Source organism: Nicotiana sylvestris, chromosome 12 (genome assembly GCF_000393655.2).
Source record: "Nicotiana sylvestris chromosome 12, ASM39365v2, whole genome shotgun sequence".
NCBI lineage: Eukaryota > Viridiplantae > Streptophyta > Magnoliopsida > Solanales > Solanaceae > Nicotiana > Nicotiana sylvestris.
Window position 1 is genome coordinate 91,577,923 of NC_091068.1, and position 72,089 is coordinate 91,650,011.

The window sequence follows — 72,089 nt, forward strand, 5'->3', positions numbered from 1 at the left end:
AGCCTCCAAGAACTACAATCAAAGAAGTGCATGGCTCTCATAACTGAATATACTGATAAGTTTTCCCTGGCTTTCTGTATTGGGAAAAATTGTATTTAAATATAAAGGTAATGTGTCGAGACACGTAGACTGGTCAAAAGAATTACAACTAGCCAAGAGGCACGAGTTGCAACAGATACGAACAAATGGCAGAGGAAGAGGCACGGGCAGTTATTCAAATAACTCAGCGCCCGTACTTATCTAAGTCATTTATGTCCGAGAATCAAAAGGAATGAATCTGACAATAGAAAAGAGTGCAGATACATCATTTAATAGGCATTAAATGTGGAATACGTTAGAGAATTTGTATTGAATGTAATGATTATGTAACGTAGCATTCAATGTCTTTAATTACTCATAATAACCTCATTATGATTTGGGCAAAACGTATATCTCCAAGATATCTATAAAAGGGATATATCTGATCAATTGCAAGGACACGAAATACTATTGGAATAAACTTTGGTTTACTTGTTTTTCTCTTGATTACTCTCTTGCTACCTAAATTACTTCCTTTTATACATTCTTTTGATTATCAGCAATCCGTGTTCTTCTAAATTCTAGCTTTGACTAAAATTTTATTTGTTGGTTAAACAAATTGGTTCCGTTACCGGAAAACTGATAATCTATTTTCTTTTCACTTAACTTTCCTTGTTGCATCAATTATGTCGAACAACAATGACAACACTCAAGGAAACCAAGAGAACCAACAAAATTAGGGAGATCCATAGAATATTAACACTCAAGTTCCTACTCCACAAGACTCTCCACGGCAATCTCGTGAGGGTACTCCTGGTGGGTCTCAAATAAACGAGCATGCTTAATTTGAAAATGCTGAAGCTGTTGATGAAGCTTTGCAGAAATTAATTGCTGCTCAGGTCAACAAAGCTATTGAGGCACTTGTTAACCAGTTACCTATTGCAACACCCACACCTACTCCAAATAATAACACTTTGGAAAACCCTCGTTCCGGGCTTGTTAACTCAGGCAGCGGTGGAACTCCCAGTGAATAACAGGAGAGAGAACCAGGTAATGTAATTAATTCTGATTTACAAAATTTAGTACTAACCTTGCAGAAACAGCTCAAGGAGCAAAGTGAGCGCATAAAGCAGATACCCGGGGTGCCGCCCATAATCAAAGGGGTAGATATGGATAGATATTCGCAACAACCCTGGAAGCCAAGTGCTGCTCCACTCCCAATTCCAAAAAAGTTCAAAATGCCTGATATTCCAAAATATGATGGAACAACAAACCCATGAGATCATTTGACTACATTCACAACGGGCGTAAAAGGCAACGATTTGACTAAGCAGGTGATTGAATCAGTATTAGTCAAAAAATTTGGTGAAACGCTCACCAAAGGAGCGCTAACATGGTATTCTTTTTTACCCGAAAATTTTATAAATTCTTTTGCTGAGCTTGTAGATTCTTTCATCAAAGCACACTCGGGAGCTCAAAAAATAGAGAAAAGAATGGAGGATATTTTCAAAATCAAGCAAGTGGACTCAGAACTGCTTAGAGAATTCGTGGACAAATTTCAACGTGAAAGAATGATATTGTCACGTGTACCTAACAACTAGGCAGCTATAGCTTTCACAAGTAATTTGAATGAAAAAGCTCGGAAGCTACGAGGAGACTCAAAGAAATCCTTCGAGAATTCCCATCTACAACGTAGAATGATGTTTATAACAGGTATAACACGAAGCTGAGGATTAAGGAATATACTGTTCCACAATTTCAAAAAGAAGAAAAGGTAAGTTCGAGACGTACGAAGACCGAAAAAAGATCCAGTAAAAATAGGTACGAGCCTTACATGGGACGTACGGGAAAGGACTCACGGTCAAAGAAGGATAATCAAAGGTACGATCATAGATCAAGAAACAGAGAATCAGGTTCTTCATCAAGATTCAGGAACGAGCGAAACAACTATGAGTCACGAGATGATGATAGAAATTTAAAGGCGAGATTCGGTGGTTACAACTTCAACGCCATCACCTACGAGCTCGTAGCTATTTTGAGAAGCATGGGAGATAAGGTTCGATGGCCAAAGGAAATGAGATCGAATCCAAATAGGCGCAACCCTGACCATTGGTGCGAGTTTCATAATGACCACGGACATAAAACAACAGATTGCATATTTTTACAAAGTGAAGTTGATCATTATTAAAACAAGGATATCTTACTGAGTTGTTCCGTGAGAAAGGCAAGCAAGCTTACATGAAGAACATGCAGGAGCCTCCAAAACCACCTTCTCCCAAAAGAATTGTCAACGTTATAAGTGGGGGTGAAGACGTTAATGGTTTATCATATACTGCAGCTAACAAAATTTCCAAAGTAACAATTACCCAAGGGAAACGGGTGTGGCATGTTTTATAGGAAGACAACATTACATTCAATGACGCAGATGCAGATGGAGTATTAACCCCTCATAACGACGCACTGGTGATATCTTTAATTGTACATGATACTAATGTGAAATGAGTTTTGATTGATCCAGGTAGTTCCGTGAATATTATTTTGCTAAGAGTATTATGTGAGATGCAAGCTGAAGATAAAGTGATACCAAAGGCGCATACTCTATCTGGATTTGATAATTCTAGTGTCCTCACGCAAGGAGAGGTAACACTCACCATGTTCGCTGAAGGAGTTGTTAAAGATACAATGTTCCAGGTGGTAGATATGGAGATGGCTTACAACATGATTCTTGGGAGACCATAGATCCACGAAATGGATGTTGTTCCTTCAACCTTGCATCAAGTTATTAAATTTCCATCGCCATGGGAAATCTGTCAAATTCGTGAAGATCAACATACAGCCAGGGCTATCAACTCTATTGTAGATACAAGCACGAGAAATGAAGATAAATAGCAATCACAAAAGGCAGTTGAGGACACCACAACACAAACCTCAACTGAACAAGGGCAAACAGATGTAGATTCAAGGCCTGATACGATTCAAGAACCAGAAGAGAATGAAAATATCAAAACAACAATAGAGGAATTAGAGTCTGTCGTGTTATTTGCTCAATGGCATGATAAAAAAGTCTATGTTGGAGCCAATCATAGCCAAAGTATGAGAGGTAAGTTAATTGAATTTTTGAAAACTAACGTGGACTGCTTTGCTTGGTCCCACTCTGACATGACAGGAATACCACCGGAGGTGATGACTCATAAACTAAATGAAGATCCATCATACCCTCCTGTCAAGCAAAAGAAAAGAAAGCAAGGAACTTTCAAGAATCAGGTGATTCAAGAAGAAGTCCAAAAATTGCTAAAAATTGGTTCCATTCGTGAGGTAAAGTATCCTAACTGGTTAGCTAACACTGTTGTAGTTCCAAAGAAGAACGGTAAGTGGCGGGTTTGTGTAGATTACACAGATCTTAATAAAGCCTTCCCTAAAGATTCTTTTCCACTACCACACATAGATCAATTGATTGATGCAACTACAGGTCACTAACTATTAAGTTTTTTAGATATTCAGGTTATAATTAGATTAAAATGGATTCGAGAGATGAAGAAAAAACTTCATTCATAACAGACAGAGGGACATACTATTATAAAATAATGCCCTTTGGTCTAAAGAATGCAGGTGCAACGTATTAGCGGTTAGTTACCAAAATGTTTCAAGAGCATTTAGGAAAGACTATGGAGGTATATATAGATGATATGCTTGTTAAAACTCAGTATTCAAAAGATCACACTAAAATGTTTGGTGGTCCCTTAGGAAGATGTCTCGGACCTTCGCAAATGGAGTATGTAATGAAAGAAATACACGAGGGACATTGCGGGAATCACGCAGGAGGAAGGTCATTGGTAAGAATCTTAATTATGGCAGGTTATTACTGGCCTAAAATGGAAGAAGAAGCAGAAAGTTTCGTGGCCAAATGTGATAAATGTCAAAGGTATAGTAACAATATGCATAGACCTGCGAAGTTATTACATCCGGTCATTGCGCCATGGCCATTTATGAAATGGGGAATGGATATCGTGGGTCCATTACCACAAGCAAAAGGATAGGTAAAGTCTCTGCTCGTACTCATTGATTATTTTACTAAATGGGTGGAGGCAGGAGCATTAAAACAGGTGCGAGAAAAGGAAGTCAAAGATTTTATTTGGCGGAATATCATATGCTAATTCGGTGCACCAAAGGAGATCGTGTGTGATAATGGCCCTCAATTTATTGGAGCTCAAATCACGGAATTCTTTCAAAGTTGGCAAATTAAAAGGATTACGTCTACACCTTATCATCCGGTGGGTAATGGGCAAGAAGAATTAACGAACAAGGTTATTATCAATAATTTAAAGAAACGATTAGAGGAATCAAAAGGTAACTGTCCTGAAGTGTTACCCGGAGTTTTATGGGCATATCGCACAACTGGAAAAACAAGTACAGGAGAAACACCGTTTTCATTGGTTTATGGAGCTAAGGCTTTAATTCCAGTTGAGATAGGGGAACTAAGTACACGGTTCACACAGGCGACACAAGAATCTAATGATGAGGAGATGCGGGTCAATCTGGATTTACTCGAGGGGAGGAGAGAAGCTACATTAATAAGAATGGCAGCACAAAAGCAAGTCATAAAACGATATTACAACCAAAAAGCACGCCTCAGATTCTTCAAAGTGGGGGACTTCGTGCTTAAAAAGGTTTTTCAATCTATAAAGGCAGCTAACGCGGGTAAATTAAGTCCAACATGGGAAGGACCCTATAGAGTTCGTGATATTGCAGGAAAGGGAGCATATGAACTGGAGACAATGGATGGCAAGATACTACCTTCACATTGGAATGTTGTTCATTTGAAGAGATACTATTTCTATGGAATACCCATGGTCAGGTATCACCATTTTAAATTTAATTTTTGAATTGTTAAAATTTTACTAATGATTTTAGATGATAGGCAAAAAGCTAACCCGTACTAAATGATGAGTCGCGACCTGTAAGGCACACAGAATAACCTAAAATTCCTGGCCTAGGGTTACAATTATTCTGATAGAAATTCAAACGGGTTAAGCAGTCTTCATCTATAATCGCACCTCCGAGTCCCGTATGTTTTTCCTTTTGAGGAAAAGGACCAAATGAGAGAAACTATCAAGTGCTCGAGGCTTCATACTTCAACACTCAAATACTTGGGGGACTGCATAATATACACAGACATGTGTATAAAGAAGGCAAAGAAGATTGAGGAAAAATCAAGCCTAAAAGAGTCAAGTGCAGAGTAAAAATCACAAAGTCACGAGATGGAGCCACGAGCTAAGGCCAAAGAAAAACCTCACTATAGTTAGGGTAAAGGCTATGTACTAAAACGGGTTATAAGGAAAAACCCCGTGTCTATTATTCTTCTTTTGTAAATATTTGTTACAAGAAAAACAGTTGCGAGAAAGTTATAGATGTAATTCAAATATATGTAAAGTATTATTCAAAACTTGTCAAAGTTATTTCAAAGAAAAATGTGTGTTCCTATTTATTTTACCGTATGATAACACCATTATGAAGTTGAGACGTCTTCTTCATTAAGTGTCAAAATATAAAAGGGCCCTCTTCTATAAAACTCATGTTTAAATTAGTTAGTCATGAGATTAACAGAAGCATTTTCGAAGAACAAAAATGCAAATTATTCTATAAGTCCTTAAAAATAAAGGCAAGAATAAAGCAGATAGAAGTTTAAGATAATAACATGAAAAACTTCTTAATACTTAAAAACTGAAGACTAAGTACGAACTTAGTCATAAAACTATGAAATTGTTTATACAAATTGCCCCATAAAAGACTTAGGGACTTGCGTTTCCGAAACCAACCCTCAAATGAAGCTAAGGGTTTGATTACAATTGTTCAAAACAAAAACAAAATCATTCAAATGATTAAAACTGGTCACTGAGAAGTTTTTGGAACTGAAGCAGGAGCATCAATAGCAGCGGGCTCAATTTGGGCAGGTGCATCAACAGATGCGGTTCTAACTTGGCTTGTAGCAATAGGCTCGATTGGGCTTGAAAGAGTTGGGATGCCCGTATCAGCTTCAACATTCACGGGAGCTTCAACCATGGTAGAAGGGAAGTCCTGAGTTTGCTGAGCTTTTCCAATGGTTTGATTGACCTTAGCTAACTCCGACTCCAGGTTGAAGTTTTCTTGGCCAGCTTCAATTAGGGTATCACGACGTGAATTCAAAAATGCCCAACTTACCTCAACAACAGATTTTTCTTCAAGGATCTCATAATCATTTTCCCAATCAGCATTCTCATTCTTTAGCTCTTCATTTTCAGCCAAGGCGGAGTTATAAGAAGCTTGAAGAGAGGCATGGGAGCTCTCTAAAGTACGCACCTTATCACCAGAGACTCGAAGGTCTTCTTGTGCTTGAGTTAAGCTTTGCATGAGCTCCCCAGCGTAAACTTATTTTTGACTCAAAAGAGCCTTCAACTCTTTGTTCTCTTCACTGGCCTTAGATAGTTGCTCTGAGAAGGAGGATTCGAGACGTTCTTTTTCTTTTTCTGCTTGGCTTGAGGAAGCTTTTACAACCACTAACTCTGAAGTTAAAGCCTGCACCTGCTGCTCTAAGTTACTCTTTCTCTCTTGTAAATCTTCCATATCAATTTGTGCACTCTCAAATTGTTCCTACCAATTGATCGCCTCCAACTGAGAATCACGTGCTATCTTCTCTGAATCACGTGCTACCTTCTCCAAGAGGGGGATTCTGTTCATCATTTCTGTGCCGATAAGATTGGCCTAAAAAGGAAGGGAAATAAGAATCCCAAAGATAAAAAAAATTTACAAAGTAAAGAAGGGAGAGAAGGAAGATACCTTCAAAGTGGCATGCACGATATCATTCATTAGAGCCAAGGAACTATGGCTCTCCAGCTTTACTTTTTCAATTGGGCCAATTAAAGGCTCCAGACATACATCTGCCTGACCTGACTTACTCAAAAGGCTGCTACCAGCAGGAACTTCAATAGTTACCCTCCTCATAGCGGCACTTCTACTTGAAGAGCCCACTTCCGTATGATGAACGATAGGAGAGGGAATTCTCCAAGGAGGAGCGGTAGAAGAAGTGAAAATAATAGAAGAAGGAACAGAAACAGCTGGGGGTGGTAAGGAAGGAATCACAGGCACGGGAGTTGAAAAAGAAGATAAGGGTATTTCATCTAAAACAGACCCTAAACTTCCACTACCAAAACCACTAATGAAAAGTTGATCAATAGACTCACGGGTATCATGAGGAGTGACGTCATCGTCAGGAATTATTACTGGGGTTTCAACAAGTTCGGTAAGAGAAACAGAAAGATGAGGGGAAACTTCAGCTTCGACATCAGAGACGATGTGTCTCCTAGCTCGTGGCCTCATCACCAGGGAGCCCCCATCTTCCTCTTCTTCAGAGTTTTTCTCTTCAACAGCTTTCCTTTTCGCAGAAGAAGAACCCAAGACTATTTCTTGGGCTCTTTCTAAAGATATACGGGTCCCCGAAGGAGTACGGTTTCCCGAAGAGACACGAGAGGCCGCAACTGCTTCAGCAGTAACTCCTCGAATAGTAAATCCTGATAAAAAGAAGGATGGGAGTTAGAGAAATAAAGAATATATATATATATATATGCGTGAAAGATGAAATAAAAACTTTTACCATGAGTCTTTACTTTCCAACCATAACGGTTAGAAAGTGTTCTCCAAGATCTACCATCTATTGGTGCGGTCTTCAGCAATTTATCTACCCAACCACGGAAATTGGGAATATCCTCCACAACTCCCATGGTTGCTAAAAAAAGGGGCAAAATTAGAGAAGTTGATAAACTTGAAGAAAAAAAGGCACTAGAAGGATAAAAGACTTACGTGCAAAATTCCACTTCTTAGGGAAGGGAACGTTATCCTCACCCACTAAGCCAAGAGTGGGGGCAGCAACAAACCAGGCATACCAGCCACGATCCTTGTCATCTTCAGGGCTCACCAAAACCCTCTTACTCCTGGCCACTAGGGTAAAAATGCCATTACGGAAAAGCCTAGGGGAGTAAAGATGAATCAGGTGAGGGAAAGTAAAGGAAACATCAGCCATACTAGTTAAATGTCTCAAACAGGCAACAACCCTCCATATGATTGGGCCAATTTGACCCAAATAAACATTAAAGAAATGGCAAAATTCAAGAATGACTGGGTCAATAGCTGGTTTGAACCCTAAAGTGAAAGGGTATGTATAAACAAAAGAGAACCCAGTCAAGTAAGAAGTAATTCTCTGACTTGGATTAGGTATAATAATGGGAAAATCATTACTCCAATGGCAGTCTTTGCGAACTACAGGAGTTAAAATTTCTGTAATTTGAGTAGGGTAAGCATCAACACGATCTAAAGCGGGTTTCTAAGAGATTCCCTATCATGGTAAAAAGATAGTTCTGTAGGGACTATCTCCTCTACGCTCACGTAATGGTTCAGAAGGTTCTTTATCCCTAGAAGAAGATTTGTGAGAAAAGGAACCTCTGGTTTTAGAAGAAGGACCAGAACTAGGAGAAGGTATAGACGAACCACCACCACGAATAGACCCTAAGCTACAAAGCCTACCTCCCCTTTTATGCCTGATGGGGGCATTGGGGAAGGTATCAACAATGGAAACTCTCCTAGGGTTAGGGTTTGGTGAAGACATGGCAAAGAAGAATAATGTGAGGAAGAAGTTAACTGAGATTTGAGGAATTAAGTGTTCAATAAGCTTTATGTGGTAAAAGACAAGGAAAGAAGTTATATTTATATTAATAAGCAACCACCAAAGGTAAAAGTGCAGTGATGGAAGGACCATAATAATGATAACTGGCACTTTGTGAATAGTGGAGTCGTAAAAAAGCCTTGAAAAGGGCTGCAAAACTGCAGAACCAATGGAAAAATGACATGTGTACGGAGCATTAAATGGAAGCGACAACTGAAGCGTCAATTTTGTCATAGCATTAATGGTTACAAAAATTCTCTTTTAATGAAATCCACTTCTCAAATATTCAACTGATGAATAAATGGAAAGTGGGTGGACTATCTGTATTGGAAAAAATTGTATTTAAAAATAAAGGTGACGTGTCGAGACATGCAGACTGGTCAAATGGTCAAAGAATTACAACTAGCCAAGAGGCACGAGTTGCAATAGATACGAGCAAATGGCAGAAGAAGAGGCATAGACAATTATTCAAATAACTCAGCGCCTGTACCTATCTAAGTCATTTATGTCAGAGAATCAAAAGGAATGAATCTGACAATAGAAAAGAGTGCAGATACGGCATTTAATAGGCATTAAATGTGGAATACGTTAGAGAATTTGTATTGAATGTAATGATTATATAACGTAGCATTCAATGTCTTTAATTACTCATAATAGCCTCATTATGATTTGGGCCAAACTTATATCTCCAAGATATCTATAAAAGGGAGATATCTGATCAATTGTAAGGACACAAAACACTATTGGAATAAACTTTGGTTTACTTGTTTTTCTCTTGATTACTCTCTCGCTGCCTAAATTACTTCCTTTTATACATTCTTTTGATTATCAGTAACCTGTGTTCTTCTAAATTCTAGCTTTGACTAAAATTTCATTTTTTGGTTAAACACTTTTAAGCGCAGAGGTTAAACTTTTGGACCATGTTAAGTTATGTTTGCTATTCCTGAAATTAAGCTAATTCCAAAATAATGGATTTTAACTTTTCCTTGGTTTGGGTATGGCCACAATATCTCAAGCAAATTCTACAAATAAGGTACCGGTTTCTAAGGAGCAATTAACTGTTACAAGTGAGTTCTTGTTCAATCATAAGATATGGGCTTATTAAGTAGAAGAGGATGAATAAGATGAGATGGAAAACGACAACTAGCATGGCATGTTAGAGTAAAATAGGATTTTCAATGTACTAACCCGTTATATGATTCAATCTATTGATCACTTAAAGGTGGTGATGAAGGCTGATCAAATACTATCTTTTCAAGTTGTACGTATTTACTCCCTAGCTCATCATATTTACTCTCTAGCCCTTCCAAATGTCCTTTTAGCCATTCATTTTCTTTTATAGTAGCATTCAGATTTTCCAACAATGCAACTTTAGAGGAATTACCACCTTTCAACTCCTTAGCGGTTATCCCACCACCAAATCCAACTACATGACTCTTTTATTGAGGTCCGAAGCACCTTTCTACAACCTCAATGTTTGTAAGAGACGATCAGATTACACCAATTCTTTTATTTTATCCTATAAAGTAAAAACTTATTTAATTAAAATAATACAACGTAATAAATAAATAATATAAATTAAATTTTATCAATAAACATACATATTTCTCACTGGTTTCAAGTTCGACAAGCTTGTTGTTCTTCTTACGAGTCTCAAAAAAAATAGTTGCCACATCTGGTGGTTTACTATCTTTACCTCCCTTCACATTACAATAAACAAGTCGAAGAAATCTTTGTAACAAAGATGACGTTTCTTAATAGAATTATAATATTTACTCACCATTTCATAAATGATCTCCCTAATTGGTTTACTACCCGTACGATGAAGCATACTCAACTTAGACCTATTGAGCGAGTTTCTTGTACTTGTCTCCTAAATTAACAATATACCGGCAAAATTTTGGTTAGCCACTTAATATTAACACAATGTTAATAAATAGCTATGAAATCATACCTTAAATTTTTCAGTAAAAAAATGTTCCTTGACCAGCCATACCCAATCACTCTTGTCTACTCCCTTTGGCACATCTTTTATAGCATAACGGAATGGCTTAGACTTAATATTCTTGTGCATCGTTCCTCTCCAATTGTTCCATAACTTTCTCATATGTTTCAAGACATTATCTCGTTGATCATTTATGTCATCACTGTCAAATTTGTCCTACAATAGTTAACAAATATCATTAAATATGAAATAACAATAACAACAACAACAACATACACAGTGTAGTCCCTTGAAAGACATATGAAAAAAAAAGCCCAACTTCCCACATTGTACAAAAAGAAGAAGAAACCGAGTTAGCATATTGTATTAACAAGTAGAGATGGAGAAGGCAAATCAAGAAAGTAATGTTTTAAATTTTTACCGTAACAACTTCCCACATGTGTTGTAGCTTATATTCTTCGATGTCTGCCCACGAGTGTACACACAATGGGCACATATTACGATCACGGGCCAATATACCTAAGTGTCTCGTAAATGAGGCATGATGCTGCCCAACAACCCTATTATTGTAGAAAGTGACACACAACTTTTCTCCAGCTTTGAGTCTTGCAACTTTTTTACACCTATTCGTTCGTCTCACTTTTTTTACCATTTCAGATTCACATGACCCTACAAATTTCAATTTAACCCAAATATAAAAATAGATCTTCTACAATAACAACAAAAAAATCTTATAGTTTGAGATAATAAAATACTTATTTCACTTCTCTGCGCGCCCTGTATCTCTTCTTCTTCATGAGGAAAAAGAGTATCACCTTCAAATATTTGATCAAAACCAGGAGGTGCAACATTTTCTTCAACTCTGAGTCCTGCACCTTTTTTATACCTATTCATTCCTCTCACCTTCTTTACCTTTTCAGATTCACAAAGCCCTGCAAATTTCAATTTAACCCAAATATAAAAATAGATCTTGTACAATAACAACAAAAAAATCTTATAGCTTGAGATAATAAAATACTTATTTCATTCTCTGCGCGCCCTGCATCTCTTCTTCTTCATGAGGAAAAAGAGTATCACCTTCAAATATTTGATCAAAACCAGGAGGCGCAACATTTTCTCCAACTCTGAGTCCTGCACCTTTTTTATACCTATTAATTCCCCTTACCTTTTTTACCTTTTCAGATTCACAAAGCCCAGCAAATTCCAATTTAACTTAAATATAAAAATAGATCTTGTACAATAACAAGAAAAAAATCTTATAGCTTGAGATAATAAAATACTTTCACTTCTCTAAGTACCCTGCATCTCTTCTTCTTCATGAGGAAAAAGATCAGTATTACTTTCAAATATTTGACCAAAGCTAGGAGGCGCAACATTTTCTCCAACTTTGAGTCCTGCAACATTTTTACACCAATTCCTTCCTCTCAGTTTTTTTACCTTTTCAGATTCACAAAACCCTGCAAATTCCAATTTAACTCAAATATAAAAATAGTCCTTATACAATAACAACAAAAAAATCTTATGGCTTAAGATAATAAAATACTTATTTCACTTCTATGAGTGCCCTGCATCTCTTCTTCTTCATGAGGAAAAAGAACAGTATCACCTTCAAATGTTTGATCAAAACTAGGAGGCGCTACATTTTCTCCAACTTTGAGTCCTGCAATATTTTTACACCAATTCGTTCCTCTCAGTTTTTTTAGCTTTTCACATTCACAAAGCCCTACAAATTTTAATTTAACTCAAATATAAAAATAGTCCTTATACAATAACAAAAAAAAAAATCTTATAGCTTGTGATAATAAAATACTTATTTCACTTCTCTGAGTGCCCAGCATCTCTTCTTCTTCATGAGGAAAAAGAGTATCACCTTCAAATGTTTGATCAAAACTACGAGGCGCTACATTTTCTCCAACTTTGAGTCCTGCAACATTTTTATACCATTCGTTCCTTTCAGTTTTTTTACCTTTTCAAATTCACAAAGCCCTGCAAATTCCAATTTAAGTCAAATATAAAAATAGTTCTTATACAAAACAATGAAAATATCTTATAGTTTGAGATAAAAAAAATATGTATTTCACTTCTCCGAGTGTCCTGCATCTCTTCTTCATCATGAGGAAAAAGAGTATCACCTTCAAGTATTTGATCAAAACCAAAAGGTGCAAGACTATCATTATGAGTTAGGTTATTCATATCAGAAGCTAATACATTAAAAGCTTTACTTTTGCCAATAAAACCACGTTGTTCAGCATTTACTCTTACAGAACCCAATGCTCTGAAGCTCTGTCCTCACCCCCTTTGCTAAGGTACCAGGTGGAACGTACACATGCTTAACAGTCTTCGAACTTGATTCCATTTTAGACTTCTGATATTTTGATGGATTCATGTCAACCTAGCACAAAAAGAAATTGAGTAACAAATGTCTATAATGTCAGTATTATCATATATGAACATATGAAGGTCTTTGAAAGAAGCTAGGAAGTTACATGGCCATAGACAACATTAATAAAGATAATTTAGAAGAAAAAAATGACGGATAGAAACCTGGAGATAACCAAATATTTAGCAAGTCATATTCATTATATAATAACATATAATCAGTTAATATAGTTTTAGAATCTTTTCCTGAACTTTTAAATCAAATGGAATCCAGTACGACACTTCCCTCATCACAAGTGAGTTGCCTAATTAAATAAAGGATTTGATAAATATCCAAACCTTCATGAGTTCTTTTCTTTTTCAGTTGTGAAAAATGATCTAACTCCTCTAAATCATCAATATTTTCGTGCAAAACCTCAAAAGTATCACGAGGTTGAACTTTTCGTACAACATGCCAACCTTTATTGGAAAGATCGTCAACGTAAAAAACTTGTGATGCTTGGTTGGCTAATACAAGAGGCTCTGTTGTTTTCAAAATCGATGGCGGTTAACACTTACAAAGCCATATTCATATATTTTTACTCCCTTTTCTTGGTCATACACATCAAACCACGTACATCGAAATAAAGCTATTCTTCCTCCACCAATAAATTGCAATTCTAGTATATCTGTTAGTTCTCCATAGTAATCAATGTTCTTATTCTCTTCATCTGTCTCTCCAACTACAACCACCCCGCAGTTCTGAGTTCTCAAACCTTTTTCATAATCTTTCACGCGAAATCTATATCCATTAATAAGGTAGCTTCGATGACTTGTCACGTATGGCATGGGACCATGTGACAATGAGAGCAAATCTGTCATTTTTTTACTATCATTGCATTTGTGTAATCCTGCAACCTATCAAGATCAAGCATATAGTTTAGCAAATAATATTTACATACTTGGTTTGAAAAATATTAATATTAACTAGTACTCACCTTTTCTTTTAACCAACCAATGAATTGCCTATCAGAATTTTCTTGAGAGGTATCAACTGGAGTTAGTGAAAAGTCTATACTAAAAATTAAAGCATAATAACATGTTATTTTAATGAAAAAAATAGAAAAGGTACATAAAAGTAAATTATTGAAACAAGTCATTACTTACTCGAAAAATGGTTGAATTTCATCACAATTCTTCAAAATATAAATATGTGCTTGCTCCAGTTCATTTGAATCAAGTTTGTGTGGTTTGTCACCTCTTAAAGCTCTTCCGGGATGATAAAAAATTGTTAAACCTCCATCAGATTCTATAATACCACCATCATAATTTTATTCAAGGCGATTAAACTTTGTTTCCATTGTATGTATATATCTTGAACATAAGGTCATACATTTAGTTGCTAAATATCGCTCTGCAATAGAACCTTCTGTGCAAGCCCTATTACGAATAAATGGTTTCATAAAGTAAATATATCGATCCATTGGATACATCCATCGATATTGAGAAGGTCCAACAATCTTAGCTTTATTAGCTAAATGAATTGGCAAGTGCTCCATGACATCAAAAAATGTAGGCCGGAAGATTTTTTCTAGCTTGCACTCAGTTATTGGGATTTGGGCATCTATCTGCTCTAATTCATCCACACTTAAACGTTTTGATCCAAGTTTGTTGAAAAACAAAGACAACTCAATAAGTGGTTCACACACAGATTTGCATAGCATGCCCCGTAGAGCAAGTGGGAGTAAATATTGTAGAAGAATATGGTAATCATGACTTTTTAAACCTGAAATTTTGCGATCTTTAAGGTTGACACACTGGGAAATATTTGATGAAAATCCATCTGGGACCTTTAAGTTCTTCAAGAAACTGAAAAACCTGTGCTTCTCTTCAGGAGATAATGTGTAACATTCCGTTGGTAAATCATATTTATCCCCAATTTTTATTCGATGCAATTCTTTCCTAATGTTCATTGCTTGCAAATCCAACCGAGTGTTTATGGTATCTTTGGTTTTTCCTTTGATATTTAAGATTGTCCCCAAAATATTATCACATATATTTTTCTCAATGTGCATTACATCTAAGTTATGCCGCAATAAAAGAGTTTTTCAATATGGGAGATCAAAGAAAATACTCTTCTTATTCCAATTATCACCCCTACTCTTATGTGATATTTTAATCTTCTTCTTTGTATCCTTTGTTAGTTGTAACCCATCTAAATCAGCCACTTGATCAATTATATCATCACCAGACAAATATTTTGGTGGTAATCTTTTCTCCTTAGTGCCATCAAATGATGCTTTATCATTCCTCCATTTTGTGATTAAGAGGAAGAAAGCGTCTATGGCCCATATAGCACTGTTTTTTACAATTTTGTAACCTAATTGAGTGAGTTTCTTTATTGCAGCATGGGCACGCTAGTTTTCCCTTTGTACTCCATTCAGACAAATTTGCATAAGCGGGAAAGTCATTAATGGTCCACAATAAAGATGCATGTAACACAAAGTTTTGTTTAGTTGACGCATCAAAGGTGTCCACTCTAGATTCCCACAATTCCTTTAATTCCTCTATCAAAGGCTGGAGATAGACATCAATAGCATCTCCAGGACTCTCAGGATCAGGAATAATCATTGACAAAATAAAATTTTCTTTCTTCATGCATAGCCAAGGTTGTAAATTATAAGGAATAATTACCACAGGTTAAATGCTATATGGAGTTTTAGAATTTCCAAATGCTTGAAAACCATCGCTAGCAAGTCCAAGTCGAATATTACGAGGCTCGGATGCAAAAGATTGATGAAGTTCATCAAACGTTTTCCATGTTATTAAATCAGCTGGGTGCCTCATTATTCCATCATCAAATCTTTTGTCATGGTGCCATCTCATCAGAGTAGATATTTTCGAGGACATAAATAATCTTTGAAGTCTTGGCTTTAGAGAAAAATAATGTAAAATCTTGTATGGTATCTTTTTCCCACTTTTAAATTTGGTTTCCCCGCTACGTTTATCCTCCTTCCATCTAGATGCACCACAAACTTCGCAAGACTCAAGAGACTTATCATCATTCTAGTATAACATACAATCATTCTTACATGCATCAATCTTCTTGTAAGAAAGCCCTAGGTGCCGAATTAACTTCTTTGCTTCGTAATAGGAATATGGCAAGTTTGATCCATCCGGTAATAAATCTTCCTTCAAGGGCTTCAACAACATTGTAAATGATGTGTTACTCCAATTACCAATACTTTTGATATGAAGCAACTTTACCAAAGTAGAAAGTTTAGAAACTTTTGAATCTTGGTACAATGGTTGCTCAAAATCTTTTAAGATCCTATAGAATCTTTTTGCTTCAATATTTGGTTCCTCCTCAAACTTCCCATCACCATCATTGTTTATATTATCTCCTTCAAAAGTGGGATATAAATCTCTTAAAATTTCATGTAATTCATCCCCACCATCACCCTCTTCATTAATCTTATCACCTACAAATTCATAATCAGAAGAAGACTCACCTAATCTCTCCTCATGGTGATACCAAAGGATATAATTTTGGACTATTCCATGTACTATTAAATGTGATCTAACCAGCTCGTGTGTTCCTGAAATTGCATTACAACATTTGACGCATGGACAACGTATTTCGCGTGTTTCTCCCAATATTTTAAAAGCATAATCCAGAAAGTTCTCCACCCCAAGTATGTAAGTGTTATCAAGTCGATCATGAATAAGTTCCATCCATTGCTTATCAGGTATCATAATCTGGTGTATACACGAAATTGATATACATATATAGTCAACCAAAAATTATTAGTAGGGCAATGAACAAGAAATGAACATAAGCCTTTCGAAGATTATTTTTATAATATGTTTGAATAATTTCTCACATCCACCATTTCACTGACCTATATCCCATGTAACAGCCTTAATTTTTACAATAAAGGATGAATAAATATGTTAAATTTTTAGTACTTTTGAAAATTGAGAATATTTTTTGTAAGGATTTTATAAATAATCTACAAATCAGGGAAACTAAAAAAAATCACTCTGCATTGATGCTCTTATAGTGTGATTGTTGATTAAAAAAATAGTGTTATTTCAGGAAACAAAATAACCAATCAAGGAAAAGAATGTGAAAGAATTTTAAGTGAACAACTAAAAATTCAAGTAGAGAAACTGAAAAATTCAGAGTGAGTATCTCAGTTAAGTACATATCGAGTGAAAGCAACAGATAATGAATATGACATTAGTGTAATCTATTTGCACAACTAAGACTGAGTCACTAATACTGAAATGTCAAACCAAATATACCAAATCTTTCGGATAAAGTTCAATATCACTAACTGAATTAGCTGAATTGATATTAGAAACATACAAATCCAAGTTTCTCCAAACCATGTTCCTCCTCCTTAATGTCCAATTTCACACAAAGAGTTCAAAGCTTTATGTTATTTCATTTCAGTCAAGCCAAATGCTCTTTTCTCAAATAAAAAGTTTTAGCAAGCTTAATGTTCTTCAAATCTACATTTGTTCTTTCCCAAACAAGATTTATATATAAATATTTTTTATATCGTCAGTAAAAATAAGCTTAAACTCCACATCTGTTTTTCACATCAGTGGCAGCTACAAAAGTGTGGACTTATTTTCTAACAAACGCAGGAATCAGTATGGAGAGTTTGACACTACACCAGGCAATAGTCAAGTGTTGGACAGCAAAAGTTATACCACGACTGCAGCCTATTCTACAAGCATTACCTGCGATCATCGTGTGGGAGCTATGGAAAAGAAGGAACAGTCAGAAATATGGAGAGGTGGTTAGAATCAGTAGAGTGATACATCAAATTTCGACTACCTTACAATCTCTTGTCAAACTAAGAAAGCCTAGTATGCAAAATGTGCCTCACAAATGGCCTGAATTAATACAAAACTTGAGCAATATACTCCAGCTTTGAAAGTAACAAAAGTTATATGGGAGTTTCCTACTGGAGGATGGATTAAGGTGAATACTGATGGTGCGAGTAGGGGTGATTCTGGAAGGAGTTCCATAGGCTATGTGTTAAGAGATGAAGAGGGAGATGTAATTTTTGCAGCAGGAAGGGAGATAACACAGACTACAAATAATGAGGCAGAGGCTATTGCAATTTTGGATGCTATGAGATACTGTGTTACCCATCGAGTAACACATGTTATGTTGCAGACAGATTCTATGCTCCTAAATAATGTATTACAAGGAAAGTGGTTAGCTCCTTGGAATCTGAATGAGTATATTGAGGAGATCAAAATGCTAATGGAGGAATGCGAGGTTCAAGTGTCTCATATTTTGAGGGAAGGCAATTGCCTAGCAGATCATTTAGCCAACCATTCACGGGATAGTGGGGATTTTGAGGCTCATGGATTTGCACAGCTTGACGCACAAGGTCGAAGAATTGTGAATGCAGATAAATTACAATGTCCTTATTTGAGAGTGAAGGCTGCCAAGAGCTAAAGAAGAACCAGATGGATGCCAAAGGGAAGGAAGGAGATCAATGGGAATACTGGGATCAAATCTGCATAGAGGAGATCAAAGTACACTATTTTTTCACTAACATTGTTTTCTTTTTTGCAGGGATCGGTGCTGTAAACACTTCTCACCAACTGACTGAACTTCTATGGGTGGTATTAGCACTATGTGCTCATTCCCATATGGTAAAGTCAGGGGTGAGCTCAAGCAAGAATATATGGATAGGCTCCAGTGGTTTATGGAATCGAACAACTGATATAACATGGAATTTGCACCACTGGAGATACGCGAGAAAGCTGCCCAGAATTTTGCTACATGGCAAGGTCTTTTTTTGGCATCAGAGAGTGATGAAGGTATTGGGAATAAATCTCAGTACATCCAAAGGATGGTGCCATACAATAAATACAACAACACACAGATGGAGCATAAGGATTTTTGGAAGCACATGGGGTTATCATGCTCAAATCCATATGGAGGAAAGAAATATAGAAGAGAAGACAAATGGAATTTACACAAGTGAACGCCATATTTCTGAGGGTGATTCATCTAGGGAGTACACATGGCTTCACCATGATCAAATCCGTTCGGAGGAGAGCATGGTGATGAATTTATTCACTAACATTGTGTTCTTTTTTGCAGGGAATGTTACTGTGTCTATGCCCTACACTTTGATGAAATTTCAGTTGGTGGTATTAGTGCTATGCACTCATTCCACTGGAAGGAAGTTAAAGTTAGGCACAAGCATAGAAGCGAGAAGGAGTACTTTGCTGCCCGGAAATAATATGCTAAGCAGGTACTTTTGGAAAGCTAAAACAAAAGCAAAGGAGGTGTTTGGAGTAGAAAACCAAATGCAACTTAACACCTCACCTGTACAGGAAGGGAAGCAACTAAATTTAGGCAATGAGAACCTATGGGTCACATACAAATCTGCCTTCAAAATGCACTGGTTCATCAACTGGCGCACAGATAAAGATAGTAAGCAGATGGGAGATGGTGCTTTTTTATGGATCAGCTTAATTTTCAACGGGACTCCAATAACACATACAGGGAGCCAGGCAAGGTCAGTGCAGAACTACTATGTAATGTTGGAAATCACAGCAGCTACTGGAGAAGACAAAAATAAACAACACAAGGACAAGAGGGGTTGCTCCGATGGTAAGCAACCCCACTTCCAACTGAGAGGTTGTGAGTTCGAGTCTCCCCAAGAGCAAGGTGAGAAGTTCTTGGAGGGAAAGATGCCGGGTGTCTATTTTGGAAACAGTCTCTCTACCCTAGGGTAGGGGTAAGGTCTGCGTACACACTACCCTCCCCAGACTCCACTAAATGGGATTACACTGGGTTGTTGTTGTTGTTGTAAGGACTATGAGGAAAACAGAATGTCCTGCCTCCTCAGTTTAGGCAGGCATATTTTGTACATCGATCTAATGGTCTTTTAGGCAGGAAATGACAATGGTGTCATGCCCTATCCTTTGCCTAATTCTCAGTTGGTGGTATTAGTACTTTGTACTCATTCCAACGGGAGTGAAGCTGGGGTAGACACAAGCGTTACAATATATTTCCACTGGAATTGGCTAGGTTTCTGTAGCATTAGGAGGGAGTTTTGGCATGGCATTTTTCAGGTACAATGCTCTATCATGTCAAGAAAGGCAATCAACCTAGCAAACAGATGCACAACACAAGAATCGAAGGGTTGCCAAATTCATAACTGGCACATATTCACCAGCCTTTGGACGAGGAAGTGCTTTTCAGATGGTCATACAGGAAAATGGCAATGCAGAAATTGGAGCAGCTCATCAGTGTCATCAGGTAGAAGACAAAACGAGCACAATCTGGGAATAGCACTACAAGATCAGCAAATGATTATGCTCGAAATATGGACATCAAAATGCAACAAATTCATGACTATTGGGTGCTGGACAGTGATATATACGGCAGAACATTGTTTGGTTTTTAAATTTGCATTTAACAGTGCAAGAAATTCAGACCAAACAACTACACCGAATTACTTCTTTGCAGGATACAAAGGCAAACAAATGGTGAGGGGCAGGAACGTGAAGGAGTTAATGCAAGAAAGGTTTAAGCCGAAATGCACACGCTTTTGTACCATCAGGGCAGCAGCAAATAGCAACAGTTGGCTTGAGGAATAGCTCTAATTCTAAGATGGGCCAAAGAAGATAGGTATGGGAGATGGAACATTAAACAATATAGCTGGAGAGGACCGGACAGTTGTTGCTCAATCACCTGCTAATCAGCAGCAAGCAGTGACGCATCGATCGCCTAAAAATAGGAGATCTCCATGTCTGAAAGACCAGGTCATAACATCAAAGAATATAGAGTTTTCTAACTCGTTTGAAGCATTGCTCAATGAGCATGATCATGTGATGAATGAGGAGGGAAAGAATGTGCAGCAAGTTGTGACGACCCGGCCGGTCGTCTTAAGAATTTACGCCCTGATCCCCTATTAAGTTCTTTCCCCGAGTTTATTTCTGCTATTTTGATTTTCCGGGACGTTCGGTTTTGAGTTTTGGAGAGTTTTGGGACACTTAATCCCTAAATGGGAGCTTAAGTGTTGGAAAGTTGATCGTAGACGGAACAGTGTGAAGACGACCTCTGAATGGAAATCCGATGGTTCCGTTAGCTCCGTTGGGTGATTTAGGGTTTAGGAGCGTATTCGGATTATGTTTTGGAGGTTCGTAGCTAATTTAGGCTTGAAATGCCGAAAGTTGAATTTTTGAAGTTTCCGGTCCGATAGTGAGATTTTGATCCGAGGGTCGGAATGGAATTCCGGAAGTTGGAGTAGCTCCGTAGTGTTTGACGTGTGTGCAAAATTTCAGGTCATTCGGACGAGGTTTGATAGTCTTTTTGATCGAAAGTGTATTCTTAGAGTTTTTGGAATTCTTAGGCTTGAATCCGACGAAAATAGGTGTTTTGATGTTGTTTTGAGTGTTTCGAAGGTTGGAATAAGTTTGAATGATGTTTTAGGATTGGTTGGTATGTTTGGTTGAGGTCCCGGAGGCCTCGGGATGAATTCAAATGGTTGACGGAAAGATTTTGGAGTTCGAGTTGCAGCTTCAGCTGCTGGTTCTGTCATAACCGCACCTGCGGTTGGGGTTCTGCAGGTGCGGCGCCGCAGAAGCGGCTCAGAGGTCACAGAAGCGGATTGAGGCGAGAAGGGAGTCGACCGCAGATGCGGTCAGGTAACCGCAGAAGCGGCACCGCATCTGCGGTAAGGTAGTCGCAGGTGCGGAAGTCCCTCTTTAATGAAATGTTGCAGGTGCGACCTTGGCTCCGCAGAAGCGGGACCGCAGGGCCGCAAATGTGGGGCAGAACATATAAATTCTTGCCTTCGCGAAATTTAGCCATTTTTCATCTTTTCAAAACGGGAAGAAGCTTGGGGAGCACTTTTCAAGAGGGATTTTCAGAGGAGTTCATTGGGGTAAGGTCTTTGGTCCCTAAACTCGTTATTGGAGTGATTTTTATCAATTTAAGCATGAAAAATTAAGGAAAATCAGTGGTAATTGGGGGGGTTAGGGCTTGTCTAATTGGAGACCTTTGAGTGATAATTTAAGGGACAAATCGAGGTCCGATTTTGGTACTTTTGGTATGACTGAACTCGTGAGAGTGCGAGGTTTCTGAAAATATAAATTTTACCCGATTCTGAGATGTGGGACCGAGGGGCGTTTTGGTCATTTTAAATAATTTCGTGTATTAGCTTAGAATTTAATTGTAGAATCGGTTACTTGAAGTGCTATTTACATTATGCAATTGAATTGAATAGATTTGAGTCATTTGGAGTCGAGTACTCGTGGCAAGAACGTGGTTTCGAGTTGATTTTGAGCCGGTTCGAGGTAAGTGGCTTGTCTAACCTTGTGTGGGGGACCTTCCCCTTAGGATTGGTATATTTGGTAATTGAAATGCCTTGTACGTGAGGTGACGAGTGTGTACTTGTGCTAATTGTTGCAAATCCGGTTTTCTTTAAGTAATTAATAGTATGTTTCCTTTCCTATTTTTATCACTTGCATTATTAAGCCTATTGTTAGCTTAGGAGAGCATGTCTAAGTGACTTAATTACCTTATTTGCTCAACCTACCTTACTTGAATTCTGTGCAACATGCTAGGCTAGAATCACTTGTTGCCTTAATATGAAGTCTTGCCATTTCTATATATTTTCCTGTTGCTGCTGTATATTTATTTTGGGACTACGGATGTGGGGTTCCGGTAGCTCCCCCTTGTCTGTTTATTTTGGGACTACGGATGTGGGATTCCGGTAGATCCCCCTGCACAGTTATATGGAACTACGGAAATGCACCCGGTAGATTCCCCCAGTACTGGGTATTTATATTTGGGACTATGGAATGGGATTCCGGTAGATCCCTACGCACTATGAGTTGGACTACGGGACGGGATCCCGGGAGATCCATTAGATATGTACATATGGGACTACAGGACGGTATCCTGGGAGACCCCCAATTGTTATTATTGGTGCTGAGCTGTATTTCCTTTCCGTGTTTACCTTGTTTTTGTATAGTTGCTGTTGTCTGTACATCTTGTGTTATTTTACTGTTGTGCTTATTTATATTGTTCTATTCTAAACTGTTGATCTTTATATTTTATTTAACCTCAGTAGGGCCCTGACCTTCCTCGTCCCTACCCAACCGAGGTTAGGCTTGGCACTTACTTAGTACCGTTATGGTGTACTCATGTCCCTTCTGTACATGTTTTTCATGTACAGATCCAGGTACCGCTACTCAGGCCTACCATCCTTGAGGGAGGCGAATACTCTAGAGACTTCGAGGTACATCTGTCGCGTTCATAGACCGAGAAGTCCCTTTTTATTCTAGCTGCTAAACATTGCCCTTCTGTATTTTCTTGTTTGTTAGATATTCTTGGGTTAGACTGTTAGATATTCTAAAGGCTTGTGGTTCCGTGAGTTTCCGGGTTTTGGGATAGTGTACTTGGTTCCGAGAAATGTTGTGTTGTGTATGCCGAGCGGCACTTTTTAACACTGTTTTTATCACTCTTCATTCTGCTTTAATTTATTTATATTCCGAATTTTGGTTATCTTCCGCAATTTAGGCTTACCTAGTTGTAGAGGACTAGGTGTCGTCATGATGGTTCACGGAGGGCGAACCAGGGTCGTGACAAGTTGGTATTAGAGCTCTAGGTTCATAGGAGTCATGGATCATAAGCCGGTTTATTAGAGTCTTGCTGATCGGTACGGAGACGTCTGTGCTTATCTACGAGAGGCTATGTAACTATTAGAAAAATTCCACTTCATTTGATTTCCTTGTCATGTGATATTTTGACATCACAATTCTAAACTTCTGTCTTCTATTCTCTCACAGATGGTAAGGACACGTGTTACCCGAGATGATCAGGCACCCGCGCCCCCTACTACAGCCGTTAGAGGCCAGGGTTGGGGTAGAGGCCGAGGACGTGCACGTGGTGCAGCCAGAGCACCTGTGCAAGCTGCCGCCGAGGTACCACCAGCAGTTCCAACCAGAGTCCAGGAACCTGACATGCCTACTGCTACTACTACTCCAGCTCTTCAGGAGACTCTGGCACAGTTCATGAGCATGTACACCACTCTGGCTCAGGCAGGGTTGCTTCCCCTTGCTGCAGCTACATCTCAGGTCAAGGGAGGAGCACAGACTCTCGCCGCCCGTACTCCTGAGCAGCGAGTGCATGTTGAGCAGGTCCCTGATATTATTCATGTACCGCCTGCAGTGCCAGTTCATCCCGAGGATAGGTCAGCGGCTTCCGAGGAGGAGCAGTTGAGGCTTCAGAGGTTCAAGAGGTACAAGCCTCCTATATTTAGCGGTCTAGCATCGGAGGATGCTCTGTCATTTCTAGATGAGAGTTATCGCATTCTCCGTACCATGGGTATATCAGGATCGAACGGGGTTTCCTTCACTACTTTCTAGCTTCCAAGAGCCGCCTTTGAGTGGTGGCTCACCTATGAGTTAGATAGTCCGGATGAGGCTGCTTCACTGTCTTGGACTTAGTTTTCAGATTTGTTCCTGAGAGAGTATGTCCCTAGGAGCCTCAGAGACATATGGCGTGCAGAGTTTGACCATTTGCGCTAGGGTACTATGACTATCTCAGAGTATGCTGTCGATTACACCAGTTAGGCTAGGCATGCACCAGCCTTGGTTTCTACTATTCGCGAGAGGGTTCGTCGGTTTATTGAGGGCCTTATTCCTAGCATCAGGTCTAGAATGGCTCGTAAGTTAGAGATGGATATTTCTTATTAGCATGTCGTGAGCATTGCTAGGAGGATTGAGGGTATGCATGCTAGGGAGAGAGAGGAGAGGAAGGCCAAGAGGTCTCGAGAGTCGGGCCATTTCTCTGGTGCCCGTGCCCCAGCAGCAGGTCGTCATGGTAGGGGTTATATGAGTCGCCCTGCTCATTCAGCTCTTCCTGCAGCCAGTGGTGTTCCGGCTCCTCTTAGACCTCAGGAGCCTTATTATACACCACTAGTATCTAGCGCGCCTCCTACGCGGGGTACTTTCAGATGTCAGTCCAACAGACCTGGCCCGAGCCAGTCAAAGCCACCACGTCCTCCTAAAGATTGTTTTGAGTGTGGTGACACACGTCATATGGTGAGGGATTGACCCAAACTTGGGAGGGGTGCACCTCCACACACTTCTCAGCCACAGCGTGCCCCGCAGAGTTCTCAAGCTATTGTTATAGCTCCAGTAGCTACCCCACCTGCACCGCCAGCCAGAGGTGGAGGTCGGGAAGGTAGAGGTCGCCCTAGAGGGGGAGGCCAGGCTAGATACTATGCTCTTCCTGCCCGTACCGAGGTTGTTGCCTCTGATTCTGTCATTACAGGTATTATACTGGTTTGTCACAGAGATGCATCGGTTCTATTCGATCCAGGCTTCACTTATTCTTATGTGTCTTCTTATTTTACTCCGCATTTGGGTGTATCTCGGAATTCTTTGAGTTCCCCTATTTATGTTTTTACTCCTGTGGGAGATTTTCTTGTTGTGGACCGCATTTAACGGTCGTGTTTGGTTGCTCTTAGTGGTTTTGAGACCAGAGCCGATTTATTGTTGCTCAGCATGGTAGATTTTGACATTATCTTGGGCATGGACTGGTTTTCACCCCATTATGTTATACTTGATTATCACGCCAAAATTGTGACGCTGGCTATGCCAGGTGTACCGTGTGTTGAGTGGAAGGGTACTTTAGATCACACTCCCAGTAGAGTTATTTCTTTTCTTAAAGCTCAGTGTATGGTTGAGAAAGGGTGTGACACACATTTAGCTTATGTGAGAGATGTCAGTATTGATACCCCTTCAGTTGATTCAGTCCCAATATCCAGCTGATCTTTCGGGCATGTCGCCTGATAGAGATATTGATTTTGGTATTGATCTATTGCCGGGCACTCAGTCTATTTCTAATTCTCCGTATCGTATGGCTCCTCCTGAGTTGAAGGAGTTGAAGGATCAGTTACAGGAATTGCTTGATAAGGGTTTTATTCGGCCTAGTGTATCACCTTGGGGTGCTCCTGTCTTGTTTGTGAAGAAAAAGAATGGTTCTATGCGTATGTGTATTGATTATCGCCAGTTGAACAAGGTTATAGTGAAGAACCTTCATCCTTTGTATTGTATTGATGATTTGTTTGACCAGCTTCAGGGCGCACAGGTGTTTTCTAAGATTGATTTGCGCTAAGGTTACCATCAGTTGAAGATTCGGGAGCCAGATATCCCAAAGACTGCTTTCAAGACTCGGTATGGTCATTACGAGTTCCTTGTTATGTCATTTGGGCTGACCAATGCCCCAGCAGCCTTTATGCATTTGATGTACAGTGTGTTCCGGCCGTATCTTAACTAGTTCATCATTGTCTTTATTAATGATATTGTGATGTATTCCTGGAGTCGGGAAGATCATGAGCAGCACCTGAGGGCTATGCTTCAGACTTTGAGAGAGAAGAAGTTAAATGCTAAGTTCTCGAAATGTGAGTTTTGGTTGGATTCAGTGGCATTCTTAGGCCATGTTGTATCGAGTGAGGGTATTCAGGTGGATCCGAAGAAGATAGAGGCCATGCAGATTTGGCCCAGACCATCCTCAGCTACCGAGATCCGCAATTTCCTTGGTTTGGCGGGCTACTACCGTCGTTTTGTGGAGGGGTTTTCATCGATTGCAGCCCCTATGACCAGGTTGACCAAGAAGGGTTCTCCGTTCCAGTGTGAGGCGAGATTTCAGAAGCTCAAGACAGCTTTGACCACAACCCCAATCTTGATACCGCCTACAAGTTCGGGGTCTTATACGGTCTATTGTGATGTCTCGAGGGTTGGTCTCCGAGCGGTGTTGATGCATGACGGTAGGGTGATTGCCTACGCGTCCAGACAGTTGAAGATACATGAGAAGAACTACCCTGTTCACGACCTTGAGTTAGCTGCCATTGTTCACGCCCTGAAGATTTGGTGCCATTATTATATGGGGTTCCCTGTGAGATTTATACTGACCATCGAAGCTTACAGCACTTGTTCAAGCAAAAGGATCTAAATTTGCACTAGAGGAGGTGGTTAGAGTTGCTGAAGGACTACGACATCACTATATTGTATCATCCGAGCAAGGCCAATGTGGTGGCCGATGCTTTGAGTCATCGGACAGAGAGTTTGGCTTATTTACCAGCATCGGAGAGGTATATGGTGATGGATATTTGGGCCTTAGCCAGCCAGTTTGTGAGATTGGATCTTTCAGAGCCCAGTCGGGTTCTAGCTTGTGTGGTATCTCAGTCTTCCTTATTTGATCGTATCAGGGAGCGACAGTATGATGACCATCATTTGCTTGTCCTCAAGGACAAGGTTCATCATGGGGATGCCAGAGATATGACTATTGGTAATGATGGGGTATTGAGGATGCAAGGTTGAATTTGTGTACCCAATATTGATGGGCTTCGGGAGTTGATTCTGGAGGAGGCCCATAGCTCGCGGTATTCCATTCATCCGGGTGCTGGGAAGATGTATCAGGATTTGAGGTAACACTACTGGTAGAGGCGGATAAAGAAGGATATAGTTGGATTTGTAGCTCGGTGCCTCAACTGTCAGTAGGTGAAGTATGAGCACCAGAGATCGGGTGGGTTGCTTTAGTAGATAGAGATTCTAGAGTGGAAGTGGGAGCGGATCACCATGGACTTTGTAGTTGGGCTCCCACGGACTTTGAGAAAATTTGATGCTATTTGGGTGATTGTGGATCGGCTGACCAAGTCCACTCATTTCATTCCTGTGTGTACTACTTATTCTTTGGAGCAATTGGCGGAGATTTATATCCGGGAGATTGTTCGTCTATATGGTATTCTGGTTTCCATCATTTCAGAGAGAGGTACTCAGTTCACATCACGGTTCTGGAGGGCCGTTTAGCATGAGTTGGGTACTCGGGTGGAGTTGAGTACAACATTTCACCCTCAGACGGATGGACAGTCTGAGCGCACTATTCAGATTCTTCAAGATATGCTCCGTGCATGTGGGATTGAGTTGGGTGAACTTACATTAGTGGTGACTCACATAAGGGGCAAGGTTATGGTACTTAGAGCCGGACTTGTGACCTTCCTTTGAGAAAGATGAGTGTTTTTCCCACAATCCTCGTTCTGAGTGCTACAATCTAAAAGTGAGGTTTGCTTATGGAAAGTTGAGGAGTATGAGTTTGGGTTCCACAACGACTAATGTAACAGAAAGAGTTTCCTTGGTGAGTTGAGTCAACTCTTGATGCTTTTGTGTCGCACTATAGCCATGATGCTAAAAGGTTGTGTATTGTTGATAATGCATTTGAGTTGAGGGTTATTGTTAGTCCCAATTGATTCTTGATGAGGTTACTTTAGGACAACTAAAATTTTCCTTTCTTTTATCTTGAGGAGGTGGGTATTACTTTGTTTGCTTGAGGACAAGCAAAAGCTTAAGTTTAGAGGAGTTGATAACTAGGGATTCTAGTCTATTTTATGCTCCTTTTTGCATGAGTTTTGGACTAAAATGTCTATAAGTATTCCCAAAAGCTAACATGTTATACTTGTTTGCAGTGTTTGGTCAAAAGGAGACAAGGATGTCATAACCAGCTCAAAAAGGAGTGAAACCTGCACAAGTTCAAAGCCAATTCAAAGACGCGCTACAACGGAAAATCCACCGCGGCCGCAGAAGACGCATCGTGACCGCGATCCTTTTATCGCGGTCTGTGGTGGCAAGGTTTAGAGAGATAAAATTTGAGGAATTGCAATTACTGCGGTCCGAGGTGCTTTTATGCGACCGCGGTACCCCAACCTCGACAGCGGTCCTTTTATCGTGGTCCGCGGAGAAGAGATTCAGAGAGCCTGGAGTCTGAGCTAAAGTTGAAGACCAAGGTCTGTGGTTGATTTACCGCGGCCACGGTAGTCTCACCGCTGCATCGGTCCATCTTCTGTTATCAGCGGTACCTCCGTCAGGGGTATTTTTGTCTGGAAAATTTGACTATGTATAAATACTACTTTTTTAGATTTTTAGGTCATCTTATGTTATCTGAGCACGTGAAGCACCGTTTTTGTCTATTTTGAGTAATTTTGTAGCTTACTTAGAAATTAATCTTAGTCCCTTATCTTGTAATTATAATTTATGGATTATTCTTCATCTCAATCTATGATTTCTTCTTCAATTATGAGTAGCTAAACCTATTAGCTAGGGTTGTGGCTCAACCCTAGTGTGAGTATTTAATGGGTCTTTTATTTTAGGGCTTAGATGTTTATGGGTGATTGTTATTTGGCCTGATTTATGCTTTCTATGTTGAATTAGTGGTTGCAAACACTAATTTGTGCCTTTTTGACTTAGACTCTTCTGGAGAAAGAGAGACTAAGTCTAGGAATTTCAGGCCAACAAGGAATTGGGGTTTATTCAAGAGATTGATAGCCTCAATTAAGGGTTATAATACCCGACTTGAGCCAACATTGCTTGCACAAATTGAACACCCAATTGGGCTTGAGAAAGCCAATTAGGGCAAAGTCACTCTTACTACTGATAGGTGCAGAGTGAGTAGCTTCGTGGATTAGCTATATCAAGATCCCAACTATAACATTATTGCCCTAAGTTCTAGATCCCGTTAGATACTCACTTAGGAGTAAGTCACTTCCCTAGTGCCTCTTTACCCATTTAGAAAACCCTACAAACATACCTATTTAGCTTAATTTTGCGCATCATTAATATAAAATTAGAAGTAACAAACAAATAAAAATGATTGGAAGTGTAATCAAGAGCACTACACACTGCTAGATTAGATATGAATCCAACTCCAAACATTGTATTAGCTCTCTGTGGATTTGATCCCAACCTTCTTGGGTAAAAGCTGCATCGACCGCTCTTGCCACTCTGTAGTGGTGTAGGGTTGGACCCGATCATGCTCTACTCGGTCATATCATCATAAGACCATACAAAGATATCTTCGTATTCTTTTAGGAAACGGGTGTACTCTTCTTTCTCTAACGGTGATAGGTAAATACTTATGCGGGTTTCTTTGACTGTTTCAGTATCTCCCAAGTTGACTATCTCGGTTTTGTCCAAATTTGACTTAGTCTTATTCTCAAAAATTTCCACCTCTCTGACAATTTCTTCAGGGATTATACATTCTTACTCTATTTCCTATGAATCACTATCCTTATGTTGCGTTGTCTCATTATATGTCACAGTCGTTGGTTCATTAGGATAAGTAATAATAATGTCGTAGAGAGAAAAATGTAAAGGATAATAACAAATACTAAAATAGCAATGCATTAGATAAATCTGGAAACATTAAAACAAGTACGGCTCGATGATTCGAGCAATTATTTCAAAACAAAATGCGTATAAAACAGAATCCTAAAAATGTCTTTAAATGCTTAAAATTGCTTAATAATAGATCATGCTAATTTCCAGGCTACCCAGGAACTCGACAGACCCGGATGGTGTAGCAGTCCAATTCTTGAAAATGGATCCTTTCTCCACGGTCTGAATGGTGAAGTCTTCTTCCTCCTCCTCCTCCTCATCCTCAACTATTGCATTGCAGTCCATGTATTCATCATCCAGAAACAATTTCCTTAGGCCAACTAAAGCCTCATCCTCTTCAGAACCCCATATCACGTCAATTTGTTGAAATGTCTAATGAATATACGGTATTGGTTGTTCAAGAGGGTAATAGGGGCCACGCCATAGCGGCGACCAATCATCGTACTCCTGCCAGGTGTACTGATATCCCAATCTAAAGGTGGTATCGTGACGTTTTGGTTGTATAGGCTTAGTGATACCATGGAGATTCTTGCTGAGACCCTTACCGGGTTCATAACCTATTCATAACAGTATGTTTTTGATCTTATTACCTCACCACTTGTCTTTCTCTATTGCATCAACACGCTTGATACGATGATATGTTTCTCTACCTAGCTTCCTTCTATTCTCGACAATCGAAACAGTTTGACTAGTGTAAATAGGATTACTTTCGTCTTCATGAATGATCACCTCCTGATGATTCCATTCGAACATACGACCTGGTGTAGCATAGAAGCTATGGCTCCAGCATCATGTATCCAAGGTCATCCCAACAACAAATTTTACGTAGCAGATATGTCCAATACTTGAAACTCAACATCAAACCAAGTCGGGCCCATCTGCAAACAAATGTTGATTTCTCCAATTATGGCCCTTTGAGACCCATCAAATGCTTTCACATTCATACTCTCTGCTCGTATCTCATGGAAATCCTTACCCATACTTTTCAAAGTAGTCAATGGACAAATATTGAGGCTTGAACCCTCATCTATTAGGACTCTGGCTATGAATTTATCCTCAAATTGTACTGTGATGTGCACTGCCCTATTGTGACTCAGTCCTTCAGGTAGTAATTCGTCTTCGTGAATTGTGATCTTATGGCTCTCCAATACTTGCCCTACCATGTTGGCCATCTCTCCACTGGTGATGTTGTTGGGCACATAAGCTTCCTTCAATACTTTTATTAGCACATTCCTATGCATCTCAGAATTTTATAGTAGTGACAAAATAGAAATATGATTAGGGGTTTTGTTCAAATGGTCCACTATAGAGTACTCCCTTGCTTTCACCTTCTCCAAAGATCATCTGGGCTGATTTCAATGATAGGTTGTTTGGGAGAGGCTTATTTACTTGTTCCTCCCATATGCCCATGTGTGTAAACCCTGTCGGTCCAGGTCATGCCTTGTGCGGCGCCTGTATTTTCCCTTTTCCCTTTTCCTTTTCTCCTCGCCCCTACAGCATAGTTCCATGGTATAGCATTGGAATTAAAGGATGGTGTGAGTGCTACTATCACAGTGAAGGGTGCGATCACTTCCACCTCAAACAGATCTGGTGTGGCTGTGTGCTTTATTGTTTTAACTTCAAACGGAGTTGGCGTGGCCACTTCAACCTCAAGTGGTGACTGAATTTGCACTATAATGGGTATGAGAGTGACTGGAGGTATTGTGGTTTCATCCCCTTCACGAATGAGTCCAATTGATCCTTTCGGATCCCATTCTTCATCAGTTTCGATCATATTTACCCCTTCGCCACTGTAATCTAGGAGGGGGTTATTGCGAAAATTTGGTGCAACCTCTTTTGCTTGTATAATTTTGGTGTCAATCAACGTCTGGATCTTATACTTCAAAGTGAGACATTCATCAATAGTGTGTCCTTTCATGCCCGAGTGATAGGCACATGTCTTATTAGGATTGAACCACTAGGAAGAGTTTTCCATAGCAATTGCGGGAATGGGGTGACATAACTAGAAGCCTTTAGTCTTTCATAGAACTGATCAATGGGTTCAGCCATAGGAGTATATTGTCTGGGTGGTCTACGGTAAAAATTTGGTTTGGGTTTCTGGTAGTTTTGGCAGGCTGGTGGTGGTGAGTGGTAATATGCAGGTTGTGTGTTGTGAGTATGGTAGGTAGTGGCGAGTTGTTGGTATCTGGGAGGTGAAGGCCGATATGTGGGTGGTAGGGTTTGGTATGTGAGAGGAGATTTTGGCCCTTGGGCTACCATCATGACTCCTACTTCTTTCTTCTTGGATATGCCTCCTGACTTCAAGGCCTTGTTCGTGGCTTGTAGTGCCTCAAAATTAGTCACCATTCCGCTCTTGATTTCTTCTTCAATCCTTTCCCCCAATTTGATGATGTCAGAGAATTTGTAATTCTCAATAACCATTAACCTTTCGTAGTATTGTGGATCCTAGGTCCGGACAAAGAACTTGTTCATCTGCTCTTCTTGAAATGCCGGCCTTACTTTCGTAGCTTCCAATCTCCACCGAGTAACATGCGTAGAAAGCCTCTGTTGGCTTCTTCTTGAGATTCTAGATATAGAAAACATCCGGTGCATTCTCTGTATTAAACCTGAACTGATCCATGAAATCCGATGCCATGTTTACCCAACTAACCCATTTCTTTGGATTTTGACTGATGTACCAAGATAGGGCATCTCCAGTGAGGCTCCTCATGAATAATTTCATGTGAGTCCTTTCATCCTTTCCAACTCCTACGAGCTTGTCACAGTATGTCCTTAGATTCACCTTTGGGTCACCTGTTCTGTCAAATATCTCGAACTTAGGAGGTTTGTAATCCTCTGGAAGTTCTACATCCAGTTGAATGCACATATCCTCATAGTCCAATACCTTAATTCCTTTACCTCCTTCGACACCTTGGACTCGACTTATGAGCTTCTTAAGTTTCTCTGCTATTTTCTTGATAAACAGGTCATTCTCAGTGGATTCAGGCATGTATAAGGTTTGTTGAGGAGTGTGGGGTAAGGTTTGCACATATATGGGGTTGCTTTAATGGACTCCAGGTATTTGGGTGTAGTGGTGGTCCTTGGTTGAGTTTTGAGGATCAGGAATATGTTGTGGTGCATTTTGAGGAGTATGATAGGTAGTGCTTTGTGGATACTGGGTTGGCTGATGATGATGTTGTGGATGAGTTGGTACTGGTGGAGGATTGGGCTTTTGAGGTAGTGTGGCATATTGGTGAGGTGAGAGAGGATTTTGTGGATGCTGATTTGGTGTATTTTGGGGAGGTGCTGGGTTTTTGGTATTTTGTTGGTTGATGTCGGGGACGTTCTGGGTAAGGGAGAGATTTGCCAAGTTCCGTACATGCTCAAGTTCCCCTTGTAACTCTAATATCTTTTGTTCCAACCGTAAAACCAAGTACTTAGGTGTTGGAGTGCTTCAACCATCTGAAGTTTCGGCATTTTCTTCATGCGTGGCATTGTCTTTCCTAATACTGCTTGTATCATCCATTCTGGACTTTCCTTTGCTTTTAGAATCGTTTGGAGGAGGAGGAGGAGGAAGACCTATTGATCTTGTATGATATGTTGGCGATGCCAGTATGCACGAACCAACCTTAGGGGATTGGAATAAACAAATCAAGAAAAGAAGAAAATAAAAAAGGTCAACAAGTAAGTGAGGAGTATTAAAAGGTTGTTTGCGATATTTAAACACATATTGCGGAATTATAAATTTGCGTCCTAATTTGGGGACCTCATTGTGCCCAAGGAAATCCTAAGCAACATATTTATTTGGAGAAAAATTGATGCCAATAGCTGCGTCATTTCATTAATATGAAAAAATAAACCGAATCTCTACTAAAACGATAATAATGATAAAGAGTCACTAATGGCATGTTCCTTATTACAACCAAAGCCTAAACGAGTCTAGAAAGCGAATAAACATAATTTCTAATATATTTGGTCCCAGAAGGACCTTCTCCATGATTGGCCTTCTTTGCTCCATCAATCAAGTTCCCCATGCCGCACATGTCCAGTAGTAGATACGCCCTTCCTAAGAGACCTCCTTAATTTCTATCCATGTTTTGACAGCCTGTAATCCTGTTTCTCATCTTCCCTTCCAGCTCCATCAGTCCCTGCTATAAATATTCCAACCTCTCTGTTGATTTAGTAGTGACTTCTTTCCATTCATTGATTGCTTCCATGTCCGCTTTGTGTTGTTCCAAATGTCTGGCCTCATATTCAAAAATCCTTTTGCGTAACCTTATATATTTGACTTGGGCCTCGGTAGCGTCGTCTATGACCCTATTTCCCAAATAAATTCCTAGATTGACTTCTCCTGCTATGTCATCGATCAATCATGATGGATAACAATGCACATGGCCAGCATGGCGTCGATCTGGATCAATGGTATCCTTTTCCACCATGACCTTTAGATGCTACATGTATTGTGCCTCATGCCTGAATGGAATAGCATCACCTTGGAAATCTTCTTTGTAGTGAACCATCTTGGAGACTCGGGGTATGACTTGTTTCCTCCCAGCCTGTCTCATGACCCTAATAGGAGCATAAGGATAGATACCCCTCAACCTAATCAGCACTAAATGAGGAACATCTTTTGACCTGATGATAAACTCGCTGGTAGGGAACCACTTGAACATCAATGGACCTTGTCATCCGTCAAATTGCTAGAGAAGTGCACCCAATCCACAGTGTTTTTTGGTTGTGCAAACCTGCCTGGGAGAAAAGTCATTCTTTTTGGATGGTGAAAAGCTATGTGGTCATTCTATAGTCGCCGCAGAAATTCCTGATGGTACTGTCCTCTTTGAAGATGCTCCAACAACCATATTTGCAGTAACAAATTACAGCCCTCGAAATGTCTGAATCCCATCTTGCAGCGGTCCAAAGCTCGGTATATTTCTTCCATGATCATTGGGAGAATAGTGTGAGTCTATCCCCCAGTTCCTTCCATTAGGGACTTAGTAACCATAGCTAAATAGGTGTGAATCTTTTCTCCTTGTATTGGGAATTCCATCATCCCTAGAAAACAGACAATGAACACGAAAACGTGACGGTGGGTCCAACCCAATGAAGTAATAGCAAATTCATCGTGGTAAAGGCGATAGGAATTGTTGTATCTGTAATGTGCGTAGAGAAAGTCAAATGGTATGTAAGACTTCTTTAAGCAGACTAACTCATTATTCTTTCTAAAACCCATCATTTTTAGAAACCCTCGAGAAGTGCAATTCTCAGGTACCAATAGACCAGGGCTATCCCAAGGAAGTCCAGCAAAGCCCCCTATTTCCTCTAGAAGGGGAGTAATCTCTATATCCCTGAATGGAAAACATCCCTCTTTTCATCCCAGAACATAGTAGCGGCCTCGATCGGTACATTGTCGGTTGAAAGTCTAGCAGAGAAGGTAAATTCCCAAGAACTCTTTTCACATGGTTTTTGTCACTTGGTGCGATATTTTCCCACCAATCCAGTAGCAAAGGTGGGATATTCCGAACCTAGGGACCTCGTGCCATATTTCTACAAAACAGATAAAGTTAGCCCTTGCCCCCTCAAGATTCAACTATTTTCACGTTAATGATCAACATATTGGCATGTTTTTCTCCAAATGATACACAGATCACAATTATGTCCATTGGGATTATCAAAATCCCGGTGGACTTTGGACAAGGTTTGTCTTAGTGAGTTATTGCATGGATAGTGTTCTAACTTATACTAGGTTTAAACATGATGCATGCACAGTTGATTTTGGAATGGGGTTACTAGAAAAGTCTAGACTGGTACCCTCAAGCGGACTACTTGAGAGGGAGGCACAGAACCATCGATTGCACCGTTGATCGACTAGTTTTATTACAAATAAGTCTTTCCAAATTTAAAGGGTGATTTCAGGAAGAATGCGGACACTCATCAAGTTCCACTATGGTATTAATATGCATGAATGGAATATGATGTTGAACTAGTAGTTATGCAAAGACAAAATAACACGTTGTTAAGTATTTTCACGTTGAAAGTAGTAAATGCAGTATTGAATGCAACGTAAAGACATAAAAGAAAGAAAAACAAGGAAAAAGTTAGTTCGCATAATGAAAGAATTGTAATAAAGCAAATAAAGGGGTAAAGGTTGGGGAGAGATATGATATAGCAAAAACGTTTGGAGCAAGTGAACATGATTAGGGATAAGGGGAAACACATATTGTAATCAGATTAAACGAAGAGTTGCATATATAAAGGGGAAATAGTGAAAAGGATGTGCATGTAGCAACAAAAGGGAAAAAAGGGAGCGGGAGATTCAGGTAACAGCAAAAGAACAAAGACACGCTTATCAGGGAAGACTAATTCACAAAGATCAAGTTCATTTATGGTAAGAGCCTAAAAAATATCCCCAGCGTCTCCATGCTGTCACGCCTCTTTTTCTCGCGAAAGCGAGTTTCGACACATAACAACTCTTTTAAGGAAGGGTTTTAAAAGAGAGAGTCGCCACCTAATGGATTAAGGTGCATTAGGGCACCTAATTTGTGGATAACTCTGTTTAACCAGTTTGCGTGATCAAAGATCCGGTAAGGGCTCAAAATTTCCTCGAAGAGAATGTGTTAGGCACTCTTCGAGGTCCACAACTATGGGTCCCGGCCGAACTCAATTATATGAATTAGTCTTATGTGATCAGAACTAAGAGACAAATGATTCGGGAAGTTCATTAAACGCAAATAGTTGAGGAAAGACAAGGTGGGGGACCCTAAATTTTTTAGCCTAAAGGATCACCCCGTGCAACATAAATAATATTTCATAACTCCCTCAAGATGGGGTGTTACTCATATTATTCAGTGGGCACAAACTATCATCTCCTGCTACCCAATTACTATCTTTAAGTTGCTACCTAAAGCGCACTAGTTGATTCTAAACCACACCCTATGCGTGCACTACATGTCCCATGCATGTGGTCCAAGAGGCTTTGGACCTTTATTTAGGTAGTTCTAGACCTTAACTTAGGTTACTCAAAAGGGAAAAATACTAAGCGACATATAAAAACAGTTTGGACTTCTATTTATAAGAAAGTAAGGGCTCAAGTTGGCCTCCACAATTGGACAACAAATGCACGCCAGTCAAATTATCAAAGACAGTTGCTGATTTTAAATAGTTAAGATTATAGACTCTTATAGGCATGATCTCTATATGAATCTGGATTTATATGGGCGGACAGTTATACGCAAAAGCCATTATATTTTCCAAGACCTGTATGATTTTCCTACTGATTTTAAACATGAGGAGATTAAACCTATAGCATGGAAGGCACACAAATAGCAGATAAGCATTCAGGCATTGACATAGAGGTCTAGTTAACATGATATGATTCATAGATATAGCCTAGTACCTTAAAGTGACAATTCAAAACATGCTGAGATCACAAGCAGATACTAAAGGGATATGGGATTAAATAAGCATGCTTAGGGCCATAATGACTAACACAGAAAGGGCTCAACACAGAGCACTGCAGGGATTCAAAGAGAGGGAGGGGGTAGGTGAATAAACATGTTCATAGACACTCTAGAGTCAATACACTATGTGAATAGGCCATAAATGGGTCCAAATAACTTCAGAACAGGCAACATTAGGAGCTAACAAAGGTCCAAGAGACCAAGATATACACAACTTAACAAAGATAATGCCTAAACATTACTCGTAAGCACATTGTATCATGGATTCATCAAGAATAACATATACAAATCAGGGATATGTAAGAATGCAAGTGCAGAAGTTTAAGTGACTCACCAGTTAAACGAGAAATGCAAGAAAAAGCACAAAACCCACAGTATTCTGAATTGTCAATGAGGAGCGAAAGCCAGAAACTTAATGGCCTTGGCTTTCAACCAGCCAAGACCACAATATAGAAAGAGAAATAACAGAGTAAAGTTTAGGTCTAGTGGGGTTATAATGATTTTTCAAGTATGTCCTAAAGGAAAAATGGGGAGGGGTTTATAAAATGTAGAAATCGACAAGTAAACAAGGAAACTCTGTACATTTGAACATAAATAAAGAAACCATAGCATGCAGAATCAATAAAATCAGATTTAGAGGAAATAGGTAAACCCTAATTTCAGGGAAAGCAAATACTGACGGAATATACATAAACGCAATAGCATAGGATGAATATAGACACAAATAATACTAAAAATAGAGAATCGAACTAATTTTGGTCTGATCTAAAGAGATCTAAAAATCCTAAATTAGGGTCAGATGAATATTGACAAAATATATAAAAGAAAAATCGGGGAAGCATATAAGGAAACAAAGTAAAATAAACAAGAAACAAGGAAAGAAAACATGCAAATCAATTTTGACATCGATTTAAGAGAGAAATTCGGTAAATTAGTTTTTTAGGAAAAGTATAAATCCTAGAAATCCAAATGATATCAAACTCACATAATACATAATCAAATGCGTGTAGACGAAATATAGTCCAGATTTCAGAAATAGAACTCATTTGGACAGAATCGGAGAGATAGTACTTGTCATATTTAGGCAAGTACTAAGTAATACTATGGAGAAATACCAAGTAGCGGATAGATACTAATATGGTAAGGAGATGAGAGGGAAATCCCGTTAGAAGAGGGATTAGGGGAGGGTTTTGAGAGGCGGCAGCTAGGGTTTCTCAGATAAGAAGAGGGAGTAGAGAGGATTTAGGGGTGGCGGGTGGTAAGAATGGTTAGGGTTTGGGCGGGTTTGGATAATTAAAGAGAGGGGGTGAACGGGGGGTCGTTGATCTTAAGAGATCAACGGCTAGGATTAAGGATAAACGGGACGGGTCGTATAAAATGGGTACCGACGGGGTTTTGTAAAGGTTTGGGCTTGAGATTTATTGGGCTAGGGTGTTAGGTTTGTGCCAGCAATTGGTCTGAAAAATGGGTGATTTTTAGGCTAGTTTTTAAATACCCAATATTAATCAAATAAATAATTTATAAAAGTGATAAATAAATAAAAGAAATAGAATTTATGCACTAAAATAATTACTTAACATTTTAAAAATATAAAAAAATTATTTTCTGCATAAATAAAGTAATTGTACATTAGTATGAGCTATTATTGCAAAGATGTGCAATTTAGCCTTAAAAATGCAAATGTAATTATAAAAAATGCACTGAAAATATTTAAAACCTCATGTTGATATAAATGATATATTTAGGTGATTGAATCATCATAAAAATAATTTGGAGGGTAATTATTGAATACTTATATAATAAAATATAGAAATAAATTATTTTAAATTTTTAAAAATTATGAAAAATTATAAAAAAAATACTTGTGCATGTGTTTATTCAACAACTTGCAATAGTCATTTATTCATGTGTTTAAAAATATTCTTTGAGGATTGATTGTAGATTTGACTTGGCTTTGAATTACTCTTATGGGTTGAGATAATGCACAAATCTAGGGTGCAAGTATAAATTTTCTTTTATCACTATTATGCTCTTGTAGTAGAATTGGTTACTGAAGTTTTGAGTTGAAATGGTGGCATTCTGGAGGTTGTTTGGCTACTTTTAATGGATGATTTTTGCTAGAGTTTTAGAGGTGATTTATGATTCAAGAGGGGATGTTTAAAGGGATGGTTTTGATATGGATTTGTAGGAATTTCATGGCTATTTTAGAGGTATTTTAATGAAAATTTTGTGGTAGTATCATGGCCAAAAGCTGCTACGTTTTGGTTTGTTTACTGCAGAAAAATTTTGAAAGTATATTTGTGGTTAGTTCTTTGCAATTTAAATCTCAAGTTGCATATTAATGAACGTGAGCAGAAGTTTGAGTATTTCACATCATGTTTCCTTAAACAAGGATGGAATAATAAAGTCTTAGTAATGCGTCCAAATTCCTTGGTTCTTAATCACTTTTCTTTTGGATTTCTCCATTCCTCATATTTGCAGTTCATTAGAACTGAATAGTAAAATCACAAATAGTTTGTTGGTCCAATAGCTTTAACTAAATCTCATGTCCATAATTCAAGCCTTACAATAATCCTAAGCTTAGGAATTGAACAAATAAAATCATGAATGCATTAGATTGCTTTAAGCACGCTCCTAGTTGAATCAAATTATCGTGATTATGTACACGTTCGCGTGACATAATTATGATTTTCAAATATATCAAGGTACGCGTTCACGCGACTTTGGCCAAAAACAATCTTAAATTAATAAATCATGATTAATTGTGTACACGTTCGCGTGACATAATTTTAGTGCCCCAAATAAAATGGGTTTTCACACATGTGATGTGTTTCAAAGATAATTCCATAACTCCATAATTAAAAGTGGTAAAAGAGTAAATATACATAGGTTCTAATATAAGTAATTAAACAACTTAATTAAGTCAGGTATGATTAAAAGTGACCGTGTTAAAACCATAAAACTCGGGAATACTTAACACATTCTCCCGGGTTAACAGAATTTCTCACCCGATCTTCTGGTTTCGCAGACTTCAAAATAGAGTCAAATTTCCTCGATTTCGGATTTAAAATAAATCAGTGACTTGGGACACCATCAAATTATTCCAAGTGGTGACTCTGAATTAAACTCCTTACCTCCTCGGGAAAAAGGAGTTGTGCCAAAGAGGTTGATCTGGTGAGTGAGGAAAAGGAAGAAGAAGAAGAAGAGGTGGAGGAGGAAGTTCCTCTTCAAATAAAAGGAAAGAAAAAGGTTGAATCATCTTCAGCCACTCTCAAGGAAAAGTCCTCCAGAAAAAAAATCTGCAATTTCTGAGTATGAAGCAAAAGGCGCCAGTTCCAAACGCACAAAGAAGACTCAAGAAAAATATTTCGTTATAGATAGAGTGGAATGTTTTGATGGGATAATCATATTAAAAGGTCGAGTAATTGACACTGCCGTTGTGGGCATGTTTGGGATAGAGGAGTTATTGGAGAAAATTGAGAATTAAAGGTTGACACACTTGTTCTTGTGCCCACTCCCAGTAATGTATGGTGAAGCAATATTTCATTTATACAAGAACTTCAAAGTATTGGAAGATGGCGCAGTAAGTTCTGAAGTAAGGAAAATGGACTGAATTCGTGATGCCAAGTCGTTGGGTGAAATATTGAGTGTCCCACGAATGGTTTTGACACTTATGTGAGGTGTGAGTGCCCTTAATTGGGAGAAAATGAAGATTCTATGTATTTGACTTTCAAGTACACACATAAAAAGAAGTTTAATGCAAGAAAAGTAGGTAAGGGTGAGATGAAACCGATTCACAAGCTGTTGTTCGAATTTGTGAATACATATTTGCTGCCTTGATCTGAAAAGAGGTATGAGGCTACTTACTTGGACCTGTCAGTGATGGAGGTGCCGGACCATAATAGACCAATCAATCTGCCCTCACTGATGATCAAGCGCATGGCAAGGACAACTGATCAAGAAAAACGCACTCATACTCTATCATATGGGTTCGTGTTGACTAGGGTATTTGAGCTTCAAGGTTCCTCCGAGAGGTCCTAAGAAAGGGACTAAGAAAGACATATTCGATGAGGAAACCATAAAGAAATGTGAATGTGTTGCACGACCACCAGGTACAAAAAGCAAAAGCATGGTCATAAACCTTTTGGAGGTGTTGATTATTGCTAATGAGGATAGTGAGAAGATGAAAGAGGAAATAGTCTCCTTGAAGGAGGAAAATATAAGGTTGAAGGAGGGGATGAAGAAAGAGTAGGAGAATTATGCTGCTAGGTTTGACAAGCTTCTAGGGCTTGTTCATGGAGCTTCCTCTTCCAGCAAAGAACTTGGTCCTTAGTCCTCTTATGTTTCTTAGTCTAGCCTTGGTGATACCCCTTTTATGATCGACTTCTGGATGTTTTTGTTTATTTTATGTGTTGTTGGTAGTTCGATGGATTTGTTAAATTGTCCTTTGGTTTGGGGCCCCTTGGGCTTAATGAGTTACATTGCTTAATCAATAAAATTTTCTTGTTTTGGTTACTACTTGTGCAATCACATCTGGATAATTTATTGGATTAAATGTTTGAGTTATTGACCTAGTGATTTATGTAGTATAGACCAAGTGGCCATGAGTTTAACATTATCGAAATTATCTCTTTGATTCTAATAACACTTTAGTTTTTCGATGATGCCAAAATGGGGAAGTTAAGTATGTGCTTATGCTTATTGACTGCTAATTAGTAAACCTGGTTGTTTGTTGAGTTTGTCTATTTGCTGTTCTAAACAATGAATCATGCCTAGCCATCTTTAGAGTTTCGATGAATGGAAGACGAGTGTCTTATACTTGTGCAAACATGGACAAATTAAAGAGGAGTGCAGCCAATAAACTGATTCTTATGTTGTAGATTGATGAAACATTGGGCAAGTTGTTGATCTCAGCATGTAGTATGTTTTGATGAGTAACAAACCAGGACCAAATTATGGGGAAGGAACAAGTTTCATATTCAAGGGTAATATGCTACGAGACTGGTGTGCAGAAGTAAAATGCAACCGATAGATAAACCTGGTTCATAACAGATCAAAAGTATGGTGTTGATCAGACGCAGGATAGTGGAATACGTGTGCAAGCTAAATTTCTCAAGCAATTGTGTCCATATTATACAAGGAATGCATTAATTGTGAGGAATAAAAGAAAATGTTGAAAAGTTAAAAACAAATAAGGAAACAAAATCAATGTAGGAGAGATTTTCTTAACCGAAATATTCTAGGTTTTAGAGCTTTAATTGAAGAAGATTTTCGGCCAACTTTACAACTATAAAGGGAGACTTTTTGTGGCAGTTCATGGCGAACGTTATTGAGAGAAACAACATGCAATTACTCCTAGTAATAGCAATCAAGGCAAGAAGATATTCTCGAAGACTCAAGCTGCTCAACAGAAGAACTTATTCTTGAAGACGAAGCTGTTGAAGTTTTTTAGTTGTTAAGTTGAGTCAACTGTTCCAAATTGTAACTTATTTGATTTTGAGAAGTGTAATAGTAAGTTAGTGCTGAAAATTTTATTTTTGTAAGCATCCTCGGCTAGAATTAATCATCCTCGGTTATTTTTGTAACCAACCTTGATGGAAATCTCTTGTTACACATTTAGTTAGTTAAGGTTTGACTGACATCTTACCTTAAGTTTAAGGTTGACATCTTTTTCAAGATATTCATCCGCTTCTCCCTGCAAAGGCAGGGGTTAAATTTTTTTGTCTTCATTGTCAAATCATAGTTGAGCTTTATTTTTGTATGATGGTCCAAATTGACATTAGTTTTAAAACAAACAGTCCCTGTATCTTTTATTTGTGATGTTATGGATAGGGGAAGGGTCTGACTTAGCACTTAAAGAAATAAAAGAAAATGTATCACACGTATAAATTTAATTTGGCGTACGTAAATAATCTACCAAATGGTATTCAAGATCACACTGTTGTCCTTAAAAAATAGTCTTGGACCATTTCCATCAAGTATTTGAAAATGTTTGAAGTGCTGTTGTTCAAGCCGGCTAACCTCTTATTCTTGTCTTGTTTCTGCAAATGACAGCTAATCTTTGTCAAAGTCTACATGTATACTGCTTGGACGGCCCTTTACAATCTTTTCAAGAAAATCACAAATTACTCACCAAATTTCAAGCACATATGCGTGCATGAAGTCTTACTTCTCTTATATATATAGTAACTATCTTATCAATCCTATCATCTCACAAAACATCCTTCTTCTCTTTTGCTCCTCCTAGCTTCTGTTCTTTAGTGTTATAAATGGCTAAGCAGTTTCTCCTGTCGAATCTGATAGCAGCAATAACTTTCTGCTGTGTTGTGTTAGCTTTTGAGCCAAGTCCATTGCAAGATTTCTGTGTCGCGGATCCTGCTAGTCCAGGTATTTCAAAGCAGTGAAACAAGACAAGCATGTATTGCATTTTTCTCTGATCTTTTAAAAGGAATGTTTTGATGAACTTTTCTAATTGTATTTTTCCGTTGTTTCAGCTAGGGTAAATGGCTTAGCTTGCAAAGATCTCAAATCAGTTAAAGCAGATGACTTTTTCTTCGGTGGGCTACATTTGGCTGGCAATACAACAAATGCTGTTGGTTCTAAAGTGACTCCTGTTAATGTGGCTCAAATACCAGGACTGAACACTCTTGGTATTTCATTGGTTCGCGTCGACTATGCACCATGGGGAATCAACCCTCCTCACACTCACCCTAGAGCTACTGAGATACTCACTGTCCTTGAAGGTACTCTTCAAGTTGGTTTTGTAACCTCGAGTCCTGAAAATCGCCATATTACTAAGGTCCTTAAAAAAGGCGACGCGTTTGTTTTTCCTATTGGACTTGTTCACTACCAACACAACGTGGGATATGGAAATGCTGTAGCTATTGCTGCTTTGAGTAGTCAGAATCCTGGTGTTATAGGCATGGCTAACGCAGTATTCGGATCGGATCCGGCTATAGCAACTGATGTTCTTGCCAAGGCTTTTCAAGTAGATGAAAGCGTAGCTGCTCTGATGCAATCAAAATTTTAAGCAGCAAGTTTACTTACAGACTTCATAAGCTTGAGAGTTTTATTCTTTGTGTGCAATGTTAATTGAGTGGATCCTATTTGTTTGTTTATTGTGTGATTCATAAAAATGTAATCCCAAGAGGTTAAATTTAGATTGATTTATTTTTTTTATAGAGGTTTTTATGTAGTATTCTTTAATATATTCATAGCCTGTTTGGCCAAGCTTCTCCAATCCTAGAAGTACTTTTTTATGGAAAAAAGTACATTTTTTCAAAGTTGAAGTGTTTGGCCAACATTTTGGAATAAAAAAAGTGCTTTTGAGGAGAAGCAGAAGGAGTTTTGGAGAAGCAGTAAAAAGTAGCTTCTCTCCAAAGCACTTTTTCTGAAAAGCACTTTTGAGAAAAATACACTTAAAAGCAATTTTTAAAAGCTTGGCCAAACACTAATTCCTACTCAGGAGTACTTTTCAAATTAATTAGCCAAACACATACTGTTTCTCACCAAAAGTACCATTGCGAAAAGAACATTTGAGAAAAAACACTTCTCAAAATAAGCTGGTGTAACGACCCGACTGGTCGTTTTGAGCTCTAGCGCACCGTTCGTCGGTTTGAGGCCTTGAGTAGCTTCACTTCAGGTATTATGACTTATACATGTGGTCGGAATTGAATTTCGAAAATTTCGGAGTTGATTCGGAAAGAAAATTCTAAATTTAGAAGCTTTAAGTTGGAAGAGTTGACCAGGGTTTGACTTTTGAGTAAACGATCCCGGAATCGGAATTTGAAGGTTCCAATAGGTTGGTATGATGATTTCAGACTTGGGCGTATGTTCGGATTGAGTATCAGGTGACCTGGGGGCATTTCGGCGCTTAATATGGAAAGTTGGCGTTTTGAAGGTTTTAAAATTTTCTAAGTTTAGTTTGAAGTGGACTTTGGTGTTATCGATGTCTATTTGGGATTCTGATCCTTGGAATAGGTTCGCATCCTGATTTATGACTTGCACGTAAAATTTGGCGTCATTCTGGAATGTTTACGTGTGATAGGATGCGTTAGGCGAAGGATGAAGGTTGAAAGTTAAGAGAGTTTAAGAAATTAAGTTTGATCTTTAATTCTTGTTTTCAATGTTGTAATTTGTGTTCCGGGCCTTCGGACAAGTTTACATAGGGTATATAATCTTAAAATGATCGAACGGGGTTCCTCGGATGTTTGGGTGAGTTTTTGGGTGGTTCCGGACCACTTTTAGGACTTTTGGAACTACTGATAACTGGTGTCGAGGGTGTGAAATGCGATGGCGGAGGTTTGGGCTGCGATCACATAGGGCAAAGTGTTGTTCCAGCCCTTGTGAATCGCGATCGCGGAAGGAAGGTCGCGATCGCGTAGAGGAATTTCTGTTGTCAGTGGTCGGAATTCGGAAGCTTATATCTTGCAATCTATAAGGAATTTGGAGATGATCTAAAAATGAAGGTTAAAGCTCTTTGAATTTAGTTTTCAAAAGATCACACAATTTATCATTTTTGAATTTTGTACAAAAAGTTATGGCCATTATACTAAAGGGTGTCTCTGAAGAAGAAAACATAAATTGTACATTGCGATAACCGGATTTTGGTCGCGATCTCCATGAAGGACACATTACTGGAACTTTTGATAACTGCGATTGTGTGGCTTATAACCGCGATCGCGAAGAAGGAGGCCTGGCAGTGTATTAAGCATCCAATTTCGGGATTTTGAGCTCATTTATTCACTTTTAAGTTCTTGGAGCACATGTGGAGCGATTTGGGGTGATTCTTAAAGATCATTTTAACCATATATCATAAGGTAAGTTATTCCTACTTGTTTTGAGTTAAATACATGGGTTATATATTGATTTTAACATGGAATTTGATAGAAATTGTGGAATTTTTGAAACTAAACCTAGAAATGGTATTTTGGATTTTGATCATGAAATTGGGAATAAATTATATAATTGAGTTTGTGGTGATATGGGTAGTATTTATCTTCGAAAACTTTTAGAATTTGGGCGTGTGGGCACGAGGGTTGACCTTGTTAACTTTTCGAGCGGAGTTGAGAATTGTTATGACGTGATTAATCAAAAGTTTTGGCTGTATTTTGATTGCTTTGCACGTTGTTTGACTAGTTTCTGATCGATGGGCATCATTTTGAGGTTTTAGAGAGGCCTTGGAGCCGGTTATCGGATTATGAAGTGAGATAAGTCTATTGTCTAAACTTGTGAGGGGGAAACTACCCCCTAGGTGATGTAATTGTTATGTGCTACTAGTTGTGGGTGATACGTACGCATGAGGTGATGAAACTCCGTACATAGCTACATCATGTTTATGTCCGGGTAGACTTAGGACTTTATCATGAAATATTTGAATTATTTGAACTCATTTTTGCTAGCTTAATTGAATGAATTGATAATTTAAATTGATTTAGGAATATATATTAGTTGTTGGCACAATATTTGATAAACGGTAAAGTGTGTATCCACTTTATGCTCGTGTACTTGTATTGTAAGCACGTGATTCGTAATTCGATAAGTTCCTCTTTCTTGTGGAGCGGGCCGAACGCCTAGGCAGTATATTGAGATGCATCTCTGGTTTGTGCCGATCGACCCTCGGTAGTGTACACACGACTCTGGGTCGGGCCATACGACCTCAGCATAATCGTGCGTTATATCTCTAGCAGTCCGAATATTTGCGAGATTTTTCCTTCTACTGATGCCTGGCATTTTATATGGTATTCTTTATCCGTTTGATACTTGCATTTGATATATTTGGGATGTTGAGTTAAAGCATGAGATTGAGAAATTTATATCTTTAAATGAAAATTTGAAGATTATATAAAGTACAGTTTTACCCCATTATTACTGTTGTGCTTCATATCCGTTTATGATTTATCATACTGCTTTATTGGACCTCTAGTAAGTGTCGATGTCGATCCATCGTCATTACTTCTTCAGGGTTGTTCTAGATATTTACTGGGTACGCGTTGATTTATGTACTCATGCTACACTTCTGCACTAAATGTGCAGGATCTGACAGGTTCATTTGGTGGTTATCTTGGCACGTAGGCGCAGTTGCTTAGGAGAATTTTGGTGAGCTGTATTCCAGTCTACGTATCGCAGCCCACAAAGTCTCCAATATACTATTTACTCTATCTTGTCTTATTTATATTTCGGACAGATGTTGTGTTATTGTTGTACTCCTTAGTAAATGCCCATGCACTAGTGACACCAGGTTTTAAGGATAATCTAGTGATTGATATGGTTTGGCTTAATATTGTCATCTTTTATTTTATATCTTACTAATATTTTAAGTATTCATGATTTTTAAATGCATTGAATCTGTTACATAATAAGGCTTATGATTTTAAAAATAATGAAATAAATAATTAAGTTGATAGTTCTCCGTTGGCTTGCCTAACGACGACGTTGGGTGCCATCACGACCTATAGTATGTTTTGGGTCGTGACAACTTGGTATTTGAGCTCTAGGCACATTTAGGTCTCACGAGTCATGAACAAGTCTAATAGAGTCTTTTGGATCGGTACGGAAATATTTGTACTTATCTTCGAGAGGCTACATGGCATTTAGGAGCACTTACCTTCTTGATTCCTCGTCATGCGATTTGATTCCATTAAGTGTATGCCTTCATTTCCTTCCTATTCAATCTTACACGACGTGGAGAGCTGGTTACCAATTGGGCATCGAGGAGTTGTAATAGTACTACATATATGGTGCCGGATGTTTCTCCCTGCGTATTCTATTGGGCTATTGTCGTCACCTCGTAGAGGGATGTTCTGACATTTTGGCGAAATGTTAGTATTGCCTACGGTTTCACTGTTACATATAGTGTATTATGATGTTCATAAGTGGTTATCGCGCAGTGTTGCTATTAATAGTAGGGTGTTTATTTGTGTGTCGCGACAATGAATGACTAGAAAGGAGGATTATTCGGTCCATGGTTTGGAGGTTCGACATTTAATTCCAGTGGATGAGAGGCAATTGGACTATGGATGTTCTGGCCTCGGTTGACGGAGTATCGAGACTAGATATTTTCGGACGTGGTGGAATTCTCGTCTGCGATGTGGTGTCGTCATCCTTGTTGGAACTCATTAAGGTTCCTTGGTGTTATGGTCTTCTTTGATTTGCCTTTGGGGCATGGTGTTGTGAAATCATGCCTGAGAAGCAGTTGTCAGAGATGGTGGTGTATGTTGGTTTAAGAGTCTAATCGGTGCTCCTAAGGTTGATAGCTCAAGGGAGATGATCTTTATAGAGTCTTAGAGTTGGTGGTAGATTACCCGTTCGAGTGCTACCAAGATGGATTATGATTTGAGGCAGTATCTTGGCATCAAGGGAGGAGTAAGGGCATGGTTGGAGGTGTTTCGCGGTAGTTGAATTGCTAGCAGGTCAAGTATAAAAATCAGAGGTCGAGAAGTTGCTTAAAGGAAATGGTTTAACTGAAATGGGAGTGGCAGAGTAGCGTATGGATTCTGTGGTAGGATAGCCATATTCCTTGAGAAAAGTTTAGAATGATATGGGAAATCATGGTGGATAGTGACTAAGTCTATAAATTTCATTTGGGACGGTGGCTACTGTACTGAAGAAGACTAAATATGGCAGAGAGATGTCTGCTTGAAAGGAAGAGGGGTTTGAAAGCTTGATTATTGTTTCTTTATGGAACATGACTTCGAGTTTGAAACGTATGGTTGGACTTTCAGCTGATACTAATCGGGGGTGAACAGACTCTTACAGCTAGTGGGCGAGCATGGGCCCAGGAAGGTTTTCTGATTTCGTGGTAGTTGTTCCCAGGGCAACATCGTTGGAAGATGTTAGTATGGAATTCCATGGGTGGGTTATCTCATGTGAGAAGGTTAGCGGTTGCGCATTTTTGATAAAGTTTCTAAAAAGAGTTCTACTTACTACCCAACAGGAGGTCGAATGAGCAATTGTGATTGACAATTCAGAATGTTCATGAAAAGATTAACAAGAGATTACGAGGAATTTGGCAGGTTGTCGGTGAGAGATCACAGTAATTGAGAAGGAGGAATCATTGTGGGTTCTACATTTATGTGATTGTAGCTTAAAGCTAAGTGGGGGATCCACCGTCTACGATTTGTCACAACCCTAGTTCGCCCTCCATGAACCTATCGTGAAGGCACATAGTCTTTACAACTAGGTAAGCCTAAATTGCGGAAGATAACCAAAACTTGCGGAAGTAAAATAATTTAAAAAAAGAAATAAGGCAATAACAGTGTTTAAATGTACCGCTCGGCATACACCATATATATAAATCTCAAAACCAATATCTAAAACCAAGACCCGAAAACCCACGAATCACAAGCTAAGATAAATACTACATAGCTCTAACTCTGGAATGTCTAATAAGAACAGAAAAATACAGAAGGGTTAAATACTAAGGCAGGAATAGAAAGGGACCCCTTGGTCTGCTGACGGGGAAGACATACCTCGGAGTCTCTAAAGCAGTCACCTACCTCAAGGATGGTAGGCCTGAGCAGCGGTACTTGGATCTGCACATGAAAAACATGCGCAGAAGGGGCATGAGTACACCACAGCAGTACTCAGTAAGTGCCAAGCCTAACCTCGGTTGGGTAGTGACGAGGAAGGTCAGGGCCCTACTGAGGTTAAACAAATAATGAGATGACGGGATAAGATAAGTAATACAATTAAGAATCTACAGTAAGAATCTACATAGGGTAACAAGGAGTACAATAACGGAGACATAAATAAAGGCAACACCAGGAAGTGCCACTCATAACAAGGATGATAGTGGGGATCTTTTGGTATCCCGAGGATCTCTTGGTATCCTCAATATATGCTAGGGATATCTTGGTATCCCGAGGATCTCTTGGTATCCTCAATAAATGCTAGGGATCTCGTGGTATCCTCAATATATGCTAGGAATCTCTCGGTATCCTGAGGATCTCTTGGTATCCTTAATATATGGTAGGGATCTCTCGGTACCTTGAGGATCTCTTGGTATCCTCAATATACGTGCCAAGGATCTCTTGGTATCTCGCACCTTAGTTCAGATCATAAATACGTACAGGGGATCTCCCGGGATGCCGTCCTGTAGTCCCAAAGTAAAGACACACAGCAGCAGCACAAGAATACCCAATTAAGCTAAATGTCGTACCAAGTAAACAGTTAATTATAGCATAACATGCTTCACGTAATGCAATTAAGGTAGTTTAAGCAAAAAGGCAATTAAGTCAACTAAACAGGCTTTTCTAAACTAGCAACAGGCTAAATTCGGAAGTAGAATAAAATAGGTAAAAGAAATTGAAATACTTAAAGAAAAACCAGAATTTTCAACAATTAGCTCAAGTATGCACTCTTAACCTCACACGAAAGTCATTTCAATTATCAAATATGTCATATCCTAAGGGAGAGGTCCCCCACACAAGGTTAGACAAGCCACTTACCTCGAACCGGCTCAAAAATCAATATGAAACAACGCTCTTGCCACGAGTACTCGACTCCAAATGGCCCAAATCTATTCAATTCAATTGCATAATATAAATAACGCTTCAAGTAACTGATTCTACAATTAAAGTCTAAGCTAATACGCGAAATTATGTAAAATGACCAAAATGCCCCTCGGGCCCACGTTTTAGAATCAGGTGAAATTTAAATTTTCGGAAACCTCGTACTCTCACGAGTCTATACATAACACGAACAATGAAATCGGAGTCCAAATGACCCCTCAAATCCTCATTTAAAGGTCTCTTAAACTCAAGCCCTAAATACCCATTCTTTCCAAATTTTTCACCACTAATTAGGTCTTTAATCACATAAAAACGAGTTATAAAGTCAAGAATGTTACCTCCAAGTGATGCCCCTTTGATTTCCTCAAAAATCTCTCTCAAAAGACTCAAACCCGGATGAAAATGGTAAAAGAATAGATCAAATTCGCGAAGGCAGCTATTTATATGTTCTGGCTAGCGATTTCCGCATCTGTGCTTTTGCGGACCAAAGGTCGCATCTGAAACTTTTCATTAAAGGGCCAGCTTTCGCATCTGCGACTCCCAATCTGCAGATGCGGTACCGCTTCTGCAGTATTATCACTGCTTCTGCGATTTCTCAAGAAATGACAAAATTCCGCATCTGCGGTTATCCTTCCGCAGGTGCGGCATCGCTTCTGCGGTGAACTAACCGCATTTGCGGTTCTAGAAGAGATGGCCAATTTTCCGCTTCTGTGGCCACTTAGCTGTTTTTGCGGCGCCACACCTGCGGAACCCAAACAGCAGGTGCGGTTATGACAGGACCAGCAGCTGAAACTGCAACTTTAATTCCAAAATCTTTCTGTCAACCATCCAAAATAATCCCGAGGCCTCCGGGACCTCAACCAAAGGAACCAACAAGTCACAAATCACTATCCAAACTTGTTCCAATCCTTAAAACGCCTAAAACAACATAAAACCTCAAATTAACCATGGATTTAAGCCTAAAAACTCCAAAATTCTCAAGATTTTGCACATCGTCCGAATGACCTGAAATTTTGCACACACGTCACATTCAATACTACAGAGCTACTCCAACTTCTAGAATTTCATTCTGACCCTCGGATCAAAATCTCACTATCGAACCGGAAACTTCAAAAATTCAACTTTCGGCATTTCAAGCCTAAATTAGATAAGGACCTCCAAAACATAATCCGATCATGCCCCTAAGCCCGAAATTACCCAACTGAGCTAACGGAATCATCAGATTTTCGTTCTGAGGATGTCTTCATACTGTTCCGACTACCGTCAAATTTCCAACACTTAAGCTCTCATTTAGGGACTAAGTATCCTAAAACTCTCCGAAACTCAAAACCGAACATCCCCGCAATTCAAAATAGCATAATTAAACTTGGGGAAAGTAGTTAATAGGGTATCAGGGCGTAAATTCTTAAGATGACCGGTCGGGTCGTCACACGATTGGATCGCATGGTTGTCTGCTTGTGCGGTTTCTGGTTATCGGTGCATTGGTGGATTATTTATGACTAAGAAAAGACTACACCAGGGGTAACTCGAGCAAAGAACTTGATGAATGCATGCTATATTTCGCCTCATCGTCTCATGTACAGGTTATAGGAAGACTTAGAGTTTATTCTTCTTGTGGATGTGATGTACAAGGAAAAGAATTCAGCCGGTTATTTCTTTGGGAGTGTTCATGAACTAACAGAGTGTTGGAGTAGGATTATACTCGGAACAAGGTTAGAGTGGGTGACTCTCAAGAATGGTTCTAGTAGGTTCAAGAATTAAAAATGCAGTGTCTAAGGATTCTGGGTTTGTTGTGTGGTTAAGTATTGAGTTTTTGCAGTAGATTATGAAAGGGACTTGGAGTGTTTCTATCTTAGCACCGGGGTCTGCGGTGCGATGTTAGAGAAATGGAAGAAAAAAACTTCAGATTCATAGAGGATCTTTCAGAATGGGTGTAACAGTTTGAGATGCTACTGTGCGTATAAAGAGGGTATAAGATGGTTCATGGGTATTAAGACGATGTGGTCTCTTGAATTGGGTCACTTGGGATGAGTGTTTTCTGGTTTCGTTATATTTTGAATGGAGTTATTATTATTTCTAAGCCAAGTCAAGAGTAAATTGGAAGATGTGGGGTCGGTTAGTAATACAAGTGGTTTGTGGTTATACGTACGGGCTTGACAACCACTATAATTTGATTGATTTGGGATGTATTCTATTCCTATGGCCTTGTTGTGTAAATGGATCTAATAAGAGTTATAGTGGTTTAGACCACGACTTGAGATTTGTATTTTTTGCGGTCATGGGAATTCAGCTACGTGTTGCAATGGTTCTTCTGAAATGAGTTAAGTGAAAGGTTTCTAGCCAATGAAGTATTTATTCTACTAATAGTTCAGGGGTTATGAAGAATTCTTGTACTCTCGTTTAGCGGCATGATAGGTGCAGTGAGGGACATGGGAATTGGAAGTTGAGGATCAAGGTTGCGGCTGTGTTGATAAGAATGTCACGAGCTCATATGGATAGGAAAGAATTTAGATGTTTAGAGTAAGCTGGCATTATCTTAGTGTCGCCTGAGAATGGTGTTCTATGGAAGAGGCATTGTGTATTGATTTGCAGATTCGTGATTTGCTTTATAGAATTACTACGTTTGGTGGTATGGAGGTGCAGACTTTGCTACTTGGTGCGGAAGGTCGTGGGAGCGTATCCCACGGGAAAACTGTATAAGTGTGACATGTTAGTCACTTGATTGTTAAGGAGTGAAACCAAGTATGAAGATTCTGGTACTATCGCTAATGTGAGAGTTTATGCTTGAAAGGCGCTCTTTTCCTTTTGTTGTGGACTGTGGGAGTTTGTTCCGGATTGGATGGATGCTCATGTGTGTTATAAATAGGGCCATTGTGGATCCTAAAAAGGTTGTTGGCCCAGTATGGTATGATTAGAATCGGCTTGAGGTTCCATGGTGGGTCTAATTTGAATGTATGCTCTACATTAGGTCGGATGTGTTCATTAGGCATAGCATTGCTTGCGGAGGAGTATTCGGGAATTAAATGTTATTCCCATCATTAACTATTCCATGTAATACTCTATTGTGCCTGGTGGGATGTGAGACGGCTTGATTATTCACACATGTGTTGTGATCCTATGTAGCTTGTGATGTTATATGAGCAAGATGGCTCTCGAGATGCAGGTCATTTATTGCACCTTAGCTGTGCTTGGGTTTTTGTAGTGTATGACAATATCCGTCTCCCCAGGGTTGTATTATGCACTTGGCGTGCTTGGGGTCGATATTCAGGGATTTCATAAGTATAAGCATTTCGGGTTGATGGGTGTTTCCTTATTGATTGTTATGTGTGGATCGGGTGGCACGCTGCCATGGGTATATTATTTAGATAGGGTGGCATGCCGTCACAGATATGTTGTGTGGATCGGTCAAATTCTGCTATAAGGCCCCATTTGAACTGCACCATGTGTGTATGTAACCAACAAATCACAACCCCTCGTGGCATAGAAGAGTAACACATAGATCATATCAGAATACGAATAAGCTCAACTCTAAACGAATGACACATCCCTCAACAGTAGCAGTACAGAGTCAACCAACCTGACCCAACGTAGAATACACATCCTCATTGGGCCTACCTGTAAGCTCCAAATCAACTCTGGTCATCCACAAATAGCTAAATAATCCTCTGAAAGTCCACAATGACCTAACCATAACACATACTATCATCTGGCTAGCTTTGCCCACATCTTCACCGTCCATAACCACGAAACGACCTACTTCTAAGAACTCTCAGTCTCCAAATCCATAAAACACAAGAATCACCATGTCTGACTCCAACTCCACCACCTGAATATCTAACACATCTCTCATACACGATCATCCTACGAGGAATACTTCTCTAATTCTTCCGTGTCGCATAGAAATATCTGAAAATCAAGAGTCGATCAACCAGGAGAGTGCCGCAATACCAACGCAGTATCCATAAATCAAAAATATCGTGCACCTTCTGAAATGTCCACTCTCCTCACACAATACCAAATAGTAATATCATTCACCTAGTCGTCTGAAACCATTTGTGTTGCCTAAAAATTCATGTCCTTCCCTTCAAAACTGACCCGTGACCTTGTACACGCAAATCTTAATCCCACACCACACACCATATCTATCATGCTATCATAGGAAAAATACGAAGAACCTCATAATCTACTTTGAGTCACAAGTAGAATACATATCCGATTAGTCAGAAACCTTCCATTTGATCCCATCCAGTAGAAAATCACAATACTCAACATACTCCTCACGCCGATAGGAAATATCCATCTCAAACCATGGTAGCAATCATCAAGAACACTTTGTAATCCATTTGCACATAACCAAGATATCAGAACCGAGTTCCCTCTAACTCTAACAAGCCACGCAGTCGCCAAAACCCAAGAGTATTGGCACAAAACACCTGTAGCAACTCACTACATCATAAATACCCAAAGAGCCGATCGTATCCATTACTGTGTTGATACAACCTACTACTAAATTGTCCTATTTCTCCGAGTTTCTTCTGAATTGCCTTAGAGATGATACTTCTCCTTACCAGAACACCACAATACTTAAATAAAAATCACCCCACGGTATCCTAGAATAAAATCACACCGCCCTAAGGCCGAAAAGCCGATGTCTTCTCCCTTAAGCACCCCAAAAGTACCACAACTGAGACACCCACTCTGAAGAGAGCTTATGTGAACCTAAAATTGTTTCCTTCACCTCCTTGATACTGATGTGCATAATCCACAATGATATAGTAATACTGCGTGCCCCGATACTACCCAATGTAAATATCAGGCTCTAACCATACACAAATCTGGAAAACTGTTGATTGCTAAAAATAAATCTTGAACCTACTAGAACCTTCTCGGGAGTCATTTATTCTGCTCACATCTCAATTACACTACCCATCTGGCCGAATGACCTGTGCCCCATTAGCACTACAATAGCTAAAGAATTTACCCACACATCTGGACAACCGAGTGAACCCTTACTCCATGCACGCTACATCTGTCAAGAATTACAAACTCAAATCATTCCATGATTACCACATACCCATAAAGTGTAATATAACCCGTATCTAGAAATTCCTTTACTCGAGTCATCCTCGATCTCAACCTCTGTAAGTCATATCTGATTCACACGTATACCTCCGACCGAAACCAATACAATACAAAACCGTACAATTAACTTGCAGATAGAAGACTTCCCCACTTCGTCCAAAACCATAGATTAAGACACACAATAACTCACAATGCCCATACTATATACTGACATAGTGCCGTAGTGAGATTCAACTAAATCCTTCATGAGCTCCTGTAACACAAACCATCTAATACTTCAAATTATCTGCAAATCTCGCATTCACCCTTGTAACATTCGAGCCAATTCCCATAAGTGATCCAAACTAAAATTGCAACACATATAATTCACTGGTAAAAGAGAACTCTCTACTAAACAACATAGGGATCATACAACCGTAGGACACCCCCGCGGAAGATAAACCACCTGCTTTGCCTCAAACTGACATCTCTCTATACCCTTCCACAGCCACAACTACTACACAATCACTTACTCTTCCTAAGTCTGAACTCACCAACAAGGCATGCGAACCTAATTCATTCCATAATTAAACAACATGAAAGATCTTCCAATGCACCCATAACTCGAGACTATACATCACATCATGACAGAAATCAAGCACCCAATAGTGCTTTTTACATTACAAGAAAACTATCGTCGTCACATTCAATCTATCTAAACGCATCTCGCAGCCACATCATACTCATCATATAGACATCCAACCACTCACCTTGTCAGAAATTCCACTCATAGGGATGTTATCGGACATATAAGTCCAAAAGCACGTGCTCGCATAAAATACCCGTGCTCAAGATACCATCAAAAACCTAGCCTCAAGTCCTCCAGACCGGCCCTTCATCATCATATAGAAATCACATCTCGCTCCTCATCCATGAAATCACAAACCGTTGATGTCAAGCTGATACCGAGTGCTCACGTGCGTATACGGATGTGTGGAAAGAATTCAAAGAGTTATATTTCAAGCTAAATCAATGTCGCACGATAAGGAAAGAATGATGGGAAATATATCCTAAATGTACTATTGCCTCTTAAAGAAAGGTATGGACGTCATCATACCGATCTACAAGACTCTATTAGACACTTGCTCATAACTTGTAGAACTTATGAGCCTAGATCTCTGATACCAACTTGTCATGACCCAAAATCTAATAAGTCGTGATGGGACCTAACCCAACCCGCTAGGTAAGCCAATAAACAACTATCCAATTCCAATAAAATCTAATAAGACAAATAAGTAAAAGAAAATATCTGAATCTTATATATTTCCCCAAGGACTAGTAGTACAAATCATGAGCTTCTAAGATTAGAACTTACAACACTGGTGTGAAATAAAAATATATCATCTGTCCGAATAACACATAAAGAGAGTTTTTTCATAAGTCTAGAGCTACCATGAACAAGAGGCAGCTATAGCCAGTACACTAGTACATCTTCTAATCCAGCTCCCGTCAATCACAACAATGTCAGCAGTAAACATCTGCACGCAAAGTGTAGAAGAGTAGTATGAGTACAACCGACCTCATGTACTCAATAAGTAACACACCTAACCTTAGGTTGAAAGTAGTGACGAGCTCGAACATAGGTCGGAGTCCAACACCAATAGCTAACAATGGTTCATAACAACAGAATGAAAGTAATAAAAGGAGTAACTCAGGGATGACATGCTCAGCTTGTTCACAGTTCCTAAAAAATAGGCCTGCTTTTCAAGTATATCAGTGAACCTAAATCTTTTACCGAAATTGCCAAAAATATGAGTAAGTTTGAAAACTGTAATTTTTCCCAAAACTTTCAATAGGTAAATGTTTCATTTTTGAATGGCATAAGGAAAATACATCTCTATGTTGATATGTCAATCTATATGAGAAGTTATGAATGACGCGATACCGAACAACATGAGAAAAATGCATCTTTATGCATGTATGCCAATTGTGCATGTCGAATGCGATGCAACTCAGTGATAAAACCATATGCATACTTTCTCAGAGTATCAATTCACTCAGTCCTCTCAGTCACTCATTCCTCACAGCCACTCAGTACTCATAGTCACTTAGTCCTCACAGCCACTCAATCCTCACAGTTAACCAATCATCCCATCACTCGGCATTCGCACTCAGTAGCTACCTACGCTCACTAGGGGTATGTACAGATTCCGGAGGGGCTCCTTCAGCACAAGCACTATGACTAGCCAATCATGCTTTAAATCAATAAAATATTTTACAGCGTGGAGCCCGATCCCATAAACATCCTTACCATCAGGCCCTCGGCCTCACTCAGTCATTAATATATTCAATCTCTCAGGCTCTCAATGTCATGAAAACTCAGCCCAAAAATAATGATGTGATGTATCAATGAATGGTAATAGAGACTGAGATTTGATATTCATATGAATGCGTATGACTTAGTATGTAAATGCAATGTAAGCAGATAACTCAACAACAGAAATGACCTCGGTGGGCCTCAACAGAATAAGCATGTAGCCTAGACATAGTTTCTAACATGGATCACAGGTCAATAGCTCTAGTACGTAGAGATTTCATGGTAACAGATAAGATCAGGTAACTACACATTGCCACAGAAATAATAGAGTCAAAATTCACACGGTGCACGCCCACACGTTCATCACCTAGCATGTGTGTCACCTCAACACCAAACACATATCACTTAATTCGGGGTTTCATACCCTTAGCACCAAGTTTAGAAGTGTTACTTACCATGAAAAAGCCAAATCCAATACCGATCAAGCCAAATAATGCTCCACAAATGCCATCCTGCGCTTATCGACCTTCGAACGGCACGAAACTAGCCAAAAGCAACTCAAGTGCATCAAATAAAGCCCAATGAAACAATTCCAAATAATAAAGGTCGAATCCTTAATCAAAAGCCCAAAATCGGCCAAAAGTTAAAACCTAGGCCCGCACCTCGGAACCCAACAAAACTCACAAAATCTGATACCCCGTTCAATTACGAGTTGAACCATACTAGTTTCACTCAAATCGGACTCCAAATCTATGTTTTTAAACTCGAAAATTCGCATTACAAAGTTTTAGGCAAAACCCCCCAATTTTCTCTTTTGGAACCCTCAATCAAATTCCAAAAGGGAAGATAGATTCATGATATAAAATCAAAAATGAGTAGAGAACACTTACCCCAATCCACTTGGTAAAAATTTCTTCAAGAATCGCCTCAATCCGAGCTTCATAGCTCCAAAAATGCAAAAATGGCCGAAACCCCAAAATAGAGAACTTTATAATCACTGGGCAAAAATACTTTACGCGATCGTGGGACCTCCTTCGCGATCGCGAAGAACAAACTCATTAGTCTCTCAAAATACCCTACGCATTCGCGAAATATCACCTGCGAACGCGATGAACACATGAACCTGCACTACGCGATCACGTCAAGAACAATGCGAACGCGAAAAAGAAGCTTCTGCCCCTAGCTTCTCAACTCACCACTACGCGAACGCGGTCTAAATCACGTGAACGCGATGACCAATCTCCAGAAAACTACGCGAACGTGTAATTCTACTCGAGAACGTGAATAAGGAATAATTAGCTCCAAATTTTTCCCTTACGCGATCGCATCCCTCAATCCACGATCGCGAAGAACACTGGGTGCACCAGACATTAGCAGAACCAACACTGAGAAAATGAAGAGAAATGTCCCGAAATCGATCAGAAATATGCATGAGCACCTCGAAACCATGTTTGAATATCCCAACAAGTCCCATAACATTATACAGACCTACTCGAGGCCTCAACTCACACATAGCAATATCAAAACAACAAATTGTACCTCAATTCGAACTTGATGAACTTTGAACTTTTCAATTTCCAAAACTCGTGCCGAAACAAATCAACCCGGAATGAACTCCAATTTTGCACACAAATCCAAAATGACATAACGAAACTATTCCAATTCCCAGAACCACAATCCGAATTTGATATAATCAAAGTCAACTCCTGTTGAAACTTATGAACTTTTCAAACCTTCAAATTTTTAACTTTCACCATTTGTGCCTAAACCTTCTAGAAACATCCAAATGCAAATCCGGGAATATGCCCAAGTCCAAAATCACCATCTGGACCTAACGAAACTATTAAAACTCCAATCCGAGGTCAAATACGAAAAAGTCAAATTTGGTCACCTCTTCTAATTTAAAGCTTCATAGTTGAGAATCATTCTTCCAAATCAATTCTGAATACCTGAAAACCAAAATCGACGATTCACACTAGCCATAATACATCATACAGAGCTACTTATGCTCATAAATTACCGAGCAAAGTGCAAATGCTTGAAACGACTGAACGAGTCGTTATAGCGGTGAAGGCAACCAGGATGGGGAAAATGATTATTATGGCGTGATTAAAGAGATTATAGAATTATCATATTCATGTGGTCCAAATATGAAGATCATACTTTTTCGATGCAAGTGGTTTGACCCAACACCTAGAAGAGGTACATACGTACACTCACAGTACAAAATAATTGAGATTAATAAAAAGAGGGAGTATAATCGTTGTGATCCTTTTATAATTGCAGAAAAAGTTAGGCAAGTGTATTATGCTCCATATCCATTACCGAGGAATAAGGTTGATTGGTTGGTTGTAATCAAAACTAAGCTTGTTGGTAGGGTGAAAGTTGAGAATTTACTAGATGTTGCTTACCAAAAATGATACCTCAAGTGTTAACCAAATGGTGGACGATGATCAGTTAGAAAATAACTTGGAGCATCCTCAACACATATTAGAAGAAGTTCATATGGAGGAAACAACAATCATATAAAATGAGGATGAAGAATCACATGATGAAAATGAAATAAGTGAAGAGGAAGAATTTTTGGACGAGGAATGATACTTCGAAGACGACTAGCATATAAGTTTTTCAAGCGCTCTCAGCTTATATAGATTTATATTCTCAATTCTAACATTTTCTTTAATTCATGCAGATGACCGGTAGGGGTCAAGGTAGGTCTAGGAAGGATAAAAGGCTTATTGATCATGAGGATAATGCTACACCCTCGCATCCCTCCACTCTAAACTTGCATCCCTCCACTGCTGATGGCTGGCAGTAATCTTCTAGACACACATATTTTTCACCACATCCATCTACTTATCAAACTACCTATCATTCGCCCTCCCAACAATATTCTTACCATTTTCCACCACAGGTTTATACCCCCGCTTCCTCCACATGATCCTGCATATAGTTACATGGGTCCACCGAGTCAGCAGTGATAGGGCCATATGGTGATACGCCTGTTATCTGCTCTATTTGCTTCACCATCAGCTGGATCGCATCCATCTAGGTTTCAGCCACCCCGATCGCAGCAGTGGTCTGGATCGTAGTAGGGGTCTAGATCGCATCCATCTCCATTAGTGACCCTGTCTCCCTCTCCACGGAGTTCGTCTCCTAGCATTTCTAGACTTCGCTTTTGGGATAGCAGCGCTGAGACAGATGCCTCCCCTTCTACAGACTCTTAAAATTCATCGGAGGATGTCGATCCAGAGGAAGTGCGGTATGATCTTTATCATAGGATGATCATTAGGCCTGAGGGCAATGGGTAATATTTATTTATTACTTCTTTGTGTTTGCTGAATTATAATAGCTAGTCTTGTTTATTTAATGTAATTGCTATGTTGCAGGTTCATACCCAGTCATAAGACTATAAAGATAATCACTGAAGCTCTTGGCCGGTTGTATGATGCACCCTATATGACTTAGAGTGAATTTCCACCGGAGCTCGTGGAGAAAATTTTCAACCAATTTAAGGTTTTAATACAATTCTTATCTATTTATTATATTAACTATATTTTCATCTAACGTTACCCGCTTCATTTGCAGACTAAGTGTTCCTGGGAGGACCGGCATAACAGTGTCATTCTTGCAAATTTTGAGTTCAAATGCAGTAAGAGACTATCTGATTCCTTCTGTTCTGCTCGGAAGAAGAGCAATAAGCCTTCATGGGTTCTACCGCATTTATGGGGGGATCTACTGAGGTAGTGGACTACTGAAAAATTCGAGAAGAGGAGTAAACAGGGAAAGAAGGCCCGAGCATCTGAGAAGGATGACTCCTTGCACTAAGTGGGTGCAAGGAGCATGGGGACTGCGAGGAGACTATCGGTAATTTCTTAAAATATTTAAATCTATTTTTATCGAACTGTATTTATATATTTTAATTTAGTTTACATATTTTTATCATATTTGTAGGAAAAAATATATGGGAGGAAGATGACTGATGATGAGTTCTTCATGGAGACTTACATACGAAAGAAGAAGGCACCGACAGATCCAAATAGATGGGTCGAGGATGGGGCATAGACTACATATGTAAGTTTCATAAATACTATAACTTGAAATTAATATTTATAATATTATATAGTTCATAATTTTTGTCTTCTAAATAAAAGGTCGCTACAAGACTACTGTGAAGGAGTACATTTAAAGCTTGTCATCGAATGAGTAAGGCGAGAGATCTTCCATTTCAGACAAAGAAGCACAGAAGAAATGGTTGGATGTTGTCGGTGGTCCTAAAAAGGGAATAACATACGACCTCCCAAAGAGATCATTTCGGTGCTACAGGGATGTTTACAAGGTATAGGGACCTGCGCCCAGGGCGAGGCAATTGATAGGTCGACTCTCTCGGTTATGGAGAAAAAGATCGCAAAGCTGTCAGCAGAGCTTGAAAAGACAAATTTTAGAGAAGAAAAGAGTGATAAACAATTTGATATCCTTCAGGGTCAGCTAGAAAAGAGTGACCAACAATTTAATATCATTCAAAGTCAGCCGACCAATCTTCTTGCTAGTGGTGCTTTCATGATTCTCCGGTTTCGTGAGTCTTCCCCAAATGCTAATAATTCTCGTCGTGATCCTTCGAATCATGCCGACGATGAAGCTTCTAGTAGTGGACATGGCGATGGAGATAATGTAGTATAAAACACTCATTAAATGATGTTTAAACTTTTAACTTGTGAAACATTTTGTTGTTGGATATTTTGAACTCTATAAATATTATTAATATAGTTTTGATAGTTGTTATTGGTTGAATGATAGCAATGTAATGCTGTCATTATAGGTGATTGGTTGTTGGCAGGTGGTGCAGCTGTAAAACAGATGTATTTTGCCAAAAACATATCCAGAAAATCGACCGCCTACCTTTCGAAGTCGGTCAGAAATGTTCAATTGAATTTCCCAGAAATTTAAATTTACCGGCAGATTTCGGTCAAAATTTTGATTTTAAATTTTAAATATTTTAATAATACCGACCGTCTTTCGGTCGGAATTTTTTATTTTAAAATTTAAATATTTTAATAATACCAACCGATTGCGGTAGAAAATAAACAATATTTTAAAAATGAATAATTAAAATTCCGACTGATGTCGGTTGCTAATTTAAAAATAATTAAAAAGTATTTTCAAGAATACCGACTGATGTTAACGTGCGTTAAAAATTACCGACCGACTTCGGTCGGAAATATCGACCATTTGCGGTCACCTCGCATAAGCGACTATTGTTTATGCGACGAATTAAAAACAGTCAGAAGTTAATCGCTTTTTATTCGATTCCGACTGATTTCGATCGATTTTTCTCGACGCTTTTTGACAGTATTCTAATAGTGAAATTTCAATATCCAAGTGGAAATATGAGTAGGTTATATAAGAAATTAACGAAGTCTTTTTCAATTTCAGCTGATCTCCATGTGTGCTTGACTATCAATCAACAACTTCAAGCAAACCTTTGTCTTTTACATGATTTTGCCCATAAATTAAGGCCCTGATGACCAAAAGAAATTTTATTAATGTATTTATAGGGTTTGTAATTTTTTTTGATTCCCCAGCTATTGTTCCATTGGTGACTCGGACCATAATACAACATCAAACAATGCATGTAATCAAATCTTAAAGAACTAAGAAAACCGGATAAAAAATAGTTGGAAACAAGAAGAAGCAAATACAAATCACCAGACCAAAGAATTTCCTAAATATTAGTAATAAAATGGAGATTGTTAATATTTCGAAGAACTCGTATCTGGGTTTGGGTATAAAGCATTTCCACCTTAAGAAGTTCCATGGAAGCTCTAACACAATGATTTGCAATAAACAAAAACACCACAAGAATCAACTTTTGGGCTTTCCAATCTTCTTTCAACTTTTTCTGGCTTTTCAATCTTCTTTCCTTCAACATTTTATTAATTAGCACGTTCCTAATTACTTGTCAAAAAGGAAAAGCACCGTTTCGTTTTTAATTTAATCATCCATTAGCTGCCTTTCAAGATTCTATTCCCATCTTAATCCCCTGTTCCAAGAGATATATAAAAATCAAAACAGGGAAAGAGAGTCTATCTACAATCAATTATCTTTGATCAATTCCAAATAACCCGATAAAAACATTTTCTTAGAAATTAAAATGTCTACTTCTGCTGATTCAAATATGGCAATTGCCAAAACCATAATATCAGCAGTTGGCTCTGCTGCTGCAATGGCAATGGTGGCACATAACCTCCCACCAGAAGTTCAAGACTATATTTTTTTCGGCATAAGAAACCTCTTTATTAAATTCTCAAATCAGCTAATAATATTAATTGATGAATTTGATGGCATGGTGAGTAACCAAGTATACGAATCAGCGCAAATTTACTTGGGCTCCAAGCTCTCTCCTAACACACGTCGCTTCAAAATCAGCAAACCTGAGAAGGAGAAGAATTTCAATATGAGCATGGAACGTAACGAGGAAGTTACTGACTGTTTCAAAGGTCAGAAATTCAAGTGGATATGGATTTGCAGGCAAGTTCAGTCAAAAGATTATTTCTATAATCCGCGTGACATGAACTCCACTCTAAAATCCGAAGTTAGATCCTATGAACTCACGTTTCACAGTAAAAACAAGGACTTTGTCCTCGAATGTTACTTGCCCTACATTATTAACGAAGCAAAATTGCGAAAACAAGAAATCAGGACATTAAAGATCCACACTGTGGATTATGAGAATATGCATGACCTAAGTGCAGTGTGGACGCCGGTGAATCTTAATCATCCTGCTACGTTTGAGACTCTGGCAATGGATGTGGAACAAAAGGAAAGGATTGTTAAGGATTTGGACAGGTTTGTGAAGAGGAAAGAGTATTATAGGAAAGTTGGGAAAGCATGGAAAAGAGGGTATTTGTTGTATGGTCCACCAGGTACTGGTAAATCTAGTTTGATTGCAGCTATGGCCAATTAATTGAACTTTGATATATATGATTTGGAGTTGACTGAGGTGAAGAAGAATACGGACTTGCGGCGGTTGCTGGTGGCCACTGCTAATAAGTCCATATTGGTGGTGGAGGATATTGATGCTACCATTGATTTGCAAGAAAAGTTGTCTAGCCGTGTAGCGGCTCCTTCTAATGATTCTCATGAGGAAGAAAGCAAGGTTAGAATCTTTTAAAAATTAAAAATTCCATTTCTTTTACATTTTTTAAATGTTAGAAAGAATTTAGAGAGAGCTCACTTTTATTTAGTTAATTATATTCTTCAACATAATAGAGTTATTACTCTTTTCGTCCCAATTTATGTATTATCATGCGGATCTCAAAAGTCAAATTATTTGGGGCTCACACTAGCTTAAAGATAATACTCTTAATATAATTACCATCGTCGGACAAGCTTCCTCTTATTTGCTCTCTAACTGGCTCAAGCGTGCCAATCAACGTGGCCGCTCCACGACATTCACTATTTCCATAATCATTCATCAAATTATCCGCTCTGATACTATTATGTTGGTCTCGTTCTCAAAAAACTAACGTAACTGGATATATGTTTTTGTTATGTCTTTTCTTGTTATAGGTGACACTGTCTGGTCTGCTGAACTTCACTGATGGCTTGTGGTCGAGTTGTGGAGACGAAAGAATTATAATTTTCACAACAAATCACGTGGAAAAGCTCGATCCTGCATTGTTGCGACCAGGTCGCATGGACGTGCACATTCATATGGCATATTGCACTCCTTGTGGCTTTAGGCTTCTTGCTTCCAATTACCTTGGGATAAGAGAGCATCAACTATTTGAAGAGATAGAGGAGTTGATTGGAAATACGGCAGTGACACCAGCTGAAGTTGCAGAGCAGCTGATGAAGGAAGATGAAGTTGACATTGCACTTAAAGGCTTGATTGAGTTTCTTCATAAAAAGAGGAAAGAACAGGAAGAGACAAGGCTCAAAGTACTCAAGAGGAAGAAAAATAAGTAGAAACGAAGGAAGACCGGGAGAATGTTGCAAATAAAAATTAGGATTCACTTGACTTTGTAAAATAACAACATGGCCCCACCTATCTATGTTTGATTTAACAACATGGCCCCACCTATCTATGTTTGATATTTGACTAACTTTTGGAAAATAAGTGTGCATCTTAATTAAGTTATTGAAAATTATAAAGAATTTAATTGATACACACGAACAGAAGTTCATCTTCAATGTTAGATTATTATCACTGGTGTGAATTTTTGGTTTTAGTTTTTCTTGAAGATTATAATTTCAGTTGTTTTGTTTAATTTATCACTATCGTTAGGTACTATTTTGCATTCTATTGCTCCTTATGTTTCGTTTTAACTTCTCAGATAACACATCTTATTTTCTATGTGTAACGACCCGACTGGTCGTTTTACTTTCTAGAACCTCGTTCCCCTAAGTAAGACTTTCCGTACATGCTTTTACTGATTTATAACTTGCGGGGATGGTTGGTTCGGGATTTGGAAGAGTTTTGGTTGAAATCGGAACACTTGGTTCCTTAAGGTTTGCTTAAAAGGTAAATTTTGACTTCGGTCAACGTTTTGAGTAAACGACCTCGGAATCAGGATTTGAAGGCTCCAACAGGTTTGTATGATGATTTCGGACTTGGGCGTATGTCCCGATCGGGTCTTGGATGATCCGAGAGCGTTTTGGCGCATAATAGTGAAAGTTGATTCCTTAAGGATTTTGAAGTTCTTTGACTTTGGTTTGGAGCGAGTTTTTGTGTTATCGAGGTCCGAATGAAATTTCAAGATAGGGAATAGTTCCGCATTGTCATTTAAGACTTGCACGCAAAATTTGGTGTCAATCCGAGTAGTATAAGTGTGTTTCTTTTCATTGGAGGTAGATTGAAGAACTTGAAGTTCATAAGTTTGATTCAATTGGTTTTAGAGGGTGATTCTTAGATTTAGCGTTGTTTGGGGCGTTCTGAGGGTTCGAGCAAGTCCGTTTTATGATTTTAAACTTGTCGGTATGTTCGGGCGGGGCCTTGGGGGCCCTGAGCGTCAATCGGATGAGGCTCGAGTTTAAGCTAGAAAATTTTAGAAGGAGCTGAAGTTCCAGGCATCTGTCATAACCGCAGGTGCGAGACCACAGAAGCGGCCCATCCATCGCAGATGCGGCCCAAGGGGAGGAGTCTAGGAACCGTAGATACGGCTCCTCTTCCGCATAAGCGGCCCCAAATTCCGCAGATGCGGACCTTCCTTTGCAAAAGCGAGATCGCATATGTGGTCCCCTAACTGCAGGTGTGGAAATCGCTGAAGGCAGTGCCTTCATTTAATGCGGAAATGTGCCATTTTCTACACATTTCATTCATTACTTGGGCGATTTGGGAGTTTCAAAAGAGGGGATTTCAGCCTAACATTTTGAGGTAAGTTATGTCTACCTATTTTGGGTTTAATACATAGTTTAGGGGTAGATTACACCATATAAATTAGTAAAAATCATGGGATTAGAGTAAAACTTAGGGTTTTGATAAAAATAAGATCTAACTACGAAATTTGTTATGGAATGGAATAAAAATCATATATTCTCGATCCTTAGGTTATGGGTAACAACTTTCTTCAAAAATTTCCAGAATCCGGGCACGTGGGCCAGGAATGAATTTTAGGAACCTTGCCTTTAGGGTTATCAAATTAGTTTAATAGTTAGAATATGAACTCTTGAGAATGTATTGACTAGTTTTTACCCCATTTGAATAGTTTTGGATCGTTTGGCTCTGTATTGAGGGTTTGAGTGCATTCTTGAATTTGGAAGTAAGCTTTGGAGCAAGGTGAGTCTCCTTTCTAACCTCGTAAGAGGGAAATAAACCACATAAGTGAATTAAATAAATGTATGTGACTATCTGTGAGGGCTACGTACGTACGTGGTGACGAGAGTCCGTACATAGCTATTGTTAATTGCCTGGGTAGTTTAGGACTCGTATCATGCCATACTTGCAAATGCTTACGTCAGTGCTTGCTACTAAGATCACTTAGGCCATGCGAGAAACTTGTAAATAAATATAGACGGATATTCTCACTTACTTGAGAAATTGTATGAACTTATTCGACTATGAATGAGCATTGTATGCTTGCTTGATAGTAAATTGCTATTTGTGGATCGGGTCGATCGCTTCGGTAGAAATAGATGCATCTATGGTTCGCGCCATTCGACCCTCTAGCAGTGCACAATTTATTATTATGTTGGATCGGGTCGTACGTCATCAGCATAATGTGCGCATATTATTTATGTGAAACTCTTCCGTGATATACTCTGGTTATATGCTTTGAAATATACTTCTTTCATGACATGACTGAAATTGATGTATTGTTAAGAAGTAATATCCTATTTCTCCTTGTTTGGGATTGTCATCATATTTATGTTATTCATGCTTAGTGTAACACTTAAATATTATTGATATTGACCTTAGTAAGTGTCAAGTCGACCTCTCGTCACTATTTCTTCGAGGTTAGATTGGATACTTGCTGGGTACATGTTGTTTATGTACTCATACTATGCTTCTGTACTTAACTGTACAGGATCTGAGGCAGATGCATCTAGTTACCTGTCCAGCGCGCGTTCCTGACTCCAGATCGAGATCTCACGGTGAGCTTCCCCTTCTGAGCCGTTCGGCATCATACCAGAGTTCTCTTCTTTTGTTGTTGTTATGTACTGTCTATTCTGTTCCAGACAGTAAGATAGAGGTATTTTGTACATTCTACTAGTTGCCCTAGTACTTATGACATTAGTTCCTGGCACACACTTTGTAGACTATTATTTTGGGGATGTATTTCTATTATTATAAACTTGTTAATTATCGACTGTTTAAAAGTTTAAAATTTAAAAATGTTGGAATTTTTTTGGTAAAATAAATGAGAACTTACTAGTTGATTAGGGTCGACTTGCCTAACAACAGTGTTGGGCGCCATCACGACCTATAATGGAATTTGGGTCGTGACACCATGATACAAATCCGGGTAAATTTCACTGACCGTATCTTATTTTCCATGTTACAAATCTGAGTAAATCTTTACCTATGGTCATTCAATTTTGAGTTTATAACACAAAAATTACTTTTTTATTTTTGTCACATAAAAGTCATTCAACTTTGAGATTGTAACATAAAACTCACTTTTCTATTCTTTGTCACATAAAAATCATATCATCTAACTTTGTTCAAGTTAACTAAAAAGCAAATATCACCTGAATTTTTATATGTAGTACTAGGAATATGACGTAACACTCCAAAATAGCTATTTAGCTTAATAAAACATATTAAATGTAATAGATTAATGTTAGAGACGTCGTCATGCTTCTCTTCGTAACACTACTCTCGCTTGTGATTTATGAAATTACACATTTACCTCCATATTTTGATTTCTTTGTACTAACTCGACGCCATTGAAACATATGCTCGTAGATTTTGTGTGTTTGCCCTTGAATTGTTTGATGCTCTAACAATGATTCTTCTGCTAATTCAAAAAGGTGTTTATAAAATCATTAAGAAAATGAGTAAAAATTAATATGGGTAAAATAGTCAGATCTAATTTTTACATTAATGATAATGAGTTAGCAAAATTATTACAAAGTAATCAAACTAAGGAAAGTAAATATAATATCCGTAAACGACAACTGAGATTTGTGAAACAGGGATGGAGGTTTCTCAAATTTCCCAAATGTATCTAACTTATTTTGGAGTGTTATGTTATATTTCCAGGAAAAAGAATTGGTGATAGTTACTTATAAGCTAACTTGGCAAAAATTGAATGATTTTTATGTCATAAAAAATAGAAAAATAACTTTTGTGTTATAAACTCAAAGTTGAATGAACACGGGTACAATTTACCCTACAAATCCTATTAAAAACAAGTACTCCTTCCGTTTTATATTAAATGAGGTACTTTCCTTTTTAGTCTGTTCCAAAACGAATGACACATTTCTAAATTTGGAAATAGTTCAACTTTAAACTCTTTCATTTTACTCATTTATCCTTAATGAGAAGCTTTTACAGCCACACAAATGTCATGGCCCCACAAACTTTTTACCCCTTAAGCTTTTAAGACCACAAGTTTCAAAAGTCTTTTTTTTTTCTTAAACTCCGTGCCGAGCCAAACTACCTCATCTAATATGAAACGGAGAGAGTAGTTAAACTTGAAGGAATGTATACTTGTTGTCGATCTCTTTAAACTACTAATCTGTCCGATAAAAAATGGAATAACTTGTATCGCTTGGTCATCAATTTTGGTTCAGATATGAATTCGATTAACATTTCATGTTCTAAGAAATATATACTTATTATTCCATTGGAATATATATAGGGGTGGAAGAAAGAAACTGTATCTAAAGAAACACGTTGAGAAAAAATAGATGTATTAAAAATTTGAACGATACTGCTTTTTAAATTAAATCACACTGGAGCGTGTCAAGAATCGGATCGTCAATTTAGTTTCCTAATTAGCTTAGTGTATTGGGAAAAAACTGAGTTTATATTAAAGATGATGTGGCATGACACGTGGTTTAGTTAAATGGTCAAAGCGCAACAATTGACTAAGAGGCACGGATGGAGACAGCCACGGGAAGAAGAATTTAAATAGGCACGAGACGACGTATAGATACGAGTCTCGTACCAATTTAAATTATTTACAGCCAACGGATTAGAAGGCATTAAAGACAAAGATCTGATGACAGAAAGGAGTCCAAATTCATTATTAAATACTTGATACGTTAAAAAATTGGTATTTAATAGGAATGATTGTATAACGGCTTATTTAATGTCATTTATTACTCATGATTATATCATTAAAGATGATGCTTCATTCCTTTACCTAGAATTATCTATAAAAGGAAGAAGTATCATCATTTGTAAGGACACGGAATATTATTGAGAATTCATTGAAATACACAACTATTTGTTGTTTTACCATCATTCTCAAAAGTATTTTATTTTTGTCTCCTGATTATCAGTAACCCGAATTTCTTTTTAGCTTTGACCAAAGACTCAGATTTTTGGTTAAACAAATTGGTTCCGTTACCGGGAATCTGATAATCTTTCCTTTTAAGCTATATCTTATCTATTGTCGTCACCATGTCAAACAACAACGCCGACAACAATAGTAATAACACATTGGGAAACCATGAGAATCAAATACATCAAAATCAAGATGACGTGGTTCCCTCTCCTCTAAATTCACCACGTCAATCTCGTGAAGGCACTCCTGTTACTGAATCCCGTGCTGATCAACAAGAGCAATCTGAACATTTTGAAGGAGTTACAACTGAAGCTTTACAAAAGCTAATTGATGCACAGGTCGGCAAAGCTCTTCAGGCACTTGTTAGTCGATTGCCTGCTGCGCCACCCACACCAACTCCTAATAATAATACATTGGAGAATCCCCGTTCTGGTCTTGATAATTCTAGAAACGGAGCAACCCCTAGTGAACCACAGGAAGGGGGACCAGGTAATTTAAATAATTCATATTTGCAAAATTTAGTACTAACCTTGCAGAAACAACTTAAGGAACAAAACGAGCGTATT

General features: G+C 38.7%; 4 protein-coding genes and 1 pseudogene across 4 annotated transcripts; 2 read left to right on the plus strand and 3 right to left on the minus strand.

Moving 5' to 3' along the window:
- Positions 1–11,936: 11,936 nt before the first annotated feature.
- On the minus strand, positions 11,937–13,011 carry LOC138883369 (uncharacterized). The gene is made up of 5 exons (XM_070164052.1): positions 12,918–13,011; positions 12,737–12,856; positions 12,466–12,621; positions 12,199–12,315; positions 11,937–12,112 (listed from the first exon to the last, which is right to left on the minus strand). The coding sequence occupies exons 1-5, from the start codon at positions 13,009–13,011 to the stop codon at positions 11,946–11,948; spliced, it is 654 nt and encodes a 217-aa protein (XP_070020153.1). The 3' UTR covers positions 11,937–11,945.
- A 234-nt stretch (positions 13,012–13,245) lies between these two features.
- Positions 13,246–15,125, minus strand: LOC138884358 (uncharacterized). The gene is made up of 3 exons (XM_070165532.1): positions 14,181–15,125; positions 14,012–14,067; positions 13,246–13,931 (listed from the first exon to the last, which is right to left on the minus strand). The coding sequence occupies exons 1-3, from the start codon at positions 14,200–14,202 to the stop codon at positions 13,566–13,568; spliced, it is 444 nt and encodes a 147-aa protein (XP_070021633.1). The 5' UTR covers positions 14,203–15,125; the 3' UTR covers positions 13,246–13,565.
- Positions 15,126–15,713: 588 nt separating this feature from the next.
- LOC138883370 (uncharacterized) lies at positions 15,714–16,769 on the minus strand. Its single transcript, XM_070164053.1, has 2 exons — positions 16,094–16,769; positions 15,714–16,048 (listed from the first exon to the last, which is right to left on the minus strand). The coding sequence occupies exons 1-2, from the start codon at positions 16,767–16,769 to the stop codon at positions 15,714–15,716; spliced, it is 1,011 nt and encodes a 336-aa protein (XP_070020154.1).
- A 27,178-nt stretch (positions 16,770–43,947) lies between these two features.
- On the plus strand, positions 43,948–44,708 carry LOC104214384 (putative germin-like protein 2-3). The gene is made up of 2 exons (XM_009764043.1): positions 43,948–44,065; positions 44,173–44,708. Exons 1-2 carry the CDS (start codon positions 43,948–43,950, stop codon positions 44,706–44,708), a joined length of 654 nt encoding a protein of 217 aa, XP_009762345.1.
- A 19,979-nt stretch (positions 44,709–64,687) lies between these two features.
- Positions 64,688–66,584, plus strand: LOC104214385 (protein HYPER-SENSITIVITY-RELATED 4-like; annotated as a pseudogene).
- The last annotated feature ends 5,505 nt before the right edge of the window (positions 66,585–72,089 follow it).

Bases quoted from the DNA above. Each gene is read 5' to 3' on its own strand.
- LOC138883369 (XM_070164052.1), bottom strand. From the start codon at position 13,011: ATGGAATCAAGTTCGAAGACTGTTAAGCATGTGTACGTTCCACCTGGT. The intron at 12,857-12,917 runs GTAAGAGTAAAT...TTAATGTATTAG, and splicing joins GCTTCAGAGCATTGGGTTCT to CTTCTGATATGAATAACCTA. The intron at 12,622-12,736 runs GTGAAATACATA...GAATTTGAAAAG, and splicing joins GATGCAGGACACTCGGAGAA to GTAAAAAAACTGAAAGGAAC.
- LOC138884358 (XM_070165532.1), bottom strand. From the start codon at position 14,202: ATGAAATTCAACCATTTTTCGA. The intron at 14,068-14,180 runs GTAAGTAATGAC...CACTAACTCCAG, and splicing joins GAAATTCAACCATTTTTCGA to TTGATACCTCTCAAGAAAAT. The intron at 13,932-14,011 runs GTGAGTACTAGT...TGATCTTGATAG, and splicing joins TTGGTTGGTTAAAAGAAAAG to GTTGCAGGATTACACAAATG.
- LOC138883370 (XM_070164053.1), bottom strand. From the start codon at position 16,769: ATGATACCTGATAAGCAATGGATGGAACTTATTCATGATCGACTTGAT. The intron at 16,049-16,093 runs GTATGTTATACT...AGTCTTGCGAAG, and splicing joins TGATGCATGTAAGAATGATT to TTTGTGGTGCATCTAGATGG.
- LOC104214384 (XM_009764043.1), top strand. From the start codon at position 43,948: ATGGCTAAGCAGTTTCTCCTGTCGAATCTGATAGCAGCAATAACTTTC. The intron at 44,066-44,172 runs GTATTTCAAAGC...CCGTTGTTTCAG, and splicing joins CGCGGATCCTGCTAGTCCAG to CTAGGGTAAATGGCTTAGCT.